A 52,832-nucleotide genomic window follows, 5' to 3' on the forward strand; every position below is an offset into this window, starting at 1 on the left:
TATCTCATGGTAGATCACTAACCAAAGCTGCATCATTTAATCCCATTATTCAAGCACACTTAGAATAGCAGGAATACTCTGTTATAGATTTTACTCCTCTGTTTTGTTACACAGCTTTCTGCTTCTTTGTTCTAGAGCTTGAAAATATTTGACTTTATCACGATAACATTTACTGGCATTTGGTAAGCTTTTTAAGATATTGCTGGTATTATCTTGTTATCCATTACTGAAAGCAGGGCCAGTAAAATCTTGCAGGATACTTCAGAAATATAAGGTTTGTATTTAACATTAGCAGTACAAATCTGATTGTAAAAACAAACTAAAATAAAGCCTTCAATGTCTGATATGAACAATATGATATGCCAACCGTATCCACAGCTGCACAGAAGTGTGGCCAACAGGTCGAGGGAGGTGATTCTCCCCCTCTACTCTGCTCTCGTGAGACCCTACCTCGGGTACTGCGTCCAGCTGTGGAACCCTCAACATCAGAAGGATATCAACTGGTTGGAGTGAGTCCAGAGGAGGCCACAAAGATGCTCAGAGGGCTGGAGCACCTCTGCTATGGGAACAGGCTGAGAGAGTTGGGCTTGTTCAGCCTGGAGAAGAGAAGGCTCCAGGGAGACCTTATAGCACCTTCCAGTACCTGAAGAGGCCTACAAGGAAGCTGGGAGGGGACTTTTTACAAGGGCCTGTAGCAACAGGACAAGGGGTAATGGTTTTAAACTGAAGGAGGGTAGATTTAGACTGAATGTAAAGAAGAAATTTTTTACGAGTGTGGTGAGACACATTCCTAAGTGCCATAAAAATAGTAATTTTTTTGGCTACTAATACGTGGTAGGAATCACCTCCCAGTAATAGCCATTAGAGGATACAGAAATACCATACCCAGATCTACGTATAATATAAACAGGATTCCTTTAACTTCAGGCATATCAAAGTTAGGTGTTGGTGCTCCACTAGCTGCCTTAGATCCCTTCCCAGGTAATGGAAACCTCTCAGGAGCCCTTTATCACAGGTGACCCTGGCAGGTGGAAGGAATCAGCTACTCTAACACCTTTAATGCTTTATTGTCTTTTACAACATAAAAAGGTTCAGCCTTTTCTGAATACCTTCTGGATAATTTGGCTTGCATATTATTAGAGTCCCAGGTAAATAATTCTTATTCAAAGCACATTTCTCGCATGTTCCTTCAAAATATATGCATCTCTGTTGTATTGCCTAGTCTAGCAACAACTATCTTCAGTTTTCTCTGTAGTGTGTATGATCACATTAGCTGCTCAGATGTGTGTTGTGGAGGCTTTTCAAAACTTTGTGATTATGTTAAAAGCAAACACAAACCAGCTACTTTCTGTTTCTTTCAATTTTTGTCCAGTTTATTGGCAAAGATTTTTTTTAAAGGAAAGCCTAAGGTAAAATAGCCCCTTCTTGTTGATTGGTTTTCAATGAGAAACTGAAGCATGAAACATTGCATCTCCCATGTAATCCAAGTGAATCAATAAAGTAGATTTATTTGGTCACTTGATCCATGTAGTTCTGAAATTGCCTATTTGCCATGCTAATAGTATTAGTTTGTTAACATAGCACACACGCAGATCTGCAAGGTGCAGTTCACCCTTTCCACCAGACAATCTAATGGAAATTAATGGTGATCTGCTTGGGTAACAACTGAGTAATCATCACACAACAGAGCATTTGGCTCTCTGATATTGAAATTATCTCCAAGACTACCAAAAAGAATGACATAAGACCCATCAGGCGAGCTAGATGATTGCAGTTTTGATGTAGCAATGCCTTTAGGTACCTGCTGCTTGAAACTGAGAATTTGGAACCTGTGTTTCTCAGGAGATTTCCATATGAAGACTTCAGGAGGGCTAGACAACAGATCAAGGAGCTGTGTAAAGGTAACCAGTAGGGAATACAGGAATGCAAGATGCTAGATTTGTCTTCTGCCTTGCCTCATCTTCCTGGTCACTTGACTGGAGGCTGTAGGGAGGCACATATCTCCACCTGGGACTGATGGTTTCTGGCTTATTAGGAAGAACTCAGTAGAGCTCATCATCTCCCTTGTAAACATCATTGCCAGAAGATCCTGGTGCCAGTTAAACCATTTGCAGACCATTGCAGGCTAATGGCAAGAGCATGTGCTTGGGAAATAGGAGAGGTGTGGCTCTATTCCCTTCTCACCATGGGGGTCACAGTCACGTCATTTTCTCTGCTTGAAGGGGCTACAACTACAATGCCGATCTGCACAGGATCTGGGATTATAGAAGTGTCATGTACAGCTCATTCTTGGCTCAAAGCAGTAGCCTAAATTAGGAACCCAGGGGCAAAATGTCCAGCTGAGAATGAGAGGGCAATTTTAATACATTTGGCAATGCAAACAGACCTGCAAGCTCCTCCTTGGATGCAAATTCCCTAAAGGCTCAGCAGGGAGGTCTGCTTGCTTGCCTGAATCTTGCCCAGGTGCCTCTGCTCTGTGTTTCCCACTGCAGTGTTAATGAAAGCAGAGTGGGTTGGCGCCCTTCCGTGCTGAGTAGCAAGGCACTCCCTGGGAGGGTCTACAAGCTTCCCTGCTAGTTAAGAAATCCTGGAGGCCTTGGGGTTGAAGGCTGATACACAGCTACTTACCCTGAGAAAGCTGCATGGAGTAGAAAGGAAGCCGTCTGAGCAACTTGAAGCCAAATGAGGTAGAAAGTGAATTTTCAAAGTTTCTGGGGGTAATACACCAGCTGAGAAAGAGATATTTTGCGTCACACCTCTGTACTTAGCCACAACCCCCACAAGTCCTGTTTTGTGCTATTAAAACAATTTCTTTTTCCAAAGGTATGTCAGCACTATTGTGAAAGATGGCACTGCAGAATTATCAGAGCAGAATAATTAAATGAAAAGTTTTTTCCAGTTCTTCCTCCAAAGAGGAGGAATCAATTTTTTTCAAATCTCAGTAAAGAAATGTTGCTCTACTGTCCTCTTTTGAATATATACCCTCCTTTCTGACTAAATTTGATCCCCCTTTTTGGCCTTGTGCAAATGGCTGTGCAGAGAGGGTCATCCCACCTTCTGGGTAACCTCCTGGTAACCGTAATTGAAGCCCTGTAGAGCTTAGTACTGCAGCTGTAGAAGTCGGGGACAGAGCCAAAAGAGATGTCATTACAAAGTAGGAGGCTGTGTTCATCCTCAGATGAGCTTCAGGACTAACCCCGAGGTGTCAATGGTAATATTATAATCGCTGAAGCAGGAAAAATATCTTAGTGCATAATGAACTATGCTACATTTACAAAGAAAGAAAGAACAATGTTCTAGTTTAAAAAATAGGTATTTCATACGTAACTATTATAAATTAATACAATCAAGGAAAAGTACTAGGCGTTAGAAGTGGATTTATCATTAAATCACTAAATATGGGTGTTCTAAAACTTAAACATATGAAGCACATTACATTATCTTAACACTGAGCAAGGACATTGTTGGACTGATGGAAAAAGGGTAAAATAATAGAGAAACAAGAGTTAGGATGGCACCTATGCTCTGTTTGAGGCTGCTTTGGGCTACCCCACCTCCCTTTGGCTGCAAGTATGTGGTAGTGCCAGTTGGTGTAAAAAGGTGATAGTTCCAGCACAAGAGACTCAAACCCCAGGGCACTTGAATGTGCTGTGTTGCATATCCCAGCTTCCTGTCATGTCTTGCTTGAGCCTGGATTGCTGGAGATGGGGCAGAGTAATGGAGATGCTTGTCTATTCCTCTGTGTGGAAGCTGAAAGGTCCTTCTGTCAGGGCTATCCTTTCTTAAATCTTTCTGCCTCCCCATTGTTTCTGCCCTGCCCATTGTCCAACACTTTAACCTGTGTATAGCTTTTAATTTCAATGTGGTCATCATCCATGATCCAATACTGATGCTAACTCAAGTGTGCTGTAGTGTTACTGGCCATTCTTATGGTTAAAATAGAGAAAAGCAGCTTCTTAAGTCAGGGGCTTTATACTAGGGTTGTTAAAATAATGTTCAACAACCGTTGTCACTGGAAAATACTCCGGTGAAAGAGGAAATAAAAAGAAGTACTGGATTTTACGTAGCATGTCAGCTGTTCTTGGGGTTAGTGTAGCTAGAAGACTAGAAATATCAAGACTATATAAGATTTAGCATGGAAAATGTTCCTTACTCGTTTACTCATTGTAGTATCATATGGCACAGTCATCACACTTAACAGACGGGAAAATAATGTGTTAAATATTTTACAGATAGCTTTTTTTTTTTTTTTTTTTATTAGGAGAGGTGGGAGCCAGAAACATTTTAGGTAGCTCCTGCAGTACATAATAACAAATGTTCACAAAATCTCCCAAGGGTAAGATTTACCTGCAGCTACAGCTATAACCCGACATGGTGCTGCAAGCACTCCCAGGACAAAGTACATGAAAAGTAGATATATTGCAGATAATTTCCATTGTTACTGATTTTGCTTATGTTCTCTAGGTCACAAAATTGTGTTGATCTCTGTGCCATTTGTGGAAACTGATGTGTATTCTAAAACTAGCAACAGTTTTTAAGGCAAAGTCCTTTTGCCTGCTTTTTAACCTATAGAAATAATGAGGCTAGAAAGAACAGAGACTGGCTTTACATCACACTACAGAATGCTTTATGGTACAGTATGTAATTGTATGAACACCGTACTCATGCTTGTATATGTGCTTATGGCACAGCTGACCAAGGCCCGTTGTTTATATCTTCATGGATCTTTTTGGCAGGTTTGAACCAATACATGCTGTAGTGAATAGTCTGGAGAAGATGCAGACAGTTCCAGGCATTGTCCTCTGATCTAGCTGCCCAATTTTTGCTCCAATTGAGTTGTTTGTCATTGCTGATCAGGTACAAATATGTGGCTGACAGGGTATTATTTCTGTCATTTGCCTGTCCCATTGTCACTGACACACCAGAATGGTTCTGGCAAGGCTCAGACAGTAATACGGCTACTTCTTATTAGAGGCAAATCCTCTGAATCTTCTTTTCCATCACTTGTGTTTTATATAATCTAAATGACATATGACTACAACACTACCATTTGGATCCATAAGAGATCACATCCACGTGTGCTATACTGAAGTGGAAGTGCCACACCTTTATTACATTTTGAGATTACATATTTCTGCTTTAGATGTGGACAATATTTTTCTTTCCCTCTGAAAATGTGTGACCTTCCAGATCATTTCAAGATGAGAAAAGCTGTTACAGTACTGTTGCGGAGATAAATGTTACACAAGTAATTGTGTTGCTCACTACATGCCAAGTAGACTAAGCATCCAAGTCCGTGTGCCATTTTCCCATTAAATTTCCTGGTTTCAGATCTGTAGGGTACTTCCAGGATTGTTTGTCCAGGATACAACACCTCACTCTCAGTTTTTAGGCTGTTTGGAGAATAAAGTTGTGTGTGGGCTCACTGTCATGCTGAAGATGATCTATAGGCATGTTGCTCAGCCCATGCATCACTGATGTCCATGAGAAATCAGAAGGCACTGGGTCTTGACCAAATAGTGTTTCTCACTCTGATGAGAAGTTCCATTTTTATAAGGCTAAAAATGATGTGTTAATGCAAAGAGCTTTTCTTGCTTGAACTCCCACAACTGCAAAGCAATAGGATGATACATAGTGACCCCTGGATATTTTTCCCAGAAAGGCCAGATGGTTGTTGATTTAGGGAAAAAAAAAAAGAAGAAAACCAAAAAGCTTCCAATCCAGTTTCCTCCAAGCCTGTGGAATCGTGTCTATGCTCTGCCTCTCCAGTATCTTGTGCAGCTGAACCTGTGATTCTCGATGGCCTGAGAGTTACACTGCTATGTGTCTATCCAAGCTAACAGGGAGTGTGAAATCACAGAGTGGTGTTCCTATTTTCCTGCCACACTTACTCATTCATGTAGCTAGAGGTTACCAAATCTCTGGCTTTTTCTAGCCCCATAAATATGTCTTTTAAACTGTCGTCGTCCTTATCTGTGAAGCAGATCTTCCTGTGTTTTTAGGTCATATTTAAAGTATCCAGATTCTTCATAAGTCTGCATCCGTATCTGCAGGGTAGAAGCAGCTGAATCAGGACAACCAAGGTAGGCTCATCTGGCAAAGACACAGCTTAACCCAGATCTGCTGCTGGTGACATAGCATGGAGCTGTATGCCACATCAGCTGAACTCACAACCAGAGATGCACAGAGGAGACACAGTTAAAAGCATCCAATAAAATCAAACATGAGCACACACAAAGCTGGAAGTGCACATACACACAACACAGAGTCTACTTTAAACCTCAAAAGATGCTCATACACTAATGACAAGGAATTTATCTTAACAGATAAAGTCTAACACTGTGCTTTTTTTGTTTGTTGTTTAATTCCCAGTAGGGTCAGCTACAGCATCTCTCTCCAGGAAGACTCCACAATGAAAAAAACAACCCACGGTTGCTTCTTACTGATCATCCTTCTAATTGTAAGTGCCACAAAACTGAATTGCTCATGACACCTACCAAACTGCAACTTGTGGTGACGTTCAGAAAAATGAGTACTGAGTTATATTTGTTATACTGCATAGGTGAAGGAATAAGTTTCCTTACTGATACAATTTGAAATAAGGTTAGTAAAATTTCTAAATAAGATATCCCATAGAAGTTTGAACTGGAAACCACTGTTTCTTGGTGAGATAGAACTGAAGGTCTGAAGAAGGTAATGCATGTGATTTTTCATGTCCGTGTTTTACAGGATATAACATATTGGTGACATGGAAACTTACGTGTTTGAAAACTTCCTTACCATCGTTGTGTGAGACTTGGACTTAAGTTACTGTGTGTTTTCACTATTTATAGGTACTGTGCTATTAGGAAAGCAATTAAAATGGAAAATAGCAGTGTAAAGTTTAGTTATTAAGTTTAAATGGTATTTTCATCTGGTTAATATCAATATTACAGTTATTTCAATGTATGCAACATGGCTAAGTAACTGTTGTTCTAGATACATAGTAAATTCATTTCTACCTGACTTAACACCTCTTATGTAAGTTGAATGCTTTCTCTGATCTCTACTTATGAAACCTCAAATTATGAACAATTATAAAATCAAAGATATTACAGGTAGTCAGAAATGAGAATACTGCGCAGAACCTCAGTTGCAGAATGGTCAGAGTATGTCTGAATTATGCTAATGGGGACAAGCACCTCTATACCTTGGTGTGGTATGAGTAACTTGCCTGCTGGATGCCACCTTATTCCCCAACTAACTCTTTATCTATGTGTTCCTGAAGATCAATGTTCAGGAACACTGATCCTTATTCTTCTTGTGTTTTGTTGGTTAGCTCCTCATGCCCCTCTGCTTCTCATCTTTTCTTCCAGCACCTGAATGTGGAACATTTGTGCACGTTTCCCTACCAACTCCTATCTTTACTGGTCTAAGTTGTAGAAACAGGGCCAGAAGACACACTGGGGAACAGAGGAGACTGCTGTCCCTGGATTGTTTGTTGGCTTCTGCCCCTCTGCTTCTCTCAGCCTAGCATAACTTGCTCACGGTGCTGTTTGCCACTTAAGTTCTTAGGGATGAAGAGGAGGGAAGGGAAGTAGAGAACAGTAAGAGAATGATGGATAGAAGGAGGTAAAAAGAAAATAATTAAATGGGATCATAGAGAACAACAAAAAGATCCCACTTTGGTAAAATATTGAATTCATAGTTCAGGATTGGGACCCTCAAACAAAAAAGAGATAGAGAGCAGGATAAATAACAGAGGAGAGTTAATAAATTTCTGTTAGCTTGGTCTCAAAAGAATTTGGTCAGAATTAGTTAATGATTTAAGGAATCATCCCTGTGCTTGGCAGAAGTTTTCTGCCTTGAAGTAATTTGGAGTATCCTTATATTTGTGACATTTTGTGGCTGTTGCACATAGCCCTGCAAAGGATGCATGTAGCAGTGCACTGGCTGGGAAAATCCCTATGGTCAGAGACCTCTCTAACAAAACAGTCTGACAGAGGCCAGCTTCTGGGTTTGAATCCCAGCTGATCTGAGGAGCCTGACAGGGGCCTTGGCAAAGAACAGTGATTCTTCCTATAACAGGCCAATGACGACTGAAGGAACAGTTGCAGGTTATTTTTCTTCCCCAGTCAAATGACGGGACTGTAAATGTTCAGATAACTAAAACTGTCAACAGCATTTCTGAGTGCCTGTGGTGCACTGACCAGAGCATGGGTTTGTAGGTCAGCCTTGAAAGACTGGGCTGATCCTTGCCCTCTTATCCACAAATCTTTTAAATCTCTCACCCATGATAGCATGTGTGCAGCATTAGTTCTGTGCTCATTGCTGCAGTACTCAGGGCTGGGATTTCTTTAAGAAACTGCAGTAAGATCTGCATCCCATTCCTTTTAGATATCTTGGCACCAGAGGGCTCTCCATCTTCTGACCTCAATGGATAGCTTAAGCACAAATCTTACATTTTCACTGTTACCATCTCTATATTCCTTCCTTCCCCATTGAAGTGGCCATACTATGATCTGGTTAGATAGCTTGTATATTAATTTATCTTCCAGGGATGGTCTGTAACAGGGAAAGTGTGTCTTTCTCTTCCAAAAAAACCTGTTCCCTCTCTGTAGGTTCTTGTAATGACTCCTTGGTTCCCAGAACCATGAACCCCTGAGGCTTACATGTCAGCTACTGTCTGAGGTTGAGGAAGATACAGTTATTCAAGTAGTTGTGACATGGGAGTGATCTCATATTCCTGTTCTCTACCCACTCCACACACCATCCTCCAGATCTCTCTTCTTTGATGGTTTACTGTCATCCTCTCATTTGTCCTGCACTCCCAGGTTGTGACTGCAAGCTTTCACAAAGCAACACAACCTGTTGAGGTCCTTTGTCTTCCCCTCTGGGCTCCAGGCTCCCTGTTTATGCCATTTGTCCCACCGTAGGTGTGAGATTCATCCCATATCTCTTCTTGAATATTTTGTCCTAGACCCTAGTTCAAGGTGGCCATAGACCCTCCTCTCCCCATAAGGTACAGCTTTTAGACCTGTCACCAAGGGGTTTTGGTACCTTCCAATAGAATCCATCTCTTTTACATATGTCATTTTTTGCACAGAATAAACAGCACTTTTCTGTGTGCAGGTCCATAATAACTTGCTGTTGCCAAACAAAATCTGAAGAATCAGTTTCTCCACAACCTAATTTAGAAATAAAACTAACTCATTATTGTCTTCCTCTTTGATGGCTTCCCTTGCTTTTGGATGCAGAATAATGGCAATGCTTGCAGCATCACCAGGTAGTCCTCTACAGTTTAGTGAATTCCATTAGAAGATTTAGCTGTTCATTATTTCTTAGTTCACTTTATTCCTGATGCTCTCTGTTTTTTTGGTAATTATTGAGAGTCACAGAGTGTGACTGAGAATTGTTTCCCCAAGTGCGTGAGCCCCTGTGTGCCAGAGCAATTAGTTCTTCTCCCCAGTGCACATTTCTCTCTACAAGAAAGATGGAGCATCATCACAGTATGTCCAGGGGCATCAAACTGCAGAGAAAACAAGCTTGAGTCTCTTTTCTGTGTGACCAATAAATGTTGCAGGACATTGAGAAAAGAGTTCTATTCTCTGCATGATTTTGTCAAGCAAGAATTGTCATCTGGTGCCTACAAATGGTAGTTTGGTCTTGCCTGTAAATGAGGATTGATGGAGTAGTTTTTCTCACATATTCCAGTTTTGTTGTTCTGAGCCAACCACGAAGTGCTCAGTAAGGACAAAATGGATGCTGCAGCTGAACACCACACTATTATTCAATTAAGCCCATTAGACCAAAATTGTATTGTAAAATGAATGCATTTTGAGTAAAAAACAAATTGTACAAGTTCATTAAGTCCAAAACTGTCAAGTTGTTACCAAGCCTCAGTCACTAAACTATACATAGTCTGGTACATTTTGTCAGCTCCTGAAAGGCTTGTGAATAATTCCCATTCACAAAAGATGGAAAATTAATTATGTGAAAGCCTAAATGTAATTTTCAGTAACTGCACAAACTGACGTGTTTTGGAACACAGTTGCAGTAAATTCAAGTCTCCAGAAGCCAATTAGTAGAACGCTTGCCACCATTACAAGGGCACTGCTCATGGTGTACCCATTTGATCCAGATATCTGGGAATGCACCAGTGAGATGGTGCAGCCACATGCTCCTCCGGGCTCCTGCTACCTGTCCAGCACAGTGGCTCTCAGCACGAGACTCCGAAACTTGCGTCTGCACCGTAAGCACAGGCCTTTTCTTGCTTAGGCAGAGGCTCTTCCAGCACCCGGTCCAGACCAGGTCCCACCCTTCAGTGGGCCAGAAGATCTGTCACAACCTTGTTTGGCATGCTTCATCAGAGTCTTGCTTGCTGCTTGGCACTGCTGGCAGTCCAGAGGCTTCCCCAGCCTTAGATGATGAGATCCCCCTGGGTCTCATCCCCTGACACCATACCTTTGAAGGCTGTTGTTCTAAAGTGCTCAAATTTCAGTTGCTTCAAGTTGTAAGGAAGTGACCTTGCAAATTCTGGAGCTCTTCTCATGCAAGGAAAACTTTGAAAGCGAGCTGCTGATGATTTAAGGTCATGAGATTTAGTGTGAGAATTTGATACTTGAGCTGCTCACAGTTTACCAAGAGGGAAAGGAATGACGTAGTCTGTTCTATTCACCCCAGTTTCAGGGATGATCAGAACTTTTTGCCTCCATCTTTGCTTTAAAAAAAAAAAAAAAAATGTTGCTATGCAGCTGATTGCCCTAAAGAGACCTTTTACAAGAAGATAATGAGAGCTGCAAGCAAAAATCCATGAAGTATTCTGCAGCCTTCCTTTAAGGCCACAGTTTTTATCAGGCTACTCTGAAAGTAAATCTTCCTCACGTGAGCTAATACTGCAGCAAGGAGGAAGAACTGTGAGATTCATGAGTTGCTTTTCATTACAAGTGCCTTGTCTTCACCTGCTGTGGCTGATAATCTCATGCTTGTTTAAACAGCTGCCAAAATCTGCAATCCCCAAGTCATATGGGATCTCACTGTGAGATAATTTCCATCCTGCTTCAACAGCAATTGAGTATGGGAAAATTCTAACATTCAGTGGTTAAGCAAAACATGTCATGTCGGAGTATTTCCCAAAAGAAATTGTGTGCTGTTTCCTAGCCCATTTGTGATGGATAAGAAATTATTGTCATGTTTACTGAGTACCATGCACTAATGACCTTCCTAAGGCATCACAGTCATTTTCTTCCCTGTCCTAACACTTGCAGCTGTGAAATATAGCTCAGATGTAATTGAGGTACGAGCAGGGCTCTGCAACCAGTTTAAATCACAGTGAGCCCTTGCTCAAAGTTGTGATGTATTGAAGGACAAGAGTTTAGTGACCCACAAAGTGGTGAAAACACATAGCAGTTTTCAAAGTAATGTGCCAAATAAATGTTTGAGCTGTTGAAATCAATAACAAACAGTTGGAGCATCTGGAATTTGAAATATATTTTGGTCATGTTCAACAATTAATGTTGTGAAATTACGGTATTTAGTGGAAACAAGTAAAAGAAAAGAAAGCTACAAATATCTTCTTTTCCTAAATGTCATGTATAATCAACAGTTAGTATACTTTAAGCTCCTTGATGGTAGAAGAATAATAATTGGGGTTGCTTGTTCATCATGTCCAATATTTTGGGGGAAAAAAAGAGTTTTATGCTTGCTTTGTCTGGGTTCTCTTACAGAAATGGGCAGTGTTGCACAGGTTAATAGCATGTGTCTGTCTTAGAGAATGGGAGCACTATTCATTTATTTTTATATAATTTAACAATGAAGCTAAATTGCTTTCTCTAGATTCCTTTATTAATTCTAGCTATAAAGGGAACTCAAACATTCCCAGCAGCCTGTGTTTTTCTCTTTGTAATGATAATTCATTTTCTTATAACAGTCATTTGTCACGCGGTGGCTTGGTGGTCGTATGTATGACGTCATTTACTTGGACTTTTAGGAGTGACATCATATGTACGGCTGCTAAACTGCTGCATGGGACATCACTTAAACAGTTTTCTTCAGAAGAAACCATACCAATCATTTTCAGGCTATGAACACATCCTGGTTATTAAATTGTGAATTATTTATTTCTCTTTAATAAAGAATATTTATAAATGAATGAGTCATTCCTTTATTGTATCAACATCAACATTTATATTTCCAACTGAAGGAACTGGTGGATGCATGGAAAGGGTTTTTAACATGCAGCAGTGACTCTGAATATTCAAAATTTGTTCAACATCGTGGGTAGTTACCAGGTGAAAATTATTTCATCTTGGATTTACTGTAGACCATTAAGTGATTTCCACCGATGAAGTAATTTCCATTGAGCTTTGGTGACACAGTTTCATCTATATTTTTAATCTCTTTGAGTGAAGTCCTGGACCAAATGAGAGCAATAGAATTTTGCTGTCAGTTTCTGCTGGGCCATTTTCGCCTTGGTCAGAAGCAGTGGAATGGGCAGTCCTCACGGTTACATGGTTGAGCACTTTAAATAATTTTATACACAATCCAAGACGTTTATCCTGTCCACCACCACAGGAACTCCCTGTGTCCAAATATTAGTTACTCTCATTAACCTGTACCCAACAAGATCTGACTGCTTCAGTAATTAAATTAGTCCCTTTCAAAATGACCTGAAAGATAAAGTTTCTTTTGTCTCTGAATTGTACTTTACCCCTCAAAATCATCATCCCTAGTTACAAACAGTTACTTCTTCACTAGTTAAAAGATGTAAGAAGAACATTACTTTTCTAATGGCATATCATACTTTTGATTTCAGCTTACATATATCTGTATTATGCGATCTTCTGAGAATGGTCTGTCCTTTTGAAAAAGATGTGTAAAGAGGATACCAAAAAAGTTAGAATAAGGGGAAAGATCTTCCAAAGCAATGAACAGTTTCTACAGTTTCTATTTGTGTAGCTGGCATTTGTCAATTGTTTTATATCTGTATCGTGCTTTATTCTGTGTAGATAAAGCAAATGAAACTGAACCAGAATTTATGGCGAGCAACACCAGTCTTTCTTGTCCCAGTGTGCAACAACTTTTGTCTTGTTTGGTCAAACAGATCATCTCCTTCCTAGAAGAAAACAAAAATAAAATAAAAACATTTTTTCAGGTTAAGGAAAATTGGTGATGTTTTTCAAGCATAATCAGATGGTTATGCTTTGAAAACATGAGTGTGTTCCCAAACTGGCCCAGAGTAACAGAGGGATCATCAAGAATATAGGCAATTCCACAGAAGCCGCCCTAGCTTTCATCGACAGTACAATTATTCCTATCTTGAATGCAAAAGCTTGGAACTCAGGTATTACTCAAAACAAGAAAGAAAAAAATAAGCATGGAGTATTTATGAGTCACTTCAGAGAAGCACCAAAGCTGGTGGTGGTACATGGACACCAAGGGCTCAGACAGACCTGAGGGCGCAATAAGCCTGAAGAACCTTATCTGCACTTTCCTACACTTCTTGCTGGATTTGGGACATTGCTTGTTTGGTTTTTAAATCATCTTCACAGACTCCAGCTACTCGCTTTAATCTCTTAAGCGAGGGATCTGTGATATGTTTGGCTTTTCTTCTATATTTCCTGTTCTGGCTTTCTAGATGCTTAATTTTTCACTCGGATGGTCAGATGAAATGTTCCAAATGGCTTCACTGTCCAAGTATATCTATATGTGTGTCTGTATACATACACACATAATTTATATAGAATTGTATCTGCCAGAAACTATCTTCCTTCTATTTCATCCCATTTTATTTCAAGTCCATACTTAAGTGCAATGAGATAAACTGCCTTCACTGTCGTCCAGTCTTCAGGCAGTAGCTATAAACAATTCAAAATGAAAATGTTACTATCAAAAGAGATTAGATTAAATTAGGAAAAAATAATTTGATATGTGAGTATAAGGAGATTAAACTGAGATGGTTTGGCACAGAAGCATCAGGATAAAGTAATGACTTTTTTTTTTTCTTACCTAAATCAAACATAATGTGGTTTTGCCGTGTGTTTTATCAAGGTGTTTTAGCTGTGTAAATGGAAAAGAAAGTAATGTACTAATGGGATAAAATTGCTTGTGATGTGCAATAAAAAAAAAAGGGAAGCAACAATTTAAGAACTGAGCTGATACTTGAACTTTCAAACCTGTCATGTTTTCAGTTTGAACAACTACAAATGGTTGCTTAAAGATCAGTGTACTAGTATTTGGTGCTGAAAACATCAAGTCTGTGTGTTTGTGAGAGTCATGAGTTTTGAAGCAGCCTTTAAATGTCTCTGCATGTGTTTGTGATAGTTTTAGTATGGTTTAGTATGGGAAAGAAGTAGAGGGTCATACAAGAAAAGTGCCACAGCAACACTGCTTTTGCTTGGGGAAGCAGGGGAAATAATGCTTTTCTAGCACCTGTGTGCAGAGAAGTGTCCCGATACAGGATTAAGCAGAACAGAATTAACTAAAGCTCCACGGTCTCATTTCCACCCTGGCTCGCAAACCTGTGCTATGCAACAGACAGGTGGATGGATGGATGAAAAATAAAAGATAGCTGACCTTTATACCTGACATTTTTGCCTTCCAGAGCCAACGATTCTTCCCTTTGCCCTTCAGGCAGCTCAGAGTGGGAGAAGTCAGAAGATGCCAGTTGATAAAAGAGGACTTTGTTATTCAGACTCTTAAATTTAAGGTCACTTTTCTTAGGTACTTAACTAGGAACTAAGGCCAGGTAGTGAGGTTTAAGCTCACTGCCCTGTGTTTCTGTGACTTTAACAGTTGAAGGAACTCTAAGCAGGTGACATAAAACATGAAATAATCAGTTTTGAGGCTGTGGCACTGAGGTATTTTGTCTGGGCAGTCTGAAGAGAAAACAGCACAAGCAAAATGAAATATGTGGGTGTAACTTTGGGAAGAGACAAAATTTTTTTGCAGATCACTAAACTAAATGAAAAGATTTTGAAGACTTTATCAAGTACTTAATGGTTCTCTCTTTTGCCAAGAAAAAAGGTTTGGTTAAAATCTACTAAACTGAGCTAGTAAAAATTCAGGATTTACTTTGCAAGCAGTATAAGGCCAATCGTAATGCTAAACATATGTGCAAATAAAAGGCCTTTGAGGAATGCATATTAGAGATTTCTGATCCTTGCTTTTTTTATTTTATCCTCCTGGTTTATTCAGTTGTACTAACAGTTTTTCCTTTCTGTACAGAGAATCGTTCCAAGTCTTTCTTCTACTGTAAATTATACTGATCCTACATTAGAACCTGCAGTAACTGAAAATTCAGTCATACGACAGAAGATAATAGATTCACAGTTCAAATGCTATGAGAGGATGAACAGAGCTCCTCCATATAAGAAAAAAGGTAAAAAAGATTTATAAGTGTCTGTGTATTGCCACACTTGCTAATATAGCTACAAAGAAACATTTTCTTCTGTATACTAGCCCATGGTCTTCCTTGGGGTGCAGTTTCCTTCCCGTAAGCAGAAGTCAAATTCACACTTAGCATCCTCTTTAGTGCAAAGAAAGAAAAAAGCCTGGAACCAACCTAAGGAATGAACAGCTCTTCCTTCCTCCCCATGCTGACGGTACCTCAGTCATCTACGTTTCTGGCTCAGTGTTTTACTGCTTGAATATCCCTTGTTCTTGCCTAGGGAATGGCATTCTCCATAACCTTTCCACAGGTTCACACAAAGATCTGATTGTGAACAGTCATCGCTTAGATATAAATGTTGTTCTGTTTGCCTCATTCACAGTTTCATTTTTCTGTCATTTGTGTATTGACTGATAGCTGTCATGCTCTGTACCAACGCAGCTGTTCCAGGTTTTCTATATTCAGCGGTAACACCAGCAAAAGAGGTTTATAAAGCACTCAGCATGCATCTTTACTGAATATGAGGCATACATTAAGATTAATAAGAAGGGAAATTACAAGTAATAGTGGTGCTGCAATCGTACAGTATAAACGAAGCAGCATTTCTGGTTGGGACTGAGTGTTCTGGTCACTTTTTCTCACAGAAAATAGGGAATAAGTTCTGAGAGGGCTAGAGAAAAATTATTGGAGGGATTGTGGGGATTTATGCAAGTAAAGAACAGAGATACTGAGGACACAGCTTAAAGAGAAAACATATTTAAAAATCATGATTAAAAACCCCCAACCTAGTAGATGGGGTGGAGATAATGTGGGATTTTTTTGTAATACAAGAACAAAGACATTTCTACAGCTCTCTACTCCAAAGATTTTACTGGGCTCTGTAAGACTCAAAGAATCATTAAATGTCAAGATACTCAGGTCTTGATGCAGAAATGTTTTGGAATTATTATAGAGTTTCCCATTGCTTCAAATAGGTTTTCATTCAGGCCAGTAATGGGGAAACCCACAAGTATTTGAACAAGCTTATGGGATAGACAGCATCATGTTTCAGACATAAACAAACCTTTATTGAGGGAGGAAATAAACAAGTTATTGAGGGGGAAATAACTTGCTGTCTGCTCAGATTACTCTTTTAGTCTCCAGCTCTATAAATATGTAATTTTTGCATCCATTGACAGTTCAGCTGGATTCACCTTTCTTTTGCACCCTGCTCATGTGATCAGTTGTAAAGGACTGAAGGGATTTTCCAGCATGAGCTGGGAATTCACATGTCTCACGACACATGAATTCCTGGTAGCGCTCTCAAGGGCAGCGTTGTCCCAGGAGGACAGCAGTGGCAGACCTGCAGCCATCAGGCATAGCGCAGCAGTTCCTGCATTTCTTCAACTGGGAGTTAGACTTAAGTGGTGCCACTGGTGACTGTTACGTTCATAGCAACATGCACTTAGTTCATTTATAACCCAGAATGAAGACAATGGATGACTAGGGAATTATGCCAACACTACTGAAGTTGCATTTTCAACAGAATTAGAGAATCATCACCAGCCCTCCAACATAAAGGGTTGGAAGTGGACAAGCGTCTAAGTCTCTTGGCTGCAAATTTGAAAGGGAGGATGGGATGAGATGGAAAATTCCCTTAATGCAAAGTACAAGCGTAAGGGTGTCTCCTGAGCAGAAAAGCCCAACACGTGATCTGAAGGGGCATACTGGATATGCATTTTCAGCACAAACAGTAGTAGAGTCTAACACTCAAGTTCCCAGAAAAGCCCAGTGGTTCAACTTTACAGAACCACCTGAGATGTGTTTAATTTTTCCCTGGTTTAATTTTTCCCTGGTATGTAGTCTATTTCTAGACTGGCATAAAGGTAGTTTAAATCCTTCACAATCCCAGGACTCAAAGCTGTTGGTAGTGGGCTGCAGAGGACTTCATAGTATCTCACAATCAGGAGCCAGAGAGATGGTGTAATACAGGTGAGCTGTGGCAGCATTATAAATGGCCATGTGTCAGCAGAGCCAAAGTAACAGAACATGTACACATACATATCTTGTCTATTTCAAGGTAGAATTGATTACCTTAAATCCAAAAGAAATAGTAAAATGAGGAGCTCAGGCATGTAGGAACACCTGACCATTGGTCCAGAACAGGGCAGCACTCCTGCAATCCCTGTCCATCCAAAAATGTAAGATTTTTAGCCGGTGATACGACAATATAGTGTTCAACTCCTCCTTTTCTTTTTTACTAACACTGTCTTATTTCCTGCAGCACTTAAAAACCACATATATGTATGTGTGAGTATATCTATGTATGTGTTTGTGTGTATATGCATTTATGGATGTATGTGTGAATATATGTCCTGTTACTTACCTCGAAAGACACATTCCGCTGTGTACAGATCAACATCAGTGATTTTTTTCTTTGTTAGGCAAGGCAAAGGATTTAAAGCTAGAAATTCCTACCAAACCCATTCTGCAGTGTCCTTCATGTACCAGCTCATGTTGAAAACATTTTCTCTTTTTCTTCTTGCTATTACAAAATTATTCCTGAAAGTTTTTCAGATACATCTCAAAGCTAGAGAAGAGCATGAGAATGCCTGAAGGAAATATAACATACTGCTGGTATTATGGTTAATTAATTAAGTGAACAAGTAGCATTAGCAAATTTAATTTGACAATGGAAAAATAGATGTGCATAAAATCTTAGCTAACAAGAAAAAGTGTTCATAAGAATATCTTTTTTGCTAGACATCTGATCTGGAAAAAGTGATTTAGAAAGTATTATGCTTTCCATTTTTAAACCACAACTATTTTGACTTAAAACCAGTTGTTAATAAAAATTTGAACAATTCAGATGTCTTTTTACAGCTTTCTTGCTTCAGTAAGAAAGCCTATCTGTGGATAATTTCAAAGCCACCAGAGGCAATTAGCTGACCATAATTTATTAGGATTCAGCGGTTATTAGGTGCCTTCCATAAGATTCTTTCAAAAATAACCTACGTGGTCATAGCAGCAATTCAAACTCCCTTGGGACGAGAGCAAAAAATGCAAGACGTGTCTTCTCACTTTAACCTGATGGTCATGATGATAAATACCTTTCCCCAACACAAATTGATTTTAAATGGAAAATAACAATGAAGTATAGGGGGTCATTTAATGGATTGCTTGAATAAATCCACAGTGAGCCTGGAAATCATGTTAAAGCAAGCAGTTTTACAGCACAATTTCTGTGAACCATAGTACGTAACATCTCTGTAATGGGAACCAGGAATGAGCTGTGTTCTGCCTCCCTAGTACTGCCATCGTTTCTGGGGCTGGGAACAGTCCTTGGAAAAGGACACAGCCTTGACAGTGCTACCATACCAGAGGGGCATGATGTGGACAGGATCATGGGATGCCTACCCAGACAACAGCAGCAGGCAGAGTTCGCCTGTTACAGATACGACTTGCACCTGCTTCACTGGGTCTGTGGCTGTGTCACCAACCTCTAGTGTTGGACAATGCAACAACCTTGCAGGGACCTGTCTGCACAAGTGTTGCACTTAGCTGGGACATCCCTGCAAGCCCTTCCTTTACATTCCAAACACTTGATTTTCAGACCTGCTGCACAGCAGAATGTGAAACGAAAAGCGGGTGTCTATAAGGTCTTTGGGTGCCACTAGTGTACATGCTTATGGCTAAGGACAGAAGGAGGATCAAAAGGAGGAATTTGTAGGATCAGACCCTACATCCCAAGTTCCGTTCAAAAGGCTTTAAAACATTGCTTTCCAGTAAAATGAACACCACTAACACCTGGTCAGCAAAAACAAGTACCTTGTAGGACCTCAATTCCACTCAAAGTGTAGCAATAACAAGCGGTTTTATTGCGAAAAGAAAACATGGTTGTCTGCAGACAGGAATATTCTTTGAGAGGCCAGGACAGAGTAGGTTCAGGAGTGACTGCATGTTGAATTAACTACTGCATTCCTCTTAAATGTCCAGGTCTGTTCTGTAACCGAACCTGGGATGGCTGGTTGTGCTGGGACGACACACCTGCGGGGAGGATCACTGCTCAGAATTGTCCAGATTATTTTCCAGATTTTGATCCAACTGGTACAGTATTTCTTTTTATCCTCTTATCTTTCGAAGAAAGTCTTCAGAACATGCATGCCATTGAATTTTCAGTGGCATTTTTGCAGCATTGTGAAATCTCAGATAGTTTGGCTGAAATTAAAATCTATCAAGTTTTGGGATAGCCTAATTAATATTTTTTCATTTAAAAAATATTTTATATTTATTTATATTTTTGTAAATACATCCCATGGATTTATGGAACCTAGTTTATGAAAATATTAACTACTTATTTATAATATCAAGACATTTAACACCACATTCTAATTTTTTATAATGAAGAGAAAATGCTAATGTGCATGAAATATATATCAGCATGTTCTTTATTCAGTTTTTATTCAGAAAATACCATTTTATAGAAGAAGATGAGCAGAAATAATACCCTTTCTGTCTCCAAGCTTCAGTTGTTGAATTCTTCGTGCAAATACTAGCAGCCATGTAGACTAAGAGAAGTAATTCAAAACATTTAAAAGGAAAAACGAAAGGAAAAATCAAGGACAGAAGTAATGCTAAATAGATAGGAGGAAGTATTGGATACAAGTATAACTCCACAAAGAGTATTGTTTGAAGAAAGACAATGGTTGTGTGTTCCACACTCAGGACATGTTGCTTAGAGGTGTTGCTTGATGCCACAGTGCTGAATCCAGCATAAAAATGGTGTACCAATTGCAGTTAAAAACTATGAAACTAAGTATCTGGGGGCAAGGGTATATAAATCTAAAAATTTTCAACAAGCTTAAACCAGAATGTGTGTGTCCAGCTAAAAGTAAGGAAATTAACTATTGCACAGCTGTGAATTAACTACCTAGTACCATTAGCTAAAACTATTGGTTTTGTTGAGCTTGTTGCCTATTTAGAAACAGGAGTTTCTGGGCTGGGTTAGACCCCTTAGGCATTTCACTGAATCCCAGTTGCAGTAGCAGCCAGATTGATCGATATTTCTGTTCTTTATCAATCAAGCTATCCACAATTAGAGAATTCACACAGCAAGTGGGAAACTTCCAATGTTAGCCCCAGTCTGAGAAGAGTCAAACCTGCATCCTACCTTGGGTGGAGGAACCTCCTCCTTTCCAGTGGAAGGAGGCATTGGACAGATGGACTGAAGGATTTGTGTGCCTGGAAAATGAGCTCACTTGTGAGCATGGCTTGTGGGAATACCCTGAGATCTACCCCACAAATCTTTACAGCAGGTTATGTCCCTGAGACACATGGTGAGCACTAAATCACAAAGACTTGTGATTCTTTTTTATTGTGAGTCTTTTTTGCTTTCTGACACATTTAGCTTTGACCTGTATTCTGTATAGATTTCAATTTCTGACATAGTTTTCACAGGGAAGCCTTACAGCAGAGTCACGCTCATGGCTAATCATTTGAGAACCCATGGGAAGACAGGCTGAAGAGCTGAGACCTTCTACTGGAGAGGGGAGGGGGGCACCTTTGACGTGAGTTTCCCTCTCCATACCTCAACCATTAGGCTATTTGCACAAAAGGTGCCAGAATAGCATTTTAAAAGTATTGGCCAAACTTGGTTCAGTTCCCAGGCAGAAGGGCCCATGTTCAGGAGAAAGCTCAAGGCTCTAGCTCCTGAGGTTGCACAAGCCTTTTCCTACATGCATGGCAGAGGTGCCTCTGGGATGGGGTTTGTACCTGCCACTCTGGCCCCCATTTTGTTCATGTCTTCCCCACGTATTAACAGCCCCTTTGATAATTAGGACAATCTCCTAGAAGGCTTGTGCTTTCCCTGCCTCCACGGTTTTCACAGGAAAAAACCATAGTGGCACTAGCAGTCCTAGTTTATGTATACTTCATGCACTGTTCAGTTAATGCCTGCAAAAGTGGGCGTTGGGCAGCCCTGAGATCATAGAAGTCTCCGCATGTCCTAAGGTCCTCATCCCTCAGTACATGGGAGTTATTACAGAGCCACTCTCCTGCTTGCTCCCAAGCCACCTATTCCCAGCTTTTCCACTTGCTCCACTTGTCTCCAGTGACTTGTTCTGAACTAATTGTTCCACTACAACAGCACTCCTCAAAGTAACACTTGAATTCATCCATGGAGAAGCACCTTTCTCCACTTATTAATGCTTATTAGTGGCAAGGTCTGTAGCTCCTACGACTGACTGCAAATCACTCCTTCATGTACAGATGTGTGCTGCAGAGTCTGGCCCACAGTGTGTGCGTACCGTGGCTACTCTGCCACACTTTAAAACTTACAGATCTGGGAATTTTTTAATATTCCTGTTCTCTGTACACAGCCATAGGAAGAAACACATCCTCCAGTTATTAACTTCCTTCTGCTGTCCAGTTCTCTCTGCTGTCCTGTTTAGAAGCAGTATCTGTGGTTTTCTGGACTCTATTTTCCCTAGCATATCCCTAGCATATTCTCCTTGTCAGCACCTGTCAGCCTCTTTGCCTGCATCCCAGTCAGTCAGCACCATTTCCCTGGCTCAGCAGCAGCTCAGCATCCTCTGGTTAAGCCAGAACCACTTTCCTAGAGCAGATGTTGAGTTCCGAAGCACACGTTGCAGCTTTGGCATCAAACCAGCAGGTAGCCAGCCTTTGCTTTGCAGGTGGCTGTCACACTGGGACTTACGAAAGTAGGAGGGAGACAAGAAATCGTGGGGGTGATGAGAAGTCTTTCAGCTGCTAAGTGGAAATGGATGCCACTTAGAGGTGGCTGAAAGCAAAAAGTACAGGTTTAGCTGTCCTGAGAAGTCATTCAGGTTTTGTGTCACAAGTCATTATTTCCTTTGGTAACTTATGCCTGCTAAACAAAATGCAGCTAGATTTTCTGCTGAGAAAATTCATCCTAACGAATAATGATTTCGTAAGATGAAAACTGCAGTGCCTGTCAGGTTTCCTTCCCCAAAAATCATGATAGCAAATCACCTCAGCAGGTATTTTAGGCGTGCAAGTTAACCCCATGGATTTTTGAAACAAGTATATACTGCTTTGGGCTGCACTGAGATTTGCAGAACCACTGTGTATCAGCTCACTGATGGCTAAGGTACTTTAGCTTGACACCAAGTATAGCTTTGGGTGCTGAAATAAAATTACATCATTCAGCTTTCTTTTGTGATTTGATTACATATTTCATAACTGGAAAAGAGAAGCAACATCTGGGAACATAGGATCAGATGTTACTCCCTTCTGCACCTGTGGGTGCTGTATACCAGTTCTCCATGTCTGAATCCCCAACAACATTCAGCATCAATGCCAATAAGAAATTGCTAGACTATGTTAGAAAGTAAATAAGGTGAAATCATATTCTAAAGAAAAGGGCCCAGAAGGAAAATAATGAAGAACACACTTGGTGCTCCGTTCGTTTTTTGTCTGATAACTTCAAAACTAACTGCCAGATGTAGTCCCACTTATTTCTCTGAACTTACATCAGTTCATACTAAACAGAAATCTGTGTTCTGACAGAAAGAAGGACTGCTGGGATAATCTAGTCTGTTCAGTTAGCTAGGGCTTTCCAAACTTCTTTCTTCACCTGGGGAAGCTCTACCCTGTGAAAGGAAATGGGGATCTTGAAGCTGACAAACAGAAACCCCTCTCTACAAGCTGTGACAACTTTGTCCTTTTCAATAAACAACTGTTGCCTCCTGTAGCAATCTCTTTCTCACAATGACCATCACGCTCAATGTGATAATGCATAAAAATAAATCAATTTGTCTCGAAAACATACCAAGACCTACCGCTTTAACTCCAGTAACAGCAGGAAACTCATTGTCTCATCCGCTCCTGACTGTGAAACTCTGAGCAGGGCTGTTTTATACTGCCCTATTCAGGCAACATGCACAGTTTCTCTTAGCTTGTATGTTATATTCATATTTTATCCAGGTTAATCTTTGGTGTAATCCCTTTGAAATGGTTTCTGGTCACATTATAATTGCTAGAAATTGAATTTGATAGGAATTTAGTATGTAATTCATGCTGGTAGTATTCTTGCTAACAAGGGAAAAATATTGTGCATATAATGGCCCTCTAGCAGGGCAGATATACTGGGAGCAGCAGGAGGAGCAGAGCCTCCTGTGCCGTACACAGACTGGTGGATTTGTGGCAGGGGAGTGTTGTATTACCCACCTCACACTCCCTGCACGGTGCATTTTGTCAGGATTAATTTGGTGCAGTTACACAGCAGTGGAGCTGCATGTGCGCCATGGCAGCCATACCTTTTCATTTCGCTCTCCCTCTCTTTCCTCTTTGGCAAAGAATAGTGGTTAAGAGCAGTAGCCACCCCACCAGGGAGCAAGCCCAGCCCAACTCTGTGATCCAAGGCTGCGTTTCGCAAAACTCCACTCAGTTCTCCACTTTGTTGGGTTTCTGCCTTTGGTTCCATTTTGTAAACCAGTTACTCATAACTCTTGATGTGGCTCCAAGAGCAAAGTGTCTAGAAGCGCAGTTTGGAACCACATCCATGGGTATCCAGACGCAATTACCTCAGATAATGATTAATATGCTGTTAACTTTCACAACTGAGAGACATGGAAGTACAGCCTTGCCTTCCTGCTCTGACACTGACTAGGAGTCAGGTCCTTTTGCTCTGGATCAAGGCAGCAGAGGGGGCAGAGCTACTGTGGCATTTGTATTCTCCACAGCTCTTGTGCCATACTGTGATCTCTGAATGGCTTTGTCTTTCTTACGGCACGTCCTTACAGAAATAAGGATAAATGCTCCATCCAGGAGCAGGGGGAACAGATTGAATAGCTCTTGCAGACCCTTTTGGATTTACCAGCTGTGACGCCTATGACTGCAAGGGACTGGATTTGAGGGACACAGGTGCACCCTTCTCACAGCTGGCAAAATGCACAAAGCGTTAGGCTGAGTAGGTTGCCAAACTGACAAGAGCAGTCATTGCAGATGAGAAATCATGGCCTTCCACAAAGCAGAGAGGAAGAGATACCTTCTGGGTCACAGCAGCAGCTGCAGCTCCTTCCACCTCCCCAGCTCCTGGCAGGCAAGGAGGCAGCATCCTCAGGCATCCCCTAATTTAAGCACCTTTTCAGTCGTGGTCTCTCCTCCTGCATACCCAGTCCATCATGTACTCCTTCCCACTCGGCACCGTGTCTTGGCAGAGTGATGTGCCTGCGCTCACAGCAAGCACAGAGCAGCATCCTCAGTAGGCAGGACCCCAGGGACCTGCTGCAGCACCCAGAGCAGTGTAGGAAGAGCTGGGCCTGGGAGAGCCCTTCTCTAGCTGCCACAAATGCAAATTCCCTGACTCTGCCTAAAAAAGCCAGCTCTGTATTTCTGCTGGCCCTGTTTTCCTGTCTTGAAGTGATGTCATTTAGATAATGATAAATAAAACAAACCTGAACTCCTTGTCCAGCTGCTTCTTTTCCTCCTACCCTTCTGTATATTGCTGTCCTGCTTCTTAGCAAGCTTGACAGCTATATTTGAAAATCAATTCTTATCCTCAAAATGCACAATATAACTTTATCGTACAGATACCAGTTCTGCTGACAGAGGCATTCTGATGATAGTGATAATTCTTCACTTATTAGGGCACTGAAACTGAAGTTTTCTAGGGTCTCCATTGTATTATACCAGATGATTTTTTTGGTTTTAAAAAATTTTCTCCTAGAATATTTTACTGAGGATGTAAGTAGAGCAGATGTGCTGCATCAGCTACCCTCTCATCTGCAAAACTGGTCTGTCCAAACAATGGCAAACAATCCAATGTCTGGTATGTGCTGAACACGCACTGCAACAGAGGAAAACTTATTTCTACTCCAGCTTATAACTCAACAATAAATAAAAAAAAAAGGTGTTAACTCTTTTAACATCTGCTAGCTATAGAGTTGTCTAATTGTAAAAAAACTGATTGATAGAGCTATCATGTTTGTTCCAGGGTTATTGGATTAAGATATTTGTTACATATATTTGACTGAGCTTTCTAAATGAAAATATGATACATAAAAGCACTATTGGTAGCACAAGCAATACCACATGCAAAAATATTACTACTGGTTTATCTTTTTAGATCCCTTCTCTACTCCCATGAAACTGCCCTCGTGGACAGGATTTCTCTTGTCCAGTTTTCCCAGACAGCTCTTGAAGCGTCTGTCTTTCTAAGCTAACTGCAGAGCCCCTGCACAACTGCCTGTCAATTGCGTAACTCAGATTGCTAAAGTCAGGTGCGATGAATCCCATGCAATGTCACTGTTCCTCCCCTTTGAGTAATGTGATGCCCAAGTAGTGCCCTATCCAAGCTGATAGGGTATAGAGCAAGCCTAAAAAATTAGTGTTTACATAGTATTTGAATAATCTTAAAGCACACACCTCCATTTTGCCTTGCTAGTATTTCCTTACCCATCCTTACACATATGTGTGTTTCTTCAGAGCTTACAAGATTCTTCTGATTGGCATAAAACCCAACACATGCCCAGGTTCATAATCCCTCCCCTGCTACTGGGCAGCTATGTTATAACTTGCAGTAGAACAGTGGTTGGGTTACAGACTCACTGCTTTATTTCTGTATAAAATCATAGATTTAGAAGAGACGTTTGGCCTGTTTGAGTCACTGGGATGGAGTGTGGGGAGGCAGGTCCTTCAATCCCATATTCTGACAACATCAGAGAAAGAAATTTGTGGGCCATGGCCGCTTCCAGACTAGGATCAGTTGTGTTTGTCTGCCTTCAAGGAAAAGTATGAGGCAACAGGTTTGTCTCTAACTTAGAGAGGCCACACTAAATTTCGGCAGACTGCCTACCTAGGCACTGAAGTACAGAGATGATAGATGATATTATCATTACGCTCTACAGCATATTAGCAAAAGCCGTGTGCTCTGCAGAGTGCATGGGATAGTAGGTACGATATTCGTACACTGTGTTCCGTGGTAGCCTAACCATTAATCTTTTATCTATGACTGAAAACTTTTTCCAGCTTTAGATAATATCTGGCAATGAGTACAACGGGAACATTGCTACACAGGCAGTCTGAGATGATCTCCAAGCTGCAGTGATGGAAGACTGAGATAACATGTACTGTTCTTCTTGGTGGTGTTGGTGCATGTATTTATTTTCAACAACTCCTCCAAAACAATGATTTGAAACTCAGTATTTTCAAAAGTATGCTGTTCTGGAGGATTGTCTTTTTTTTGTAATAGCACTACATGAAGTGTATTTCTAGTTAGAGAGTTCAGTCTATATAATCCTTACCTTGCCAGTATGATGGATCTCTTTCCTGCTTTCCTTAGGGTGTATAGATGGAATATGAATACTCCAAAATAATTGACCTATTAATCATAAGATCTGAATAAGAAAAATAAATGCAAAGTGTATTGACTGGAAATGTTGATAATTTGTGTATAAAGCTAGTAAAATTATGAAGCTGGAATAGGCAAAGGGAAGCCAAGACAGACTTTTTAGACTTTTTCAGAAGTCAGACTAGAAAAACTGTATTTTTCATAAAAAAAATCTGTGCCACTATCTAAGAAAATATCAAATAATTTAAGTTTCTGATCTTACCCTGCCTTTGTTACTCAGGCAAACTTTCCAGTGAGTTCCATGTGGCTAATGCTTGAGGAAAGGCCAAAGGAACTAGTCCAAAACTTGACAGGTGAATAAAAGCAACTGTCTGTGCCCCAGCATCCAGGGTTTCCTAGGCAGAGATGTGAACGCAGCCGGGAGGGCACAGACACAGCACCCATCTGTGGTGCAGGCATCCCTCAGAGCTGCATGGTGCTGAATCCCTGACTGTCCCCATGCCACAGTGCAAGGACACACACAAAGGAACGCGAACCTGGAGAGCGATCCACGTGGCAGGGCTTTCAGGAAGGATGCCAGAGCCACCTGCAGAGCAGTTACCAGCCCCAGAGACACGCAAGGAGAGGCCAAATACACACCGGATTATTTAAACAGAGAACTCTGCAGCCATTTTAAATTAAACTGGACACTTGGGACCTGCGCCAAAATGAGAAAGGCTGCTTCTCCCAGTGCCTGCAATGCTTCGCAGGCTCAGAGGGAAATGAGCAGTGCTCCTTCGCACCCCTGGCAGGATTTAGCTGGCACAGAGAGTGGGTAGGACTCTTCCACACCCTTGCATAAGTGCATGACTGGTGACAGGGCTGTCACCATCTCCAGCACCCAGGCTCCAGTTTACACACTGCTTGCTGCCCTTTCTCTACACAGTACTTTTAACTAATTATTTCCCTTGATACCTGAAACCCTGCTGCAAGATTCAGTCCACCAGCATCTGTATATGAATACCAGCATGTCCTAGTGAGTGTCAGGTTTGAAAACATGAAGTTATATTTTTATGCTAGCCAGTGGGCACATCCATTTTCCAACATGAGTGTTGCAGGTTGGGACGAGAACTAAAAACATGCGGCCACCACTGTGTTTGCCTGCCTCTGCACACTTCCGGCAGGTTCAGCGTCAGGCCTAATGTTACTTCCTTTTCCATGAACAGCTTTCAACATCCTCTGTAAAAGAATTATTATCACATAAATAATTGCATCTGAATGAAGGCTGGGTATATTTACTCTACTTCATTTATTCAGGACAAAAGGAGGCATGTATACCATCTGAGAAAGAAAACCGAAACAGACAAGTGTATATTAATTGCACAAGTTGAAAATACTTTGGATTTTGTTACACAGGCTTTTTATTTCCAAACAGAAATTCTTTTTTATGGATTTTTAGATGTGTGATATGGATATGCTAAAATAACTATTATTGCAATTTATCATCAGAGAGGGCTTCAAAATACTGTGATGAAACTGGAAACTGGTTCCGCCATCCTGAGAGCAACCGAACTTGGTCCAACTATACCCTGTGCAACTCTTTCACCTCTGAAAAATTGAAGGTATGCTACAGTTAAAAAGGCAGTGATTGTTTGGGAATGGTTTGGGGCTGGACTAGCATTAAGACACATATGAGGGAGATCAGAATAGTGCTCATCTTTCAGCTCTGTGTGTTGCACAAGAATTTAATAGCATTGTCCTTGTAATTTTAGTTTATTAAAATGAATTGATGACTGATCAAACCTAAATATAGGTTTGCTACAGAGTGGATAATTTAGTAGCAATTCATGTGACAAGTTTTGCAGTATTTTTCAAATGTGTTTTTTAATTCCTATCATTTTCCCTGATTATCAAACAGTTATAAAATGATCCTTTAGAATTTCAATTTTTCTTTCTGTAACAAGTATCTTCCAAGCTATTGACGTCTTCTCTACAGGGCTAGAAATATTAACGTAAGTTAAAATTATTTTTCCTTAAGCCAAGAACATTACCATGTACACACTCCCTTTGAAAAGAAATATTTATGAAGGTACCATTAATCCAGAAAATGCTACAAGCCTGAACACATTTGACTTGAACAGTTTGACTGAAGTCACTGAGACTATTTACAGTAATGAATCAAGCATTTGCATGAATAGTTCCAAAATCAAGTTGCTAAGCTGAAAGTGGAGAATTAAATATAAAAGCACCAGAAGAAACAAGGAGGGAGAAATCTGAGAAATGCTTAAAAAGAAATTAAATTAGGGAAGCTCATGAAAATAAACATATTTCTCAAATGTGAGTGGAGCTCCAAGGAAATCTGCTTACAGATTTGTGTCAGAACAATTAGTGACTACTTGGAATTGTGGAAGGAAAAGAGTCAAAAAGTGATTTGAATTGGGGGTTGTGTTGGAGGATTTTTTTTTATGCAGCAAAACAACAGTATGTATTTACATTTAGCAATGATCCAGCCTAAAGGGCATTGGAAAAGTCTACTGGACTAGACAGGAGCTGAATTCTAAAGGTTTTTGCAGTGTGAAAAACCGTTATGGTAAAATGGGGCTCACCTATGTGGCACAGAGAACAGTAGTAACAATCTGAGCTCACAGAGGCATTAAATGGAAGCACCGTAAAAACATAATTTTTCCAGACGTTGGCCCTTGTAAGGAGGCAAAAAATGTAGTTCTGTTACCTATTATCCGTGCCTTCCAGAAGAACAATTTTGAACATGATTCAAGCAAAGTGCAGAGAGAATACAAAGGAAAATTATACGTACATCAAGATTCTTCTGAAACAAAAAATGATGGAAAATGCAGAAAGAATCTGTCTTTACAGAAGTGCCAAGTCAGATTATGACCTTTAATCTGAGTCTTCAAAAACAGGAGTATGTTTCATTTGTAGACTATTTCCATGTACCTACAGATAATACAATTAAATGAGTAGGATGCATTTCTATTAAAGAATTCTCTTTCCTCAAGTGAAGAATTCTGGAGGGACAAAAAACAAACAAACAAACAAAACCATTTGGGTGTTATTTTGGAAGTTTTCTAAGGCCAGGATGACAAAATCTTCATTAGATAAAAATTAGGTGAGTCAGTGTGTTACAAATCCTCTATGTCAGAAGGGACATGACAGATTGCATGTTCAAGAATTACAGAAATTAATCATAGAATAGAATCATAGAATCGTTGGGGTTGGAAGCACCCTTAAAGATCATTTAGTTCCAACCCCCCTGCCATGGGCAGGGACACCTTCCACTAGACCAGGTTGCTCAAAGCCTCATCCAGCCTGGCCTTGAAGACAGCCAGGGAGGGGGCATCCACAGCTTCTCTGGGCAACCTGGTCCAGTGCCTCACCACCCTCTCTGTGAAGAACTTCCTGCTATCTAATCTGAATCTCCCTGCTTTCAATTTAAATCCATTACCCCTTGTCCTATCACTACAAGCCCTTGTAAAAAGTCTCCTCCCAGCTTCCTTGTAGGCCCCATGAAATGCAATAGTTCATTATTTGTTTGAAGTTAACTGGAAATACCAACATGCTATACTTTCAGGACAGATCGCTTAAGAAAAAATATTGCTGCCAGTTCATAAAAATGGAGTGGTAGCCCATATGCTGTTAGCTGACAGTCCATTCTGCTCTTTGTTGTTGTATTTGGAAAGAATTTTTGAGCAGGCACCATAGTAAGCTTACATGGAGTAATCAAAAATGCTATTGCCGAGTTCCAGATATACAGTTGACCTGATTTAGCAGTTGTACACTGAAAGGTAGATAGTTTGAATAACCAGCAGTCCTCTGGGGTGCACATGGACTTGCATGTAGCTATCTGGAAGCCTTTCCTACTTGTTGTCAAGCATTTGTGCTCACTAGCAATGCTGAGGTTAGTCTTTGTGAAGGAATATTAAGGGACCTGGGGTATTTGCAATACATAAGCATAGATTTCCATAATTTGGTGATTGTATTTACACTCAGATCATTGGTGAATTATATTTACACGTTATTCTACATTGTCAGGATGGTGTAAATGTGACTTTGGTTTAAATCTGAAACAGGAGGATAATTTTCATCTCATCTGTTGCTTTCATGACTCCGTAGGCAAGCCCCCTCTGACTTCTCTCCAAAGAGAGAATCCCAGCATTTCTACCCATTTATCATAACACAGGTTCTCTACCTCAGCTATTTTAGTTGATTTATTTGAACCTTTCCTAGCTTTGCCATGCCCGTGAGGTGTGGAGACTAGAAACACACACGCATTTAAGACTTGCAATGTAAATATTGAACAGGCACAATGAGGGTCTACCCTCAGTGCCTTTCCTGATGATATCCAACATTTTGTTGACTTCTTGGCTGTCATTACACAGTAAGCCAATGATTCAGAGAACTGTCCAGGATGATTCCGAGGTCTCCTACGGAGTTTGGTTTCCAGTTCTGAGTTCTGCATTGTGTAGGCAGGGTTTAGATAGTTTATCCCTAGGTTCATCACCCTACTTTTTTCTGTATTAAAGCTCATATGGCATCTTCTTGTCCCTTCATGAGGCCCTGCTGGAGTTCCTCACTATTACCTGGAAGACCTAATTAGCACCTGGAAACTTAGAAATTTCTCATCAGGTCACTGGTGAATATATTGAACAAAATACCATCCCCGATACCGTTCCTGAGGGCACCTAACTACTGACTCATCTTCAAAAGTGCCCATTAAGCTTTTGTTCACTGTTGTTTAAGCGGCTTTCAAACCATGAAAGCTTTCTTCCAATCCTTTTGAAGAAACTTATTTTCTTTAGTAATTTTGTGTGTGTGTGTGTAAACTTGTCATGGCCTTTTGAAAATCCTACTGCATTATGTCTGCTGCACTGTCCTAATGCTCAGAAAAGTTAGGGATGCCTTGCATGAGCAGGGATCTCATCAGTGCAGCAGAAACAGATCAACCCATGTAAGAAACACTTAACTTTAGACCTTGAGTTATTCTATTTAATAGATTGCTGATATTAAAAGTATATTAAAAAAGAATATTTGTGCTTAGAAGTTGTTCATGTTTGCCTTTTCTTTTTGTTAAATTGCAGATGGCATTCATACTTTACTATATGGCGATTGTTGGCCATGCTTTGTCTATAACATCACTGTTGATTTCCTTGGGAATCTTCTTCTATTTCAAGTAAGTGTTTCTTATAGATGCTCTCTCTTGTTTCCCTGAGCGATCTCAAGTGGTAAACAAAGAAAAGCATGGAAGGGGACATGGCAGTGAGAAATAGACCTTTAAAGTGCCTTTTTTACGTAATCCTGGTAAAAAGTCTCGACACAGAGTCCTCTCACCAACGGGACATCTTCCAGTGGTGTGTAGCCAAGATCATGCTGTTAGATTTATCAAGGCTGGTGTAAAAGCTCAGCCCACTGGGAAATAGTGTAACTGGGGATGCAGTAAGGGCCTTCATTTACCAGTTTCCTGTTGTTCCTTGAAGGGCATGTCCAGTCTCTGGCAGGTGCAGTGACTACACAGGGCAGTGCCTTGGAGCCCCCAGCTCCTGAAGGACATGAATACCTTCATCCAATGCTGAAGGACTGAGCTATAGACTTGAGTAGGTGCTTACAGGACTTGGCACTAAGCATGAATCTGACACTAGCGTGTAGCCTGTCATCAGCATTAAAAAGAAAAACAGGGTTGTGCTGTATCAAAACTGTAAAGGAAGCTAAACTGATATTCACTGGAAACATTGCAGCTACTGTATGGCAACTTAACTAGGGCATTTAAATCTTGTCCTTTCGTGAACATGTCTGAACACTGTTTATTATAATGTGTCTGCAGGGAGGGAGCAAAGGGAGCTCAGATTTGCCATTAGACATGTAGTCACAGCTTCAGTCACAATCAGTAGTGAAGGGCTGTCTGGGAACAGACTTCAGTTTTCAGGTCAGGGAAATGGTAAGCACTAGAACACATCAAAGGCATTGGGGAAAATATTAAAAAGGATAAGATCCTGAGCTACTGTACATCCAGATCTATGATGACTTGCATAAGCTGTATTCTTCTAGCTCTTATGCAATCTTTTTAAGGTATTTCACATTTGTAACATTAGTATAAACTGCAAACTTCCCAGACTAATAGCACACTCAGAAATCAGGGTTGTAATCTCCATTCACCCATACTTTGATGAAACACAATGATACACCCAGTATAATGACTGAAAAGGGATGGTGTTTTACTGATTTCAGCAAAGGTGCATCACTTACTTGTAATCAGAATGCCCAGACTATCGGTTCATGGCCAGAGACAGGGAAATGCTCACCATCAGTAGAGTATATCTGGAAATAACTGCAAGGTAATCTACAAGGCCAAATAAGGTTTTCCAGGTTTCCAGGGATACAAAGGAGTATTCCCCACACTGCACATTGGGAAACAAAGTGTAATAGAAGCAATTACAAATGCTTCTGACTATAAATAACACACAGGGCTATAACTTGATGGACTTTTATTGCCAAAAATCTTACCACATCCAAGAATACAGAAAACCCCCAAACTCTTTGAAGAACATAGTTTCTTTGAGAAGTCAAGAATACAAGGAAAATGGAACACACAAAAAAATCTTTTTTTCTTCACAATCTTCTTTACAAAGTTTAAGAAGGAGTAGTTGCACAATAATGGCAACCTGTAGTAATTAAAAGTCCACCACCATTGTCATTGTTAAGAGTATACTCTTTCAAGATTGTGACGTAGCCTGCAAGAAATTATTTCAAGCTAAATATATGCCAGAACACAAATAGGCCTGTGTGAGGGTAAGCTTTTTCCACATGAATATCAACAGATTCAAGTCCTTGATGAACATCCAAAGTAATATTTTTTGTTTCTTTATCATCATCCTCATAGACAGATAAGTTATATTCATTTGTATATCCATCAATGTATTTCAGCAGCAATCCAGAATACTTCTAGGGATTAATTATTTTTCCATCATCAGACAGATAAAGAGCATGACATTTGTATACAGATTACAGTTTATCACTTGTTTTAATTTGGTTCATATTTCTAGGAAAATGAAAGCCAAAAATAAGCCCTCATATCTACCAACTCAAACTTAGCAAATACATCAAATGCATTTTTTTCAGATCTTAGTGACCAAAATAGTAACTGTGAATTACAAGCAAGTTCTAAATTAATACCTTCCCACTCATGCCAAACCATGAATGTATGTATGCCTTATTTTCAAAAAGACTATGCTCCATTCTCCATAGAACCTTATTTTCTAAAGCAGTTTTTCACACTGAAATTTCCGAGTCTGAAAAGGGAAAAATTAGTAATTTTTTCTGTTCCTTTATCTTGCAGCATTAACTTAAAACAAAGAATATTCCTGTAAACATTCAGCTATTTCTTTTTGTCACCTCCAAGGCCAAGGAATTGTACTGAAGTACACCCAGTACATTTTCTATTGTGACCATTTAGTTTTAAACATTCACTTTGACTCTTTTAGTGCAGAGTTTTATGTGTCTAAACTAACTGGCATTTTTAAGTGTCTTGCAATTGGTCGAATTAATGCTCTGTAGCATAAATGAAAAATTTCAATGGGGAGGTTTAGATTAGATATTAGGGAAAACTTCTTCACTGAAAGAGTGGTCAGGCAATGGAACAGGCTGCCCAGGGAAGTGGTGGAGTCACCATCCCTGAAGGTGTTCAGTGATCATGTAGACGTGACACTTAGGGACATGGTGTAGTGGGTATGGTAGTGTTGGGTTGATGGTTGGACTGGATGATCTTAGAGATTTTTTCCAACCTTAATGATTCTGTGATTGATTCTGTGAAGAAGCTGGCATAAATCTTAGGGCTATACATTTAGATTTCTGTGCCCCGAGTGTCAGACAGGAAGAGTAGTAAAAGAGCAAGCCCCCAGCATCACCACCACTAAAAGTGAGTCTAGGAAATACAGAAAAATTAAACATTTGGACTTTGCATAGACTATGAAAATCTGTAAGATTACAATCTCAAAATGGGTGGATCCAAAATAGAGGTTGTGAATTCCGCTGATTTCTAGAGAGGCAGTTTGATGAGTGACTGATTGTGTGCAGTAATCAGATACAGAGATTTCTAGAAACCCTGTACAATAAGCTGATGAATTACCTTCCCATCCATGTGAGGATAAAGAGCACAAACCCACAGCCACAGTAATGCTTTGAGGAAATTAGGTAGCACACAATTTAATCTGATTTAAAATCTTGCACCCAGGCTTAGGTGTTGTTAGGGACAGTAAAGACAGGATCTGGTTAAACTGGCTGCCCAAAATGGACCAAGAAGGTGATTCCTTGCAACAAGTGAGGTAAGATCAGGCTATCCGAGTCATTCCTAGCTCTGAGTCATGGCAATGCACGATACTGACCAGTCCCAGACTATGCTGAAAGACTCATTTTTGCAGCAGTCTTCTAGACAGTAACACACCTCCTCCTCTCTTTCCTCCTCTACTTCTCCGTACCATTCCATGACTAATACGTGACACAGAGGTCACAGGAAGAAGTAGAGAAGGGAATTAAAACAAAGTGCTGCAAAATGGGAGGACAAATAGGAAACCAAACCACGATCACGAAAAAGTGAGAATAAAGCTGTATTGGAGCAGGGTTCATGTTACCTTCAGTTGTTTTCTGTCATCTGGCTATGACAGCGATAGATTACTTGACCTTCAATAGAAGACAAGCTGTCAATCAGCCAGTCAATCACATGGTAAGAGATGGTTTCAGGACCATATAATAGCCTTTGCAGAGGCAGCAATGAACCACTTGCAGAGGTTGCTGTTTCCCATGTATAAGTCTTTCTTGATAGAGATTTATTTTCCTTTCAGTTTTGCGTATCAAGATTCATAATGGTCTGGCATCACAGATGTTGCAGTACTTGAATCAGTAGTGACAAGCATCACTACGCAATAGTAACGTCACAGGAGACAGCGTATTCATAAAATGGAGTGTCTAACAGGCGCATGCATCATCACATTATTGCAATATTTTTATAATTGCAAATTAGGACCCAATTATCTTATATGACAAAATGCAAAAGAAACAAGGGACACCTAACTCCAAATGATTTCCCATTGAATTATTAAAACAAAGACATTTGGACAAAGACAGATGGGGAGTACAGCAAGTCTGGATTTGCCAGAAAAATAGATGGTGTGTTGTGAATGCGCTTGCAGTCTAATTGTTGCCAAGGCTTTTAAAGGGAGCTGAAGAAGGATAATGGGTGGAAAGATATTGTGGTTTAGGTCCAGCCAGCAATTAATTGCCACGTGGCCACTCACTCACTCCTCCCCCTGGTGGGATGGGAAGGAGAAAATATAAGGAAAGGCTCATGAGTCAAGACAAGGAAAGGGAGGAATCACTCACCCAGTATGGTCACAGGCAAGGAGACTTGACTTGGAGAAAAACAAAGTCTCTGCCATGGGAGACAGTTATAGAATCACAGAATCATAGAATTGTTTACATTGGAATAGACGTCAAGTCCAACCGTTAACCTAGCATGGCCAAGTCCACCACTAAACCATGTCCTTAAACACCACATCTATAAATGTTTTAAATAATAAATGGTGACTCAACCACCTCCCTGGGAAGCCTGTTCCAATGCCTGACAACCCTATTGCTTGGGATATTTTTCCTAATATCTAAACTTCCTCTGACATAACTTGAGGCCGTTTCTTCTTGTCCTATTGCTTGTTACTTGGGAGAAGTGACCAACATCCACCTCTCTAAAACCTCCTTTCAGGTGGTTCATACAATCACAGAATCACAGAATGGTTTGGGTTGGGAGGGACCTTAAAGATCATACAGTTGCAACCCCCCTGCCATGGGCAGGGACACCCTCCACTAGTTAACATTGATGAAAGCCCCATCCAATCTGGCCTTGAACACTTCCAGGGAGGGGGCATCCATAACTTCTCTGAGCAACTTGTTCCAGTGCCTCACCACCCTCTCTGTGAAGAATTCTTTCCTGATATCTAATCTAAACCTCCCCACTTTCAGTTTAAAGCCATTGCCCTTTGTCTCATCACTACAGGCTCTTGTAAAAGTCCCCCCACAGCTCCCTTGTAGGCTCCCTTCAGGTACTGGAAGGCTGCAAGGTCTCCCCGGAGCCTTCTCTTCTCCAGGCTGAACAAGCCCAACTCTCTCAGCCTGTCCCCATAGCAGAGGTGCTCCAGCCCTCTGATCATCTTCATGGCCTCCTCTGGACTCATTCCAACATGTCCATGTCTTTCTTATGTTATACTTCCCTCCAGTCCAATTTCCTTTGCCTGTAAGACTGAGAGGTGTACTTTAAGGTCATGCTCCAGCATGGATGAGGCACTTTTCATGAAACAACATCTTTCCTTAGTGGTTAACATAAAGAGTTTCATGATTTGCAAGCATGGTTGTGAGGCCTTATGTACAGGTAGTCAGCAGAGTCAAAACACCGTGATAAGGTCTTCCTGATCCTCCTTTTCTCCCGTTCCTCAGCTCCTCCTCATAAGACTTGTGCTGCCTTCAGCAGCTTTGTTGCCCTTCTCTGCTCCAGCACATCAATGTCTTTCTGGAAGTGAGGGACCCGTAACTGAACACAGGATTTGAGGTGTGGCCTCACCAGTGCCGACTGGTCAGGGGGGCAGGGGGACAATCACTTCTCTATGCTTGCTGGCCACACTATTTGTGATGCAGGCCAGGATGCCATCGGCCTTCTTGCCACCTGGTCACACTGCTGGTTCATACTCAGTCAGCTGTAGACCAACACCCCCAGGACCTTTTCCACCAGGCAGCTTTCCATCCACTCATCCTCAGGTCTGTAGCATTGCAGGGGGTTGTTGTGACCCAAGTGCAGGACCCAGCACTTGGCCTTGTTGAACCTCATACAATTGGCTGCAGCTCATTGATCCAGCCTGTCCAGATCCCTCTGAAGAGCCTTCCTACCCTCAGGCAGATAACACGCCAAATTTCTGTGACAAGAGTCCTCCCCATGGGCTATATTTCTTCATTAACTGCTCTAGTGTGGGTTCCTTCCATGGGGTGCAGTTCTTCAGGAGCAGTCTGCTGCAGTGCAGGCTTCTTGTTGAGTCATGGGCTTCATTGGGTACAGCTGCCTTCTCTGGCGTGGGTCCCTCTCCGGATTACAGGGGGTCTCTGCTCCCCTGTGACCCTCTGCAGAGTTGTTACACTCACATCTGATTCCTCTCTCCACTGCCGGTTTTCTTTGTTTTCCCCTCTTAAATGTATTGGTCACAGAGGTGCTAATTGTCTCAGACAGTGGGGTCCAACTTGGAGCCAGGGAAGCTTCTATCATCTTCTCACAGGAGCCACCCCTGTAGCCCCACCCTATTACCAAAACTCTGCCTCACAAACCCAATGCAAAGGATAATTTGTGGAAGTTTGTTGGGAGTTTTCCTCAGGAGTAGGGGAGAGCATGGTAAAAAGCATGAAAACCATTTCAGAACTAAACAAGTAGGTAGGAGATGCAAAAAACTGTCTGGGGGTGAAAATGGGTGTTCTCAGTATTCATGAATGAGAAGTGACAGATTCCCAGTGCAGATCTATAAAAAAAATAATGCTAAAAGCTCTTTTGAAGTCAAAATATCCTAGGTGCAATAGAGAAGTGAAGAGAGAAACTGAAAAATAAGGGTAACTGTGAGTAGACAGGAGGACCTATCTCTGTCAAAGGAAATGCAGCAGACATAGGATAGATGTGAAACATGGGGAAAACCATGAGAAACACAGGAGACTGAAACACCCAGACACAATTGATAGAGGCATAGTGACATAAAAAACTCACAAGTTTTAGACCCTGATAACTGGCTTAGTGATGCCTTCTTCCATACCGTTTAATGAAGCAGAGTAGGGAGACAGAAAGATGGGTGGGGGTGACAAGAAGCCTTCAAAAACAGCACAAAGGATGATCAGAAAATCAGGAAGAGGGCCTGGAAAAGAGCTAGGGAAGGTCAGAGAAGGAGAAGATTACAGACGATTGTCAAAACCAGCAGAGAGGAAGAATCAAGTAATGGGAGCAAGGAATGGGAGTGGAAGCATATGTACCTGGCAGAGATTATGACAAAAGACTGTCTCTCTATACTGGTAGCCATGTAGAGAGACAGCTGGAGAGACAAGGGTCTGGATCTCTGTGGCCAGGAGCTGAGGAGAATGCTCTAATAGGAAAATTGTTATTTCTTGGGAACAGGATTGGCATCACCTCAGTCTTGTTCACAGGACTGCAAGAGAAAGACAGGAGATGGGCACATGATGATAGTGTCCCAACAAAAGTGGAGTCAGTGGCATAGGCAAAGCATAGCGATGGAGAATGGGAAAAAGGAAGAATCAGGACTGGATAAAAACCACCAGAACTTCAGAACAGAAAAGGAACATTAGACTGGATTTGTGATGGGAGCAAATAGAGATGGAGTAAGCATAAGAACACAGTGTAGGAAAAATAGCTCCAAAGAATGGCCTGGTTTGCCCAGTATCCTGTCCTACAGTGGATCAAACTGAAAGTGCACCTGGCCCTGTATCTGGTGTTCAACAGTTGCCAATAGCTGATGCTAAAATACAAAATCAGGGCAAGTGTAAAGAAATACATTCCTAGTCCCTGGGACCTGCATCTCATGGATATCCTGAACCAAAGAAGGTGTCTTGGTAAATAAGGAGGTCAACAAAAGTGATAAGCACTGCAGGATAATGATGACCATAACCAGAAAGATGACCTCAAGCTGAAGGAAGAATTCCATCCAGTGACCCAGAAAGTAGGTGTCAGGAAAAATAAGTGGCAGGTGACCAAGGAGCTAAAAACAGAAAATAAATAAACAACCAACCAAGCAAAATAAGCAGAAGAGTTCAGTTGGTTAGGTTAGCTCTCTGTTTTTAAAGAAAGTGCATTCTGCTTTAGCCTCCACACGTAGCCTGTCAGAAAGTCACAGCCTCTGCTCCATTCCAAACTGCAGAAGATTCCCAGTTTGAAGGGGGAGGCTTGCCTCAATGAGACAGCAAGTGATGCTTGCTCTTAGCTGCTTTTTACCTACTGGTTTTGCCTGCTTGCTCTCAGTGATCACTGAATACAGACATCACAGCATTATCTAACAACTCCATGATTGCCTTTCTGCAATCACCTCCTGCCAGCTCCAGACTGTGCTCTGGGGCATGGAGCACTGTGGGGGTGGTGTCCTCTGCATCAGGGGTAGCAAAGGAGGTGCCATGAGGATTTGGACTTGAATTAGAAAGGGGAGACAACAGTTCAGGTCTGAAACTGAAGTCAGGATTTAGTTGCACAGTTCAGGTCTGAAACTGAAGTCAGGATTTAGTTGCACAGTTCAGGTCTGAAACTGAAGTCAGGATTTAGTTGCACAAGAATCCTGTGAACTTCTCTTGTGAAATTCTGCTACCTACAATAGCAGAAATCCTACCCTCCCCGAAATCAGCCATTCAGAAAAGATTTCTGCTCCTTCTGATCAGGAAAACAACCTCTTCTGGTTTGGGATCTTAGCTGGAGTTAGAAACATGCAGGATACCAACCCAAATCCCCCTGTAATTTAAGGGAATTCTTGCCCAAATTTCCCATCCTGTCTCACCACTAATTCCTAAAGTAGCAAATAATTTTCATCTGAATAATTGAGAAATTGAGACTCCAGGGAACAGTTACTTATAAAGCACTATTGCTGATATTCATTACTTGTATTATGCGCATCTGAATTCTCAGGGTTCTGCTTCACCACCTAATATCTTGATTACCATGAAATAAGGAAAGGCATCAAGGGCTGAGAATGTAGCTGGATGGCTCTTTACAACATGGTCTAAAAAGCATGTGGTACTAAACAGGTGTAAAAACAAACCCAAAAATTTGTCAGAGGTTATGGCTGCAATGCAAGACATGTATTTTCCGATTATGCCTTGCCAAAAGGCATTCTTGAGACACTTGCCAGAAAGAGCTTGTTAAAGTGACATCAGAAGAAAAATAGTAATTTACAACGTGTGCTACATATTTTTCAGGAGCCTCAGCTGTCAAAGGATAACGCTGCATAAGAACTTGTTTTTTTCTTACGTGCTGAACTCCATGTTTACAATTGCCCACCTCATTGCTGTTGTGCCTAACCCAGGCCTTGTAAAAAGGGATCCTGTAAGTACTGCATGACTCCTCTCCATCTTAACACTCAAGTTAAATTACTATGGCCATGCCGAAACCAGACATTCCCATTCACCAGTTAATGACAGCCATCTGGTAAAACATACACGGAAGGTGCAGATTCTGAGAATTTCACTCAACTTTCCTCAGATCTTTCACCGGGCAATAAAAACCTTTGAATTTGGTACAAGAGGGAGAAGCCTCAGACTTGGTCCAGCCAGCCAATCCATATAAATATGTGTCAGATCCCCATCCCTCTTGTGTCAGATCCCCATCCCTCTTGGCTCTCACTACCTGACATTTCCTAACAAAGCCCCTGGAGGGACAAGTGCTCTTGGCAACCACCTGTCCTTTATCACACATGCTGGGGTGGGGCAGGGATGGAGACGAACAAGGCTTTTTTTCAAAACCCCCTCAAAAGATCTGTTTGATGCATATTTTTTCTCGGGAGGTGGTAAATCAAAGCAGTAGCATGCTTCACTGCTCTTTGATAGGGATACAAATTGTGCCAGCCCTTCAGCTGATAAACATGTATGGCAGACTCAGTCACCCAGCTCTGATCTTGCACTCTAACAGCAAGAGCGCCTTGGCTGATGTGAAATTAATGCAAGCCTGGGAATCTCTCAAGTTGTGTCACAACACTGATCAGCTTGTCTACTAATAAGATCGTTCAATTACGGTTCAACCATTTTATCCGCTTCCATTTTTGTGAAAGCAATTAAACATCAGCACCTGATATTATCTGATCACATGTGTGTGTCTCAAATGTGCAGTGGTTAAGTGAGCTAACTAAAGCAGGAAATATATAGACTAAAGAAAACATCACCAGCTCCAAGGACCATCTGGAGATTAAAAAATAGAATAGCAGAAGACTAATTTTAAAATCACACATTTTGTTTCTCCTTACTGCATAGCATCATACATACATATCATGTGCAAGAGTTGTAATGAAAATACACTTGATATTTGAAGATAAAAAGCTTACACGTGATATTAAGCACCTAAATTCAAGCAAGGTCATTATCTCAGGGTTGAGTGATACTTTCTGACAGCAGAAGTAAATTATCTAAAGTGAGGTGCTTTAAACTAAAAGTTGAGGCCATGGCAAAGACTCTCGTGCTCTAAGATTTCATTTAAAAGCTGTATCTAGTCCCTTTGGGCTGGATCTTTATTTGGAGTGAAGTCTTGACCCCAGTGAATTTAGAACCACATAGCTACTGGACAGGTACCAGCATGCTGAGCATCACCTGATGAAAACCACAGCCTCCATTGCTAAAGCAACAGACACTATAGAAAGGATGTAATTGGTTACCTTTGGAGGCCATGGAGCCCCAGAGCAGTGCAAAGGTTCCTGTACGCAGTCAGCTCTCAGGTCTTGGGTCAGACTATGAAGAGAGCCCTTGGTGCTGAATACAGTTGTAGAAATACCCAAGTCGGTGTCCTTCCACTGGTGTTACTGGGTATGGCTGTGTTAGCGAACCTGGCTGCAAACAGTTATCTAAGAACATGTTTTGTTGAACAAAACTCCTGTTTTGCACTTTCTTCTTCCAAATCAATTTTGCAAGTCTTCAGCTCAGCAGTGAACTACCATCCAGAAGCGAGGTGCCAAACTTGGGGCCAGAAGACATAGGGTGTCCCGCTTTTGTTCTGCAGTCAAGTATGGGATGAGGGTATACTCACTGCTTGATCTTGTCTCACTTTCTAGATTTACCACCCTTAAAAATAAGTCAGAAACAAAGGACGTGAGGTGACCTGCTAGTATGTTCAAAGTCTCCCAACATTACTAAGAAGTGTCTTCTGTTATTTTAGTAACATAATAAACTTGTATTTACATGACTGGGAAAAGACAATGAACTGCCACAGGGCAAGTTTTTAACATGTGATGAAATTACATAGAGTCTCCATATGAGTGTACAAAGGCTTAAAGGATTTATATTAAAATCTACTTACTCTACCAGGTAGATTCACATCATATTTTTATTTTAATGTAGATTAACAGAGCAAATGAAGGCTTTCTAGCTTGTGTTTTTTCTATCCCTACTACACCCTCTGTTTTATTGTCTATTTTAAGACGGATACTTTTGACTTTCTGTAGTTTGCTGCATTTATCCTCTTCCTACCTGTGTATCTTCAGAGCTTGACAGGTTGATGTGTGTGTGGCTCCTACCTGCAAGGTATACAGAAACACTGAAGCATGTAGCAGGAATTTCAGTCACAGATACCTCGTATGTAATGGCCATATACAGAGATGAAGTTGGTTGCATTTATTCTACAAAATAATAAATGTGTTTCCACCTCAATAGCTCCTACTTAATTTTTTTCCTGCATAAAGTTTCACAGTAGATTTTAAATACGCAATGCCATGGAAAAATCCTTACAGTGAATGGGCATTTATGAAGATATCAAAAAATCCACACAATTTTGAAGGAAGAAAGAAGGTTCTGTTAAATAACTGAGAAAAGACAGGAGGAGCAAGAGAGGAAACTCATCCCTAACACCAAGACACCCACATTTTCCCTTTATCCAGACACAAAAGATGTGAGACAATCCAAAGCATCATTTACATGAAGAGATGTTGTACTGCATCCTTGCTCACATATAGTTTGCTGCAGAGTTAAATGCTTTGATGATCATGCTGCTTGTGTGAAATGGTAAGTCAAGCCACTTTTCAATATATCTTAATTTGTTTTTTTATTACCTCATTTTTTCTGCTTTCTGGTTATATAATTTTCTCTCAATTTCTCTCTCTTAAAAAAAAGATCTGAAATGATGGAAGAGAAAGATTTGAGCTCAGGTGGCCATACAAGAAGCAAAGAAGCAATGAAAAAGGTTCAGGGACACTTCAACAACAACAACAAAAATCAGGACACATGTATGAACAGTTATTTACATATGTTGAAAAATGTTATGTGAGCTAATTTTTTTCCTTGTATCTAAAGTAGTAACTGCATTAATTACACTATTACTGGAACAGATTTTATAAGAACAAGTATCTTCTATCACCTTCTTAAATGACACTGACCCACAGAAGAACGGTGATCTGTGAATAGCACATTATGTTCTCCACTAAAAAACGTGGAAATATAAATAAAACTCCTGCTGACTAATCTTTTAATGTAGTCTTGCACATCAGATCTGTATTTTTCATTTTCTGTATCCAACAAGACTAGTAATTTAATACTCAGTTCTGATGGGAGTAAAGGAAAATACAGATAATGACTGGAGGGATAACTCTGCTAATGAGAAACTGAATAATTGATCACCTCCATCGGTACCAATATAAATATGTGTGTAGATGGGACTAAGTTTCGTCACAAATCAGGAATGGCTCAGTAATTGGAAACTCATCCAGGAAGTCTGTAAGAGATCTTACTGCATTTTTATCACTTTCCTGTTCTAGTAGAGATAATATCTTTTCTCTACTTTCTCCAGGCTCTTCTGTAATCTTTTCACGTTTCATGTACTAGTTTCTCCTTTGATTCTGGCATTGTATGGTGTGAAAGTTTCAATTTCAATTGAAGCTTTATAGTGTCCATAGCAATGGCCAGAGCTCACTGGGAGCCCTGTGTGGGCTGTTATGCTTGGCCATGGTATATCAGAGAGAAAGGACTCAGTATCCATTCATGCATGCTCCAATCTCATTGTCAAGTCTCAGCTTTCTGCCACATGGCTTATGTAAGGCATAATGTATAAATAATCTGTACCCCTTTTGCACTGGTACAGCAGCAGAGCTGGTACAGGAGAACGCAAAGCAATCCATGTTTTATTGTAAGCACTGTGATCTCATTTTCTGAGCAAGGACACTTTGGATGTGGGCTGGGCTGAGTCTGACTGAGTCCTTTCCACTAGCAGTATCTGTAACCCATCACTTGCAGAGATGGAAAACTGCTTCTATGGGCATGAGGTTGGATGACAAAGGGCACTAGGTTTACTTGTACTGCCTGAAGCCCATCTACTGGTAGGAAGTAAGACCTCAGGAGAAACCGCTAAGCTGCTTCCCACTGAGCATTATTAGTGAGAAAGTGAAAAAGGAAGTACAAAAGCTAATGTCCACTAGCATTACAGTCTTTAAAACAAGGCCACGGTGGTAGTAGTATTTAAATTAAATTAAATGTGTTCACCTTTAAGAGGACGGATTTGGTTTATGTTGGTGAATCATTTGCAAATTAAGTTTCTGCCAGCAATAAGCCCATGGCCGGTGCCAGGACTGTGCTGCACCAGTTTTACCCTCACTGAAATCACTGGGTAGAACTGGCACAACACTGCAGTAATTCAGATGTAAGTCAGAATCTCTTCTTCCACCCTAGGAAAGATCAAGTCTCCCCTCCCATGAGGTTCAATGAGATTAATGCAGACCAAGGGATGTTGTGAATTCAGAACCAGCCAGTACAAATTTTCAGGCTGGAATAATATCTGCATTCATTTTCAGACAGATCTGTCAGGGTCTAAATGGCATGAAACAGAACAGTAATTCCCATCATTTTTCCCAAGGTCTTTATATTCTTGTTTATATTCTCAAACTCTCAGAGTAATGGAGGAAACAAAGCACCATGTAATCCTTGTGGAGTCAGATTCACTGATCTGATGCGGCGTGCCATGCCCAGAATATGAAGTATGGATGATTAAAGGACATTCACAGCATTCATAAATGACACTTCTGCGAAGAGTATTTGTGGTTTATGCGGAACAACTGAATCTGGGCTGCAAAGAAGTCAGTCAGTTACCATCTTTGAGAAAGACCTGAGCTTTCTCAGCAACATTGCTGTGGTTGTTTTCTCCATGGGAAGGCACCATCAAATTAACAGCTGCCATTAGGAGGGGAAAAAAAGAGGTTTAAGAGTCTAAGAATAAGTATTTATTTTGGGACAGATTTCCTTGTCTGTCTTTCCTCAGGAATTATTCTGTCCACATTTCAGTTGCTTGCTCTTCTTTTAAAGCAGTATTAATTAGTAGGCTGAGGTTTCTCCAAATTGTTGCAGCCTCCAAAGGGAGGGATGACAGCTTTCATCTAGCCCAATCCTAAGGTATTCCATGTCAAAATAACCTAGACCCTGTCAGATCCTGTGGATGGTATTTTGGCAGTATGATCCCTGCACACAGCCTCTTGCATAGGAGGTGGAGTGCCATTTCCTCCAGAACTTTCATTCCAGAAAGGACTTTGTACTGCAAAATGCATTGTTGTCCTGAAGCATCTTTCAGATTTTCAGATGCATCTTTTCAGATTGCATCTTTCCTGCTCAGGTGAGGAAGACCTGCACTCTCAGTCACAGCAAGGATGGAGGCCAAATACCTGGCACAGAGGCCAAACTGCAGACTTAAATGCCTCTGTGAAAAGTCTGATTTAACCTGTCATTCTGCCAAGTCATTATGCTCCTGCACTGCCTCTGGACCCTGAAGCTCTGTTGTTGTGGCAGTGAAAAGCGATCACTCCCAGGACAGCCGTGTTCAGAATCAGCAAACTCAGCATCACCAGTCTTGCTGTCATCCATGGCAATACTCTCTGGCCACAGTGGCCCTTTGCAGCCACTGGGATTTATGTACAAGCTTGTCATAGTAAAGCACACACTGCCTGTATGTGCAAAATGAGTGATTCCACTCCAGATATGCTAAAATTCGTGACATTCCTTCAGAACTCAAGAAATTTTACCTTCAGAACTGAGCTGTAGCAGTCCCTATGAGGTTGTTCGTTTTTCCTGGTATGGCATTGGGCTTGACTGATTTCTGACACTAATTCAATTCTCCACGCTTTACTGAGACTTTTATTGGTTTTCCCTCTGGTTTTCCTCAAGGCATGGGAGAGTTCTATAACTAGGAAGTGAAGATGACCTAAAAATGTAGGTGGGACCTGGGTGATTTTTATCAATCAATTGTATGGTCTCCTATGCATCTGAGAGATTGAGAGGTGAATAGATGATAGGTCATTAGCCCCTAAAAACGTAGGCATGGAGAAATGTCAAGTAGCAACGTCTTCTTAAAGTTCAGATCAACAAGCGCAAATGATAACAGTTGCCTTTTTGGTAGATTCTGCACTACACTCTATGGATGTGTGTTGTGGTTTAGCCCCGGCTGTCAACTGGTCACCACACAACCACTCTCTCGCCCCCAACCCCGAGGTGGGATGAGAGTGAGAATCGGAAAAAAACCCTCATAGTTTGAGATAAAAACAGTTTCATAGAAGAGCAAAGGAAGAGATAATAACAATATTACTGATAAAGGACTATACAAAAACAAGTGATGCACAATGCAACAATTGCTTACCACCCAGTGATTGACAGCCCATCCATGAACAGCAGTTCCTGCCTCCTGGCTAACTTCAGTTTTGCATACTGAGCATGACATCATATGGTAGGAAATATATGCATTTTGTAGTACAAAGGCCTTTCTGGAATCACAGTTCTGGAGGAAATGGCCCTCCTTTTGGCCAATCTGGGTCAGCTGTCCCAGCTATGTCCCCTCCCAGCTGCTTCCGCACCTCGCCGCTGGCAGAGCGTGGGAAGCTGAAAAGTCCTTGACCTAGTATAAGCACTACAACTACTTAGCAACAACTGAAAACATCAGTGTATCAACATTATTCTCATACTAAATACAAAACACAGCACTATACCAGCTTTTAGGAAGAAAATTAACTGTATCCCAGCTGAAACCACGACAACATGGCATTCCCTAATAAACTGATCCCGCACTTTCCACACAAGGGCTTCCACATGAACAGGGCATTTAAGCAGCTTAGGTATTGATATTTGTCTGAGAATATAAAGCAATTGTGTTTAGAAATTTTGCTGTTGTAGAAGCAACTACTAATTCAAGATAAGTCAAATTAAATTTGAGGTTCGTGTCAAGTTTTGCTTAGCATGTGTATTTGAAAGGATCTACCTAAAGTGTGAGAAATTTTAGTGTAAATTGGTCAGAAGGTAGATGTTTCAAAAACCCTCAAAAGATGAACATTTCCAAAAGAAATTACCCTCAGGACAGTAGCATGATGTTTCCAAAACACAATATTCTCCCTGATACTGTGCTGCCACAGGTATTTTCCTCTCTGGGATTTGTCTGATTAAATGGCAGTGCTACCAGTGCAAGCACTTGTGTCTGAGTCCAGACCATTCTCCTCACTCACACCTGTCTAAAACAGGTCAGGCAAATTAAATGCAGAGTGCTCATTCCTCTCCAGGGTCCTCTTCTGCCTACAAATCTATACCATGAAGTCAGGTTCGGTGAGATGAATGCCATGTGTGCTATGTCATTGCCCTTCGGCGACTGGTTTGCAGACCTGTATTATTGCCCATTATTCAGTCGTGATGCAATCCCCTTGCTCCTCTTGGAGGTATTTAAGAGCAAACAGAAGTAGCCTGAAACGGAAGAGTAATAAATGAAAGGGAGTCAAAGTGGTGGAGGAGAGGTGCCTGGAATAACTGAAGCTCTTGCCCCATTTCAGTGGGGATTACCTCCCACAGCTGGGATAAGATGGCAGCAGACCTGGTGAGCACTCTGACTTAATTTCCAGTAGGTCAAGAAGTTCCCGTACTATATTTTTAGGTTACTCTGACTGCCCCTGCTTTCTCCTCCTCAGGGTCCATCTCTAACACTCTATCTACCCTCCTTCATCAGTCAGGTTCATTCTTAACAATGCCTGAAAAGCTGCTTCCCTCAAGCAACCCCAGCTCCCAGACCAGGCTCGTTTTGAGAGACAAGGCTACCTTTTGCTCTGCCTCTCACCCTTCATGATGCTTACCATGGTGCACCCCACCAGCAAGGTGCCAGGCACTGGCAGTGCTGGATGCACCACGGGAAACTCATGGGAGCTCAGTCTGGCACAGCACCCTTCAGACTTCAACCACTGCAGCAATTGTAGAGCAATTGCTGTGGCAGCTGGGACTCAAGGATGTGTGGATGTAGCCATACTAATTTTTGTCCAGAATGCCTAATTTTGGGTTGGTTGCTTTGCTATACTATAATCATGGACACAGATGCTGTTAAAAATATCCCCCGTTGTTTAATTTCATATTTTGCTTTCTTGTAACACAAAACCTAGGATCCCTCTGAGCAACTGTGTACATTTTGTTCTGTAAATGGTTTAAAAGTATATTAAAGCATTAATCTTAGCCTGAGCCCCTGTGTGCCAGGTTTCTGACTGGAACACAATTTAATGGATGACTCATAGTAGATATATTGTATAATGGTATGACGTTCTGATAGCCAGTGATTTACAGCTAGAATACTTAGCACTGTTTTGCTTTGGCAAGTCTTTTTATTGCTTATTTGTGTAACATAGCGATACTTGGAATTTATGAATATTTTCATAGAATAGTGTTCTAATTGCCACAAAAAAACAACAAACAAACAAACATCTAAGGCAGATCAGTAATCAAACTTCAAGCTACTCCTTTAAAATGCTAAGTTAAGAATGTCTGAGGGTATGTGGTATTGCCTTCAAACTGAATTTGAATAAATCGTGTCTGGCCTTCATGGCAAGCAGTACAAACTCTCCTTGAGGAGGGTCCTTCGCTGCCATGCATGGGGAAGTTCACAGAGGTGATGAGGAACTAGACCAGTAAGGTCAGATTTCGCTTTAAAAAAAGTGCACAGCTGTAGAGATCGCCCATATAGTTGGTTTGGTTTGAAATCGATAACCTTGGTTGGCCTATTCTTAACAATTTATTTGAAATGTCAGTCAAGGGCATTTTAATGGATAGTGAGCATTTGAAAAGAGAGGTTTCATTATGCACACCAAAGGGGTTTCCCACCCTCACCTTCCATAGGGCAGTCTCTCTGGAGTTTGCAAGGATTGATGTAAAACACAGGCCTCGTAACTTACCAACCTGAGTCCCTTCACCCAGGAAAGCATTGCAGGAATGAGGACATACAGCAATCTGTACAACTTTCCTGTGCCAAAACTGAGTCAGTCCTTTTACCCTGAATTACTAAGAAGACCTGCTCAAAACCAATTGTCAGTTTATTTCACGTGTTGTTACTGCTGAAGATAGTATTCTGGGTTTTATGTAGTCTGAGGTTTTTTTGTTTGATTTGCCCTAATGGGTAATGAAGGTAATTAATGCTGCATCTCCGTCCGTAAGCTATTAACCAATAAACAAGGAGAGCCTTAACAGAAAAATGACAAGTACATGTAATGAGGGGCTGTTGGATTAGCCAAGAAGAGTGGCATGCCAATTACATTACTGTGCAATTACAGCATCCTGCATGGGCAAATGGACCTTTGGGACTCCTTTGACAGGACTGAAACAGTATTTATAATAGGCCACTATACCTGCAAAACATCACAGACACCAGTTCTAGCTCCTTCTTGTTAAAGGAGAATACATTGTTTTATTTCTTCTCTGTGATATGGTTCCAGCATCCGTTTGAAGTGCTTTCATTGCATACTGCAGCTGAGGTGTTCACAAGAATTACATGACCCTTAGCAAGATTTGCAAGAAAGGACAATATGACTGTATTGCTATAGACCCCTTTTGCTCCTGAGCAGTTAGCCAGAATTTAAAGCCATTGCACAAAGAAGGAAAATTAACAGTAAAGGAGATTTTTTCCCTCAGGTGCTCTCCTGCAGGTCTGTAAAGAACTTTCCTCAGCTTATGTGTCCATCAGTGCAGTGAGAACAAGTAGCAGGAGGCAGTGTCCTTGCTCACACATTGAGTTTCTTGCCAGGCTGTATTCTGCCAAAAAAAGGGTTCATTCTTGGCCATCCTCCCAGACCCACAAAGGACCTGAGCTTTTAGGTGGCTACCGGGCCTTGGCAGCCTTCCTAGTATATATATCTCACACTTTCCCTTGCTACATAGCCACCAACCTGTGCAGTGCAATGCTATCTGTCACCAGGCTCTCCAAAAGAGGAGCATTTGTTTATTCCTTTGTTTAGGAGACAGGCACACCGGCCTGAGCAACAGTTACTGGGTGACATGAGAAAGGAGCAGCTATATCCCCTCAGCCTGCTCTGCTAATGATTTAAACCCCACTAGCTTCAGTTACCTGCACACCCATAGTCTGAGAGCTCATGACATTTTATTCTCTTTCATAGTGTGAAGGTGCTGTGATAATCCTTTGAGCCCTGGATTTGACTGTGCTGCATATTGTACAGGACACAAGGATAGAGCCTCTGCCTCAAAGAACTTGCAATAAAACATATTTGACTTCAGAAGAAGGCAAAAACCCCTAGACCTGTTTTTTTTTTAATCTCAAAATTAACAGTTATCAAGCATCAAAGTGCTAGAAGATTTGCTTCTATATCATACCTCAGTTTTATTTTACTTGTTTCTCTATAAATAAACACTTCATAAAACTTACTATTTCTGCAACTTTCCCAGCTCAGACTAATGTACACCAAGATGTTGGTTACATTTGCCATGTTTTATTTGTACCACACATGAATCCAGTTCTCATCAGTAACAGGTTCTTCTCTTTTACCTGCTCTGACCTAAGAAAAACACCGTCTTTTTATTGCAGGAAAATGCTTCCACTGCATCACTTAGCCACAGGTGAAATGTGCTGCATTTGTTAGCTCAGTCAAAGCAAAGACTGATTTTTGCTGTAGTTCGATTAATATGAATTTGACATAATTCATCTCAATGCATTGTTGTGCTTAAAGTCTTTATGCTATTTTTTTCAAATTCATTCTCATTTAACGTGATATGGATCTAAGTACTAAACAGACCTATCTTTCCTGTTTTGCCAAGGGCATTCTTCTTTAACTTACTCCATAGGAAGTATTAAATTCCTGAAAAGAGTCATGAACTGTTTGCATGGTCATTACTCTGAAAGATAGGTGTATGATTTCACTTTTAAAGCCACAAGTGGTAGTTCACATGGAGGATACAGGGAAGAAAGAAATGTTGAGGAAATTAAATAAATGAGGTTTAGGAATGTAGTGGTAGGGCAGTGTGCTTTCTATGTGTGCCTTTGAGATACAGATAAAAGTTCCAGCAAAGACTGACTTGGTTCAAATGGAAGGTATGTTCAATCGGTCTCTGCTCAGAGGGTCAGTGAACACTGCAAACAGCTGGGAAAGAGAAGCAGGGATACTCAACAGTCATCTTCCTTTCAGTTCAGCAGTATGAAATGGTGAAAGCATTAAGTTAAAATGACAGGTTTGAGAACATACCCTGGATTTTGTTGCAGAACACACTGGTTGTGCTCTGGTCTCCTCCGGCTGCTGGGCTACAGCATGAGACCGTTCCCAGGACCCCCATGGCTGGAGCGCTGGGGTGACCTTGGCACTGGTGGGAGCAGGATCAGCCTGCATGAAATGTGCAGGCACCCCAAGAGACTCCCACCAGAGCCATCGGTGAAACAATGCCATGAGCTCTGGGGCCAACCCCCTGACCTTCAGCTCCTCTGAGGAGATCTCCACAGGGCAGCATGGGATTGGCCCAGCCCAAACCTGGGACGATGTGGATGTTATCAAACCTGTCTGGAAAACTGCTGTGATGGCTCAAAAAGTTTGCTGACGTTTTAGAGGCCAGGGGAGCTGGCTGATGACAGGGAGAGTGCCACCTGAATGTGTGTGCAGCCTTTGGGAAGTGCCTGTCAGTCAAGGCAGCCTTTGTGGGTATGGGTGATCGATAAGGGGAGAATGGATAAAGGCCAGCTGCCGGCTGGGAGCACAGGTGAGGAAACAAGGCAAGAAACTTATTGACCCAGACCTGTGAAAAACAGTCCAAGGATGATTTAAGAGCCTTAATGAACACATTTGCCAACAAATGCCAACCACTGCCACCCATGTGGAAAAAAAGATGTGACTGTCTGCTCTGCCTTGCCCAGTGAGCAGAAAAAATGAATCACCAAAAATAAAAATCAGCCTTTCAAGTTAATCCTGTCAAAATCCTACATCCTAACCTATCAATAATCCTATATTTTCATGAGCATCAAACTGCACCCTAAATACTGAAACAAAACTAAATGCACATGTTTGGACAATTTCTTTGGGAATGTTTCTCAGCCACAGCAGGTGATGCACTGGGTGGCTAACAAGCTTTCCTGATCCAGAGAGGCAGTCTGAGTCCCCCAGATGGATGCAGAATGTGCAGTACTTTACCTGCTGA

At 41.1% G+C, this 52,832-nt stretch overlaps 1 protein-coding gene across 1 annotated transcript; it reads left to right on the plus strand.

The window, feature by feature from the left end:
• Positions 1-6,412: 6,412 nt before the first annotated feature.
• Positions 6,413-40,779, plus strand: LOC104512942 (calcitonin receptor-like; the record flags this gene model as incomplete). The annotated part of the gene is made up of 6 exons (XM_010156135.1): positions 6,413-6,460; positions 15,205-15,358; positions 19,343-19,453; positions 28,167-28,279; positions 31,754-31,845; positions 40,653-40,779. Coding segments are annotated over exons 1-6 (645 nt in total), but the record flags the coding sequence as incomplete, so codon positions are not given.
• Between the last annotated feature and the right edge of the window lie 12,053 nt (positions 40,780-52,832).

The sequence above is a fragment of the Eurypyga helias genome, unplaced genomic scaffold (genome assembly GCF_000690775.1).
Source record: "Eurypyga helias isolate BGI_N326 unplaced genomic scaffold, ASM69077v1 scaffold10027, whole genome shotgun sequence".
In the NCBI taxonomy this organism is placed as follows: domain Eukaryota; kingdom Metazoa; phylum Chordata; class Aves; order Eurypygiformes; family Eurypygidae; genus Eurypyga; species Eurypyga helias.